Genomic DNA, 71,601 nt, shown 5'->3' on the forward strand with positions numbered 1-71,601 from the left:
TCCTATTCAAGGTTGCGTTTACAGTCGGAGAGAAATGCAGTGGATATTTGCCTTCATTCTCTATAGCTGAACGCGCTGGTCTGTCGAATTGTGACATGCGTCGGTGCGTTAAGACATGTTACCACATGTTGCTTGATAGTGCTGACGGTAGGCAGTAGAGGGGGCTCGCGTACCGCTGATCGGCCAAGCATTTGACAGACGATAAACGTTCTCTCCCGAAACTGGAAGAGGCTATGCTATGTATCATTACTGTTTTACAATAACCTGTGGCATTTATAGATACAATTCTGTTGGCCAAAATATTTGATAACAGTTAAAGGTTTATTCAATTCAAATACATTTTATTTATGTAATTTGTAAAGCCGTACAACACAATTAAAACGTATCAAATGCATTCAATTCCTAATAAAAATTACATAATGGATTGGCATTAGTTTAAGAGGTTTCTGTGATGGTCAGTCACAATCCTGAAAACACTATACAAATCTGATAAAAGCCTTTGAAATTCACATGTTCAATTTCAGTGCATACAGCATCAATCCCCTAGAAAAAGAAAAAGTGCAAAAATCATTATTAAATACCAATCACAAGAATTATTCAAGTAATTTAAAAATCAATTTCATTAGTCTTCTTAACTAAAATAAAGAACAGATGAAACAATTTGGTTTACATTCAGGTTCCATACTGGCCTCTAAGTTTCAGAATTACCATCAGTTCTCCACAAAGAAAGGTCCTCCCCACACACACTTAAAAAAAACTCTGGGGCCATTGTGAACTTTTGGTTACACCATGGTTTAAACAATTGGTCTAAAATGGCCAATTGGCTAGGTTGGGTTGGCCTATGATAAAAGCTAGCAGCTAGCCATTTTAGACCAATGGTTTAAACCATGATCTAAGCAAAGGTTCATGGTCTAAGCAAAAGTATAGCCCTTCTGTAAAAGGAGTGGCACATGATCTGCAAGCTATTTTACTTCCTCACAATTATATAAACTGGGTGTGCTCATTTGAATTTACCAGTGCCCCAGGTGGGTGGAGGTTTCACTTCAGGACCATTGGAATGGTCTAAAATGTGCAAACTCACCAGGCAATGCAAAACAAACGCACCCATAGTTGAGAAGCGAGAAAAAACAGCTAGTCCATCATTCAGGCCCTCCCGCCAGGTCTGCAGTGGCCTAGCACTGCACCCCTCTGCTTAAAACCAGGTCATATTCAGTAGGCACAGAACAGAAGAAAAAGGACAAACAAACTATCTGACCTTGTTCAATAAGAAGCACTTGTTTTTGTTTTAAATTTTTTTTGCTAATAAACACAGCCCTGCATTCTTTCCTATGCGGCACCGGTCAGGCGTAGGGTCCAGGCCCAGTGACATGGCATCTGACTGTAAGACAGTTGAGGCAGAAACACCTTCAGACCACGAGGCTTCACCGGCTCCCAGTACAGTGGCTTGTGACCAAGCAGCACCACCTGTGCAAATAACAGGTGATCAGAGTGGAAATGCAGATTTGGTAGCTTGTTTGTTCTACCAGTCTGTCCTGTTTTCCCCAGATGTAAAAAAATGAATAAAATAAATAAAAACTGGTGCATTGGTCCCTTTCACCAACTGCCAACCAACACTACCTGGTTGTATATATTTAAATGGAAATTGTCAGTATATCATACATTTTCTTTTTGCAATTGATAATACAATATTTTCAATCTAATTACCCATTCTACATGTGAAAATGTATACAGAAAGTAGCTGTGTGATCCTGTAGCTTACCTGAGTCTTTCCTGTAGAAACAATAGGTTCATTCAGAACAACATATCCGCTTGGAGGCCAGTCCAGGAGAATTGCATAGATGGCCTTGTCCTGTGGTTTAGCAGTGTACCTATTGGAACACAGTCAAAAGCAATAATGAGCCGTTTATTAGTGAAAAGCTGTGCCTTTTTTTTTTTATAAGAAATGTTAACTTTGATTTAAACTAGAGGACAAACAAGTTTTGGAACATATGGTTCCTTTTGTGGACTTATATCAAAAGCCTGTCATGAGAGCGTCTGGTAGGCTTACGGTGACCATAGAACATGTTTTTTTATTTCACCTTTATTTAACCAGGTAGGCAAGTTGAGAACAAGTTCTCATTTACAACTGCGACCTGGCCAAGATAAAGCAAAGCAGTTCAACACATACAACAACACACAGTTACACATGGAGTAAAACAAACATACAGTCAATAATACAGTATAAACAAGTCTATATACGATGTGAGCAAATGAGGTGAGATAAGGGAGGTAAAGGCAAAAAAAGGCCATGGTGGCAAAGTAAATACAATATAGCAAGTAAAACACTGGAATTGTAGATTTGCAGTGGAAGAATGTGCAAAGTAGAAATAAAAATAATGGGGTGCAAAGGAGCAAAATAAATAAATAAATAAATAAAATACAGTAGGGAAAGAGGTAGTTGTTTGGGCTAAATTATAGGTGGGCTATGTACAGGTGCAGTAATCTGTGAGCTGCTCTGACATTTGGTGCTTAAAGCTAGTGAGGGAGATAAGTGTTTCCAGTTTCAGAGATTTTTGTAGTTCGTTCCAGTCATTGGCAGCAGAGAACAGGAAGGAGAGGCGGCCAAAGAAAGAATTGGTTTTGGGGGTGACTAGAGAGATATACCTGCTGGAACGTGTGCTACAGGTGGGAGATGCTATGGTGACCAGCGAGCTGAGTTAAGGGGGGACTTTACCTAGCAGGGTCTTGTAGATGACATGGAGCCAGTGGGTTTGGCGACGAGTATGAAACGAGGGCCAGCCAACGAGAGCGTACAGGTCGCAATGGTGGGTAGTATATGGGGCTTTGGTGACAAAACGGATTGCACTGTGATAGACTGCATCCAATTTGTTGAGTAGGGTATTGGAGGCTATTTTGTAAATGACATCGCCAAAGTCGAGGATTGGTAGGATGGTCAGTTTTACAAGGGTATGTTTGGCAGCATGAGTGAAGGATGCCTTGTTGCGAAATAGGAAGCCAATTCTAGATTTAACTTTGGATTGGAGATGTTTGATATGGGTCTGGAAGGAGAGTTTACAGTCTAACCAGACACCTAAGTATTTGTAGTTGTCCACGTATTCTAAGTCAGAGCCGTCCAGAGTAGTTGGACAGGCGGGCGGGTAGCGATCGGTTGAAGAGCATGCATTTAGTTTTACTTGTATTTAAGAGCAATTGGAGGCCACGGAAGGAGAGTTGTATGGCATTGAAGCTTGCCTGGAGGGTTGTTAACACAGTGTCCAAAGAAGGGCCAGAAGTATACAGAATGGTGTCGTCTGCGTAGAGGTGGATCAGAGACTCACCATATAGGCCTATCCTTTCTCCCACACAAATTGGGGAACTAAATGACTAGCTAAGAACTGACCAGTTGGCAAGGGTGATGCTGTCATTCTGGGCTCCTGCTGTGGTGTTAATAATAATAATAAAATGATTAGCTTTAGGAATCACACTTTAATTTTTTTTATTACGGACTTGAAATGCCATTCAAACTTTAAAAACAGGCAGACTGGTCAGGACTAGGTTGCTTGTTTACAACTTTTTGGTAGCATTTGTACTTTTTGCAGGAGTGAGTGATGGGATTTCTTCAACATTCTAAAGCTCCCATTGTTAAAAACTCCCCTTCTTAAGATGTGACTTCCAACATTCCATTCACTGTAAACTGACTTGACACAAATCAGCTACTTTGACCACTCCCCAAAAGCTAGAAAAAAAAAAAAATGTAAGGTAAAACTTGGTATAGTTATATTCTCTGCTATTCAAACCTTAAAATTATAACAGAAATATATTCTACCAATCAAACGATACAGCTGTTTTAGTAAAGGCGTCAACTACTTTCTCTCAACTTTAAAAGACAACTGAAAATGTGACCACTTTTCCAACAACTTAGACAGTATGACATATTAGTCTACTTCTCTGCTTTACAAAATAAGCACTCATAATATAAATATATTCTACCAAATCAGGAGATACAGCGTGTTAGTATTATTTTAGTAATCTATTCCTCTATTTTTAGTAAACCTTTGTTTCCTCATATCTCTCAGAACATGAATGATTTTAACCCTTTCCACCTTGCATGGATTTTTTGGGGTTTCACTGAGCACAGTGCTTCTGTTGGAGGTAAGCATCATGTGTTGAATTTGCCATCACGTTACGTTGAAAGAGCCTGCGTGCTGGCTGCTCTGATGAACTCTCCTTTTGCTACGGAGTAATTACTTAAGAACTACAGATGTGTCACGTAAGTCAAGTCCCATTTACATGAGAAAAAGGTAATAGAATGCATTTGCTCCATTGTTTACATTTTTGTTGGTGGCCCAGTCTGAGGGTACTGACAGATTAAGGAGTGTGGCTTTAAGCATCCTCATCACAAGCTCCACAATGCCTGCTTGTTTGCCAACTTAACACGAGAATCTACCCCTCTTGTTAGTAAACATGTTTCCTCATATATTTCAGATCATTAAAAAGTATTTAAGACTAAACATAACAATGTGGGGCTCTGGCCTTGTTCTAGGATCCTGACATGCTGATAAAGCTTTAATTAAGGGTCCTAGCACCGGTCCTAGCACATTTTACTAAACAGTACATTGTAAATAGTATGTAGTACGATTAGTACACAGTATGTAGTTTTAGTAAGTAGTAGGCATGACAGATTTCAGACAGTCTCTTTACTAGTCTGACAGTTTGTGAAGGAATAGTCATTGCGGTCAAATTGACACACCATTTAGGGCAACGGCCATTTCCAATTTGTCAAACTTGATTAAAAAAAAAACTTGTCAGGATTGTAGAACCCACCAACAGTAACTGTCACTAATATTACACTCAATCTACATACAGTAGACTGAGAAACCAAGATGGCAGCATGTCAGGCTTTGTCTGTGGTAGTGTTTGTAGTCCAGTGTTCGTAAGTCAAATTGACCATTTTATCATGCCGTGACCTAACCCAAAATTTTATTTTTGGAATGTATTGTTGTGCAGCAACACTGAATAAGGCCTTTGCTGAACCACACTGTGCCTTTCCTATTGTCCAGGCTCAGTTGTCAGCTGAAGTCGCTTTTAAACGCTGATTAAAAATAAAAAAAGGTAATGGTTTTCAGGAAATTTAAGATGAAACCTCAGATTCTTCCATGTATAGTCACCAGGCAGGGCAAGCACATAGAAACTTACCTGGGTTTCTTGTTACATGACTGTCACCTTTAGGTCGTGTGAAAAAGCTCAATCTCAAGTTGGGTTTTTATTTTCGAAATAAGTCATGTGTCATTACGTATGCTGGACACTGTACCATGGGGCACTGAGGCTTGTTACAAACGCCAAAGCTCTCACCCATCACGGCACCCTCTATTCGGGGGTGGGCTGGCCTTGCTTACCACTTCTGAGACAAAGTCATTGTCTGATAATTATCGCCTACGCTCACAGGACTGTATCTCTTTGACGACAGAGCTGGGTACAAAACTTGAAACTAAAAAAAAAGCGTTAAATCTCTAGTACTCTCAGTAAAAGACCAAAACAAGCCTTATGCCGGTAATAAAATCCTATTTTCAGCTTCAGCTTCCTTATCAAGTTATCTACATGCACAGTGAAGCTCAGCTTATCATCAACCCACACACCCAAATATTTGTACACTTTAACTTGCTCTATATAGTATGTCCAGCCAATGTAGCAATGACGTGATTTGTAACATGCCTGGCATTTGAAAATACCATGCATTTTGTTTTACCCGAATTTAGAATCAGCTTTAAATCATACAAATTCTATTGTATGATGTTAAATGCTCTTTGAGCATTTTCAAAAGCTAAAGATAAACTACTACCACTTGAATAAAGAACAGTATCATCTGTATAAAAATGAACATCCGCTGTTTCAATAAGATTCCCAATGTTGTTGATATACAAAATGAACAACAGTGGGCCCAAAATAGAACCTTGCGGAACACCTGAGCACACCTCTATGGACTCAGATTTACAACCATCCGCCATTACACATTGTGTACGATTTGATAGGTAATTTATAAACCAATCTAGAGCATGACCAGCAATTCCACAACATTTTAACCTTTGCACTAACACAGCATGGTCCACGGAGTCAAAAGCCTTCGACAATTCAATAAAAACAGACACACAATGTAACTTCTTATCAAGAGCACAGTGGATGTCATTTAAAACCTTCAATGTTGCTGAAACAGTGCTGTGGCCAGACCTAAAACCCGATTGCATTCCATTTAAGATGTTGTTTTCTTGGAAGTAGGTCTTTAGCTGCCTACTAACTAAGGACTCCGGTACCTTTGACAGTACAGACAGTTTTGATATGGGTCGATAGTTGTCAAGTAGCGAGGGATCTCCACCTTTCAGGAGAGGCAGTACAAAAGCAGATTTCCATAAGTGGGGGATTTCCTTAACATCAAGCATAAAGTTAAAAATACATGTTAAGGGGGAGCAATGATGTCTAGGTGTAGGAGGCGGGGTTCTAGTTCATCAGGGCCAGGGGATTTTTTAAAATAAATTTCTTTCAGGGCTTTACACACTTTTGAAACAGAGAAGGATGAAAAGGATAACCTGGTGAAGGAGTGCACAGGGCTGTCAGGTAAATTCATAGGGGGCTCAATTATACCTTTGAACTTTTCAAATAAACAGCCTGCATCTAAAAAATGCTGGTTCAAGGCTTTCAGAATGGAGGTTCTCTCAGTTACAATCTGTGTGTCGACCAACAATTGTTTAGGAAGCTGCGCATCTTATCTGCACTCCAAACCTTTCACTACTTGCCAAAATTTGGATGGATTATTTACATTTTGTGAGGTAGATTTCAGGTAGTGGTCTGCTTTTAATTTACGGATCATAGCCACACCCATATTTCAATGACGTTTAAAAGCCATCCAATCATCTGCCAAACCAGTCCCTATTGCTTTAGCCCACATAGCATTTCGTTCCCTTATGATTTTTTTAAGTTCCTTAGTAAACCAAGGGTTCTCTCTGCCCTTAATCCTGAATTTTTAAAAAGGGGCATGCCTATTGCGTACATCCTGGAATGCGTTGTGGAAGTAAGAATAGGCTAGTTCAACATCAGGGATTAATTCCATTCAATGCTAAATATATCATGTAAAAAAACCTTGAATATTAAACCGCTTCCAGTTTCTTTTCATAATAACACGTGATATTACAGACATTAAAAAAATTACTAAAATAGCCTCTAACAATTTAAACTTCTTCCACTAACATAAAACCACTTCTGGACAGTTGAAGAAAGTCAAAACATTTTCTTCATGAAAAAACAAAAAACAATTTCTAGTTGCTATTATCATGAACTTACCAGATGCCAGGTATGATGCTGTCGTTCTGGGCCCTCCATGCGGTGGTGTTGTAGATGGCCTCTCCATTGACCCCCAGCCACTGACCCATCTGCCTCAGACGCTCCTCAAAGATGGGGGCGATGCGTCCGTCATGTGTAGGTCCGACGTTCAGCAGCAGATTCCCTCCACAGGACACGGTCTCCACCAATGTCTGAATCACGCAAGACACAAGTATGCAGTCATAAAGCCTTTATGACAGCTATATGAAATATTATAACATCTTCCATAGGCAGGAATGCAGCCAACCCTGCACTGCTCCCAGCAACATTTTGTTGCGTAGTTTAGTTGTGTGGGGCTGGAAAAGTAACCAAATTTCAGTCTCCCCTATAACAAAATACATTTCTACTAGTTTCGTACATATATTAGTCTAGGAGAGAAGAATGAAGCCAAACAAGTCATGCTGTCGAGTTGAGCATTTAGGTTACCCAAAAAACCGCGGTGAAGTGTTATACAAGAAACATACAGGACCAGCAGCATTTCAAAAACAAGTCAAAAGACTTTAGACTGAGTGCACTTTACAGTTAAATTATGCTGTTTATGAGTCATACTAAATCATATGCAAACAGGATTATGACCGATTCAGCTACAAAAATGTGTTATGGTAGTGGAAGAAGTTTTATTGGGTAGTAAGAGAGCTTAAGGGTCTGAATCTCCGGTTTACCATAAAATAAAGTGCTTTTTCAGAACCATTTAAAACTGACCGCCACAAGCTGCTCGATAGTGAAGTAGTCTTTAAGCTGGGCGTTTCTCCTGTAACCCCAGGAACCTTTGTCTATCGAAAAGCAGTTCTCCCATTTGTGTTTGAGCAGGTGTCCGGGCTGGTAGCGATCATCGCAGGTGTAGTAGCCTCCATGGGTACAGATGCTGCCGTAGCCCCAACGATCATTGGTCACCACGGTCTCTCGCACTGGGCTTTGGGTGGGGGCACATTACATGAAATCATATCATGACGCATGTGATGTTTATACAGTTGGCGCATACATCATACTCCATAGCATTAACTGACACATTAAATAGACCTATAAACTTCAAAAAGACATTGGTGTAGATTTTTATACATATATGGCCAGTTTCCCTGGACACTACTGTAATGATTTGTAGTTACACTGTAATAACATGTAACTGGTGTTAAATGCAGTCTGTAATTACAGGAGTGAGTAATTAAAGTTTCCGATCCCAATGCACCATATTTCAGCCTACGTAAAAAACGTGATAAGTGTAAGCCAATTGAAAACCGACCACCTCATTGACAACTCTGCAATTACGATCTGGAGTCTGATGCCCAGGTCCCAATGGCAAAAAACGGGTTCACAACAAACAACTAAAAAGTTATATAATTTAGTGGTGCAATTGACAATGGGTCAATTACTTTAACCATCAATTAACCATTTTTATACACATTAATAAAGAGCTAGGGTTCAAATTGTGAGATAGTCATTCGTGCTTGTCAAATTGTAAGCCTGGTTGAATAATGGTTTATAAATGCATTTAAAAATAGTCATAAGACAAACTTTTATTCCATCATGTAACCTATCAAGGGTTTCACTGATGAGGAGCACTCACTTTGGATGGGATGCATTGGTGCAATTATTTATTTATACCAGGAATTAAGGCATCTGCCCATTTGCGCAACACGCTCAAAATAACGACGACCTTGAACGTGTCTATGTGTTGACACTGACATGTAAACAGTGCGAAAAGAAAGGCGGTCGAGTAGATGGTCAGTGTGCAAAATCCAGTCATGAAAGATTGCCTTGAAAGAAACATGCGTTGTAGGTCAAAAACAAACACAGGAGAGAGAAAATTTCCCATGCAATTTCTTTTTCATTTTTGGAAACATTGATTGTGCTAGACGATTTAACATTGGTAGTTAGCTACCGAGGTAAAGACAGATTCAGGTTGGATATTCGCCTGTAGTTTTCCTTACGTCCACAAAACAGCAGTTAGGGACCATCAACATAGTGACAAATCAAATGTCAATAGCTCTAACCTTCACTCCTAAAAAAATAAAAAATATATATTTTAAAAAACGTTCAAAACTGGTTCTAGGAAACCCGATGGCATAAACAAACATTGCACACTTTTTTGCTGTCGATATACATCTCACACTATTTTAAATTATTTATTTACATTTTTACATTTCAATATCTCCTTGGTCATGTGACCTACTGACGTCAAACAAGGTTCAGAATGTCCCGACTCCCCTCATATTGCACACCCTTTAGTTTGTCCATTTTCATCTCACACGATTTTCCATTCATTTTTCAAACTTTATAATTTCAATAGCTCCTTGGTAATGAGACCTACTGACCTCAAACTACTTTCAGAATGTCCACGGATTGGTGGAGACGGGCGCCACGAGACATCCAGTGAGGTAACGCAACTGATCCCGGAGAAGCTGGCGGGAGCCCCGGGAGAGTTATTTTTTCTTTGTGAAGGACAGGGCACCCTGGAATGGGTTCGGCCCGAGAGAGGGGCCCAAGCCCTGGAAAGCGTTGCGGTTTCGGCGGCGTCCGGTGAGCTTTCCCTGGCCCTTGAAATTCCCGGGTGAGAGAGTGTAAATCTGACGCCGGGCCGTACCCATATCCGCAGCAGGTCTCCAAGGTGAACAACCTATGGCATGTTATAATAATGTAGTTTTAAGAGAAGTTGTCAAAAAAAATCTGTAACTTCGGGATAAGGATTGGCTCGAGCTGCGGCTGTGGGAGCAGTTCCTCCATTGTCCTCGCAACCACTGGAAGTTCGTTCTGACCGTAGCATGCTACCCTTCGTGGTCGCACTCAAACCACCTTCGGCGTGGCTGTGACCCCTCATGTCAAAGTGAGGAAATTCAATGAAGCTGGGGTAAACTGCGGGAGATAATTAAGAGTCTCGAGGCATCCAAAATCATCGTCATCTAATTAGTGACGAGCATGAATGGCTGAATGAGATTTCCACTGTCCCTACCTACCATCTGTTGAAACCACAGCCAAGGGAACGGGCTTGACGGAATCAGCGGAGAAAGAAGACCCTGTTGAGCTTGCTGCCCCTCTCTTGATGCACATCACTTGTTTGTGGGGAACCTGGTGCTAAATCACTCGTAGACAAGCTGATTCTGGGTCAAGGTTTCGTACGTAGCAGAGCAGCTCACTCGCTGCAATCTATTGAAAGTCAGCCCTTGATCCAAGCTTTTGTCTGGGAAAGAAGGCGTCTTCCTCCAACATCCTCCTTCTTTACTTATGGGTTACCAGGTGCACGGAGAAGGGCCAAGGGCCAGACACAGAGTGTGAGAGAGCCTAGGCAGGCGGGTAGAAGGCATAAGACATTGGGCTCTGGATAGTTAGGGGGCTAGGTGGTGAACGTCCATCCGCCCGGGCCCGTCCTCTGGTGGGACTGTGAGTAAGGTTGGGACTGTGGAAGGCAAAAGATCACCAGGTGCACAAGGAGGCCTCCCCCAAGGCGGGGGGCACTCAGAGTCCGAGCAGGGGCGGCCAGACTCAGGGGCTGGGGGCAGCATTCAGGCTGTGGAGGTTGGGGACTTTGAGTTTCTGAGCGGATAAAAGCGGACAGGTCACCAGGTGCACAGAGCTTGTTTCAGGTTACCAGGTGCACAAGGAGGCCTCCATCAAGGCGGCGGGCACTCCGAGTCCGAGCAGGGGCGGCCAGACTCAGGGGCTGAGGGCAGCACCCATGACATGGAGGTTGGAGTGGGGACTTAGTCTGTGAGCAGAAAAAAGGTGGGCGGGTCACCAGGAGCACAGAGCCTGTTTCGAAATACCAAGTTTACAGAGCCTGTTTCGGGTTACCGGGTGCACGTGGATCCTGACAGCGGGACTATAGACGCTTTAGTAATTCCAGGGAGTAAGGTATACTCTAAGGCCAATGGAGACTTGTGTTGACTGGGTAGGGAGACTAGGTGTGGAGGCCTGGAGGTCTGTAGTTCCAGGGAGTAAGCTATACAAGCTCAGGGCAAGGGAGCGGGCAGGGAGTGTAGCTAGCCATCTAGGCTACTCACCATACTATAGGCTACAGGTTTGAGTCACCATTAGAAGTTATTTTTATGTTATTGAGTACACACACACACACACACACGCCTTTGTTTGATCTAATTATTAATCTAACAATAAAATTCCTTATTATTTTGTAAGAAGTGTCAAGTATTTTTACATGTTGCAATTAAGTTGACTAAAGTTGAAGCTCATCTTTTGTTTCTGGGTATTTCACGGCAGGGAGCAGGTCTCTAACTCTCGACCTTCTAGCCCGAGGTCCGGTGCGCTATCGACTGTCCCGCAAAAGCATGCTCATGCAGCAGAGTCGATTTCCGCGCTTATAAACCCAGGGTCGTTCTTTTCATTTGGTAATGAGTAATTATATAGAAATTGCCCATAGATAACTATAAAAAGTTACACCTCACTTTAAATAGCTAAATTCAGGTAAGACCTAACGAAAACCTTGTACTTATGCAGTACTTGTGTTTATTTTTTCACTTCGATGGCACTTTTAAACTGATTTTTATTTATTTATTTTACCTTTATTTAACCAGGTAGGCAAGTTGAGAACAAGTTCTCATTTACAATTGCGACCTGGCCAAGATAAAGCAAAGCAGTTCGACAGATACAACGACACAGAGTTACACATGGAGTAAAACAAACATACAGTCAATAATACAGTATAAACAAGTCTATATACAATGTGAGCAAATGAGGTGAGAAGGGAGGTAAAGGCAAAAAAGGCCATGGTGGCAAAGTAAATACAATATAGCAAGTAAAACACTGGAATGGTAGTTTTGCAATGGAAGAATGTGCAAAGTAGAAATAAAAATAATGGGGTGCAAAGGAGCAAAATAAATAAATAAATTAAAATTAAATACAGTTGGGAAAGAGGTAGTTGTTTGGGCTAAATTATAGGTGGGCTATGTACAGGTGCAGTAATCTGTGAGCTGCTCTGACAGTTGGTGCTTAAAGCTAGTGAGGGAGATAAGTGTTTCCAGTTTCAGAGATTTTTGTAGTTCGTTCCAGTCATTGGCAGCAGAGAACTGGAAGGAGAGGCGGCCAAAGAAAGAATTGGTTTTGGGGGTGACTAGAGAGATATACCTGCTGGAGCGTGTGCTACAGGTGGGAGATGCTATGGTGACCAGCGAGCTGAGATAAGGGGGGACTTTACCTAGCAGGGTCTTGTAGATGACATGGAGCCAGTGGGTTTGGCGACGAGTATGAAGCGAGGGCCAGCCAACGAGAGCTTACAGGTCGCAATGGTGGGTAGTATATGGGGCTTTGGTGATAAAACGGATTGCACTGTGATAGACTACATCCAATTTGTTGAGTAGGGTATTGGAGGCTATTTTGTAAATGACATCGCCAAAGTCGAGGACTGGTAGGATGGTCAGTTTTACAAGGGTATGTTTGGCAGCATGAGTGAAGGATGCTTTGTTGCGAAATAGGAAGCCAATTCTAGATTTAACTTTGGATTGGAGATGTTTGATATGGGTCTGGAAGGAGAGTTTACAGTCTAACCAGACACCTAAGTATTTGTAGTTGTCCACGTATTCTAAGTCAGAGCCGTCCAGAGTAGTGATGTTGGACAGGCTGGTAGGTGCAGGTAGCGATCGGTTGAAGAGCATGCATTTAGTTTTACTTGTATTTAAGAGCAATTGGAGGCCACGGAAGGAGAGTTGTATGGCATTGAAGCTTGCCTGGAGGGTTGTTAACACAGTGTCCAAAGAAGGGCCGGAAGTATACAGAATGGTGTCGTCTGCGTAGAGGTGGATCAGGGACTCACCAGCAGCAAGAGCGACCTCATTGATGTATACAGAGAAGAGAGTCGGTCCAAGAATTGAACCCTGTGGCACCCCCATAGAGACTGCCAGAGGTCCGGACAGCAGACCCTCCGATTTGACACACTGAACTCTATCAGAGAAGTAGTTGGTGAACCAGGCGAGGCCATTATTTGAGAAACCAAGGCTGTCGAGTCTGCCGATGAGGATGTGGTGATTGACAGAGTCGAAAGCCTTGGCCAGATCAATGAATACGGCTGCACAGTAATGTTTCTTATCGATGGCGGTTAAGATATCGTTTAGGACCTTGAGCGTGGCTGAGGTGCACCCATGACCAGCTCTGAAACCAGATTGCATAGCAGAGAAGGTATGGTGAGATTCGAAATGGTCGGTAATCTGTTTGTTGACTTGGCTTTCGAAGACCTTAGAAAGGCACGGTAGGATAGATATAGGTCTGTAGCAGTTTGGGTCAAGATTGTCCCCCCCTTTGAAGAGGGGGATGACCGCAGCTGCTTTCCAATCTTTGGGAATCTCAGACGACACGAAAGAGAGGTTGAACAGGCTAGTAATAGGGGTGGCAACAATTTCGGCAGATAATTTCAGAAAGAAAGGGTCCAGATTGTCTAGCCCGGCTGATTTGTAGGGGTCCAGATTTTGCAGCTCTTTCAGAACATCAGCTGAATGGATTTGGGAGAAGGAGAAATGGGGAAGGCTTGGGCGAGTTGCTGTTGGGGGTGCAGTGCTGTTGTCCGGGGTAGGAGTAGCCAGGTGGAAAGCATGGCCAGCCGTAGAAAAATGCTTATTGAAATTCTCAATTATGGTGGATTTATCATTGGTGACAGTGTTTCCTATCTTCAGTGCAGTGGGCAGCTGGGAGGAGGTGTTCTTATTCTCCATGGACTTTAGTGTCCCAGAACTTTTGAGTTAGTGTTGCAGGAAGCAAATTTCTGCTTGAAAAAGCTAGCCTTGGCTTTTCTAACTGCCTGTGTATAATGGTTTCTAGCTTCCCTGAACAGCTGCATATCACGGGGGCTGTTCGATGCTAATGCAGAACGCCATAGGATGTTTTTGTGTTGGTTAAGGGCAGTCAGGTCTGGGGAGAACCAAGGGCTATATCTGTTCCTGGTTCTAAATTTCTTGAATGGGGCATGTTTATTTAAGATGGTTAGGAAGGCATTTTAAAAAAATATCCAGGCAATTGTCAGAATAGGTAACTTATTTTGTAGGTAAACAATAATTACAAGTAAGGACACCTAGAAATTACATTGTGTTGTACTAGTGAGTTTATTTTCTCACTTGGATGGTGCTTCAGGAAGCCTTATAATAAGGGTCAGGATGGATCATGTACTATATAAGTACCCATCAACATACACTTAATTTTAACTCGCTAAATCCTGTGTAAACACCTAGTAATTACATTGTACTTTTGTAGATATTACATGCACTTTGTGGTGTACTAGTGCGTCTGTCCTCCAACTTGGATGGCACTTCCGGAAGCCTTAAAATAAGGACCAGGTTGTCAGGATGGGTAATGTACTATATAAGTACACATTAATGACAAGTAAGTATCCCTCAAGATACACTTCCTTTTAAGAAGCTAAATCCTGTGTAACACCTAGTAATTACATTGTACTTATGCAGATATTACATGTACTCTGTGGTGTACTTGTGGATCACTTGGATGGCAAGGAGTTACACGTTGTTATAATGGGTAACGTACACATTTTTTATTATTAGAATCTGGGATGACACCTATACGGTAGGCCCCAGTTAGTAATGTTGACCTATTTCTGATCTGTTATTGTAAACTCAACCACGTTAAACCAGATGGTACACTTTTGGGGGGCAACTCCTAGCAACAACATCTTGAAGAGTGCCCATTCACGGGTAGCTAATTAGAGCCCATTGAGCCTTCAACCTTTGTAATCTCGGACACCCAGTACATCTGTCCACAAGAGATTACAACCTTGTGACAGTTATTACTGAATCTGATGCAACAATGAAGAAACTAAACACTAAATTGAAGAATTTAGTGGAAACATTTGTAACAAGCATTACAGACTGCAATTACCACCAATTACATGTTAATACAGTGTAACTATGAGTTATTACAATTAACTACAATACTTGTTACAGTGTAATTACACTAATAAGGACCCCTTAAAATGAAGAGTTACCAAAATTTGCATCAACTGGAAGTGTGCAGATTTTTTCTGCTTTCTCCAGTTTTGCAATTAGCCTCTAGCACCTTCACTAATATGTTTTGGGAGTGTGGTAGATTCTGTCTATTATCTCTATGACTGTACCTCTCGTTGTATAGCCAAGCCAGGAATCCGGTGCTGTTCCAGTATTTATCAGGAGCATCCCCATCTCCATCGGACCACAGCAGCTCCGGCTTGTACTTGTTGATGATCTCATAGAGCTCGGGCAGCGTCTTAGTTGTGGGGAAGAGGTTGGTAGTGTACAGGTTGGCAGCGTCCTGCTCGTAAAGCGGGTTAAACCACTCAAACAGAGAGTGGTACAGTCCCAGACGCAGGTCGCTGTTGGCTCTGAGTGCTCCAGCCATTTCTCCGACAAGATCACGTTTTGGACCCACGTCCACTGCGTTCCAGTTCCAGGAGTTCTCCGAACCCCACAGAGTGAAGCCTGCAGATAGAACAATAACAATAAACCACAAATACATTTTTATAGGCCTAATCTAGTGGAATCATATGTATTACTTTATTAAAATGGCTACAGCAACACACACACACAAACACACACAAACACCTTCATGGTGTTTCGTGGTGAGGACAATATATTTTGCCCCGGATGAGGCAAAGATGTCAGTCCATTCTTTGGGATCAAAGAACTCAGCTGTAAACTGTGGTGCAAAGTCTTGATACTTGAAGTCTGGAGGATAGTTCTTCTGCATGAAGTCAACATAGGACTTTATCTTCTGCTTCTGCCAAAACCACCTGGAATAAACATCCATACAAATGATAAAACATATATTTTTTTAAATATGTGCTTGGGGAGTGAGGTACAGTTGATCAAAGCATTTAAATTCTTCTGTAATTTATCTAATTTATTGAATTGACCACAGCAGGAAATGTAGATTGTGCGTTTAAAGTAGGACTAGTGAGGAAGAAACAGCTTATTACTTTCTGTATTGTACAAAAGTATAGGCTAACCAGCTTACCAGAACCACTCGCTACCAAAGCTTGGAACAGAAAACACTCCCCAGTGAATGAATATTCCGAACTTGGCCTGGTCATACCACTCTGGCAAAGGTCGGGAGTCGATGGATTCCCAGGTAGGCTCATATTTACAACTGCATACAGTAATCATCAGGAGAAGTGCGACAGAAACGAGGGCTAACTTTGAAGAAGACATAACTCCTACGAAGTCAGGTAACCGAAAGCTGCGTTCAGTTGAGTTTTGCATCTAAAATAGCTTACCGATATCACATGATGCTTCCGCAAATGAATCACATGAGAAAAACAGGAACACCTTTGCTAAAAAACGATAGACTCCGCTCATTGGACGCTGATTGGATAATGTAAACGGTGACGAACCAGGAAGTGGAATCCACAATATTTCGTTAACGTGACAATTTGGGGAGAGCTTTTGCAGAGCATGTTTCTATGAAAATTATAGGCTATTTAGTCTACATTTCTCCAACTTTAAATAAATTAAGTTATCCATGAAGGGCTTTATTGACTGCCACTGTCACATCTCTGCAAGAGATTTCGACAATGTAGGACTTTTACGTAACGCATATTTTATTGAAGCTTTACCCATTGTTGGTTCTGTATTAACGTTAGATATGACAGTCTGTCTGTTTTGTCTAATGCTTCAATCAATTTGTTGTATTTTCTTTCAGGACATAGGAGATGTGATTGAGAATTCTAAAAAGGTAACTGTAACTTGTTCAGTTGTTGTTGCTAATGTCGTAGTCCAGGGGAGGTCGCCTAGTCATTGGCGTGTCCTAATAGTATACATTTTACCACTAGCCGGCCTCTGCCAAGTACCCTGCCCTGAACTTTAGTACTTTTACTAGCTGGCTACCACCCGGTCCTCGACTCTGCACTTTAGAGACTGCTGCACTATGTACATAGTCATTGAACACTAGTCACTTTAATAATGTTTACGTCACTGTTTTACCCACTTCATATGTATATACAGTATTCTAGTCAAGGCTAATTCTATATAACTACTGCTGTACACACCTTTTCTATTCATATACTGTCCATAATGTCAATACACACTATGAACATTTTTTTATGTGTGTATTGTTAGGTGTTACTGCACTGTTGGAGCTAGGAACATAAGCATTTCGCTACACCTGCAAAATATGTTTATGTGACCAATAAAACTTAATTTTGTTTCAGGCTGGGCTTTTAGCCCTACTAGCAGTAGCAGAAAATGTTGGAGAGTTTGAAAAGATTATACAGCTGTCACAGAGGTTCCCAGGCTTTATTTTCCCTTGTTTAGGTGTCCATCCTATACAGGGGACAGCTCCTGAGCCACAGAGAGGAGCCGTACTCCAGGTATGTGCCCCAAACAAAGATCATAATCTTCATCGGCACCACCATCATCATCATAATGCATGTCTACTACGGCACTGTTTGTTAAATGGTCATATTTTCTCCATGCAGGATTTAGATGCTGCTTTGCCCCTGATAGAGAAATATAAAGACCATCTTGTTGCTATTGGGGAAGTAAGTAGTCTTTGTATTGATTTTGTGTGCAAATTGATACAGATCCAGACTAGTCTCGTCCAGCAGGCAAAACTCTCTACATACACTGCCTTTCAAAAGTATTCTTACCCTTTGGATTTCTTCACATTTTATCATGTTACAAAGTGGGATTAAAATACATTTAATTGTCATTTTTTTGTCAACAATCTACTAAAAATACTCTAATGTCAAAGTGGAAGAAAATGTATATTTCTTTAAAAGATTAATCAAATTTACATAACTAAAATATAGTTGTTGCATAAATATTCAGCCCTTTTGTTTATGCAACCCTAAATTAGTTCAGGAGTTGAATAAATCACATAAGTTGCATGGACTCACTCTTTGTGAAATAATTTTAAAAAATGACTAACCCTTCCTCTGTCCCCCATACATACAACATCTGTAAGGTCCCTCAGTCAAGTATTGAATTTCAAGCACAGATTCAACTACAAAGACCAGGGAGCATTTCAAATTAGTAGATGGGTAACAATAACAACTCAGACATTGAATATCTCTTTAAGCATGGTCAAGTTAATAATTATGTTGTGGATTGTGTATTAAAACACCCAGACACATCGAAGATACAGTCGTCCTTCTGAACTGAGCTGCAGGACAGAAATGAATGAATCAGGGATGTTACCATGAGGTCATTGGTGATTTTAAAACAGCTACAGAGTTCAATGGCTGTGATAGGAAAAAACTGAGGATGGATCAACAACATTGTAGTGACTACACAATAATGACTTCAATGACAGAGTGAAAGAATACAAATATTTAAAAACATGCATTTTGAATGCAACAAGGTGCTAAAGTAATACTGAAAAAAGACACGGCAAAGGAATACACTTTTTGGCCTGAATGCAAATTTTTATGTTTCGGGCAAATCCAACACAACACGTCACTGAGTAACTGCCTTCTTATTTTCAAGCATGGTGGTGGCTGCATCATGGTATGGGTATGCTTGACATCGGCTAAGACTGGAGAGTTTTTCAGGGTGAAAAGAAACAGGATGGAGCTAGACAGGCAAAATCCTAGAGGAGAACCTACTTCAGTCTGCTTTACACCAGACACTGGAAGAGTAATTCACCATTCAGCAGAACAATAACCTACAACACAAGGCTAAATCTACACTGGAGTAACTCACAGCTGTAATTGCTGTATTGAAGAAATCCAAGGGGTATGAATACCTTTGCAATGCACTGTATGTGGTAATAAGCCTGGGCTGGGGTTAGATCCACACTAACTAAGTGGTTGGTTGATGATCTTACATCACTGATAATCAGTCATCATTGCCTTCACTTACAGGTAGGCTTGGATTTCACCCCCAGATTTGTCAGTGGTGACGCAGACAAAGACAGTCAAAGACAGGTGCTTATTCGGCAGGCAGAGATTGCAAAACAACTGGACCTTCCGCTGTGAGTCCTACACTAATATAAACCAAATCAAAATTATTGATCATGCGTTGTTGTTTGCATTGATACATTTTCCTCGCAGTCCATTTGTTTTAATCAATATATCTTGTAAGATGTTTTTTGTAACATGGTGTATCCATTGTTTAGAAATGTCCATTCAAGATCTGCAGGCAGACCTACTATACACCTGCTAAAGGAACAAGGTAATTTCATATATTTCTATGTACACTACATGACCAGAAGTATGTGGACACCTGCTCGTCGAACATCTCATTCCAAAATCATGGGCATTAATAGGGAGTTGTTCCCCCCTTTGCTGCTATAACAGCCTCCACTCTTCTGGGAAGGCTTTCCACTGTTGGAACATTGCTGCAGGGACTTGCTTCCATTCAGCCACAAGAGCATTAGTGATGTTGTCAATTAGGCCTGGCTTGCAGTCAGTGTTCCAATTCATCCCAAAGGTGTTCGATGTGGTTGAGGTCATGGCTCTGCCGGCCAGTCAAGTTCTTCCACACCGTTCTCAACAAACCAATTCTGTATGGACTTCGCTTTGTGCACAGGGGAATTGGAAACACATGGAAACCCATTTCATGAAGCTCCAGATGAACAGTTATTGTGCTGACGTTGCTTCCAGAGGCAGTTTGAAACTCTGTAGTGAGTGTTGCACCTGAGGACAGATGATTTTTACACGCTTCAGCACATGGCGGTCCCGTTCTGTGAGCTTGTGTGGCCTAGCACTTCACAGATGAGCTGTTGTTGCTCCTCAATGTTACCACTTCACAATAACAGCTGTCGTGGAAATTCTAACCAGAAGAAGAGAGACTAGTTTCTTCAAACAACAACTTTATTATAAGATTTGCAAAAATGGAGCAGTTAACAATCACTCAAAGGTGCAGAATTAAGAGCCCAACGAACAAAGTTGGCTCTTAGCTTTTATGGTAAAGTCCAACCTCTTTGTCTATGTGGCAGTTAGCAGATATGTGCAATCGGGTGGGGAACATAGTGTGTAAAAGGCATTTTGCTTGTCTGTGCAAATTGATAGCTGACGTTGCCACCATTGTCTGTTCCTTCCTGCAAGTTTCCACGCAGATGAGTTCCTACAGATCGTACAAATGGGATGTCACATACTGGTCGCACCCGGTTCTTATCTGTACACCCAGACTTATGACTAATTCACACAAGACAAGCCTGCGTCAGCAAAAAAAACACTAACATGTAACAATGCACAATTCTCTTAAGAAAAAACAGCATATGATGTCAAAGTAATTTTCCACCACAGTCCTCCCTTTTGAGACTATGTCTCAACCTAATAGAAAATTACTTACAAGCATTTTCATCAAACAAGCATTAACATGAGGGGAAAGAGGAAAAATTGAAGACTTTCTAAGACTTAGTACATTACAATCGTAAATGACCTCCTTTGTCATTGAGTTTCAAACCTTCACATAGTGCAATTCATTCTCAGAAGGGGTAAAATAACATAAGAATTAAACATCGGTACACACTTCATCACCACACGCAAGGCAATCGCTTCGTTTGGTGTTTGTTTGCGAGATCACTGATGAGCTCTTTCAGATGTTCCACTACAATAGTCAAGTTACCCTCACCCTGGGGTATGAATGTACAGCAATGGTCACTTATCCTTCGGCACACTCTGCAGAAGTTGTGATGCTACTACTACAGCGAACTTCCCTTCTGGTAAAGATGGCTTCCTGTATACAGGTATCTTTGGCTATTTCAAGCATTGTACATTCTTTGGCAAACCCCTCACTGAAAGTTGACAATAATGTCTGAAATGAAAACATTATCTCTGCTAGAATCTACAACTAACACCCTTGTGCAGCAAACGTTCTGTCTCAAACACATGCCAAGGAATGTGCTTAACCTCTGGCTACAAATGCATTTGCACATAAATCATTCCATCTAACCCATAACATGTTAGTCACTACTGCTAGTCCACTTATATAGTTAAAAACATACAAAAACATGCTCATATCAATGGTACTATATCATCCAGAAAGCCATATGTATTGATGCGCTTTAACATTAGAATCCTGATAACATGGTAAAACAAAACCCCTACTATCATTGGTTATAAAACCCATCATGGTTATACAACCCAAATTTAGAAAGACTCAACGTGAAACACTAAGGACTGTCAATCACTGAAATTCAAGACCCTCGATTTAGCACACGTCGACACAGTTAAAATGTACATTTACAAACAGGGGACCATATATATACAGTTTATACTACTTATATTACCAGTATTAACTTTTCTCATTACAGCCCCCATTTGTATCTGTTTAACTGTCGCGAGTGGCATGTTAATGACAGATCGGTATCGCAATGCATTTGAATTTAAATTACAATACGCTTCCCAGTGTGTAGACCTCCAAAATCAACGTGATACTCCAAATAAACAGTTTAGGCCAACTCTAAATCAATTTACAGGCATAGTTGACCCCCCTCCTTACTGGAACACTTCTCCTGGTGTTTCTTCGCTTTCTGAAAGTCACTGAGCTCTTCAGTAAAGCCATTCTAATGCCAATGTTTGTCTATGGAGATTGCATGGCTGTGTGCTCGATTTTATACACCTGTTAGCAAAGGGTGTGATTGAAATGGCCAAATCCACTCATTTGAAGGAGTGTCCACATACTTTTGTATACAGTGCATTCGGAAAGTATTCAGACCACTTGACTTTTTCCACATTTTGTTACGTTTATTACATTAAACACTACGTAGTACTAACACTACAACACTTGTTTGCTCGTTGTGTAAAAATAAAAGTTTATGCATTTTATCTGAACAGATGTGAGGCTTTTGTATTGTCTGAACTATGTCACTTAATGTGCAAATTTGAACTTATGCCTCTTCCTTAGAAAAAATGTTTTCCCACAAGAAATGTTGTTACGTTACAGCCTTATTCTAAAATGTATTACATAGTTTTTTCCCCTCATCAATCTACACACAATAACAAAGCGAGAACCGTTTTTTGTAATTTTGTGCAAATGTATTAAAAATAAGAAATTGAAATACCTTATTTACAAAAGTAAGACCCTTTGCTATGAGACTCGAAATTGAGCTCTGGTGCATCCGGTTTCCATTGATCATCCTTGAGATGTTTCTACAACTTGATTGGAGTCCACCTGTGGTAAATTCAATTGATTGGACATGATTTGGAAAGGCACACACCTGTCTATATAATTTTTATTTAATTTTACCTTTATTTTACTAGGCAAGTCAGTTAAGAACAAATTCTTATTTTCAATGACGGCCTAGGAACAGTGGGATAACTGCCTGTTCAGGGGCAGAACGACAGATTTGTACCTTGTCAGCTCAGGGATTTGAACTTGCAGCCTTCCGGTTACTAGTTCAACGCTCTAACCACTAGGCTACCCTGCCGCCCCATAAGGTCCCACAGTTGACGGCACATGTCAGAGCAATTGTCCGTAGAGCTTCAACACAGCATTATGTTGAGGCACGGATCTGGGGAAGGGTACCAAAACATTTCTGCAGCATTGAAGGTCCCCAAGAACACAGTGGCCTGTATTCTTAAATGGAATAAGTTTGGAACCACCAAGACTGAGCAATCGGGGGAGAAGGGCCTTGGTCAGGTAGGTGACCAAGACCCCAATGGTCACTCTGACAGAGCTCTAGAGTTCCTAAGTGGAGATGGAAGAACCTTCCAGAAGAACAATCATCTCTGCATCACTCCACCAATCAGACCTTTATGGTAGAGTAGCCAGACGGTAGCCACTCCTCAGTAAAAGGCCCACTTGGTGGTGGCAGCATCATGTTGTGGGGATGTTTTTATGCTGCAGGGACTGGGAGACTAATCAGGATCAAGGGAAAGATGAACAGAGCAAAGTACAGAGATATTCTTGATGAAAACCTACTCCAGAGTGCTCAGGACCTCAGACTGGGGCAAAGGTTCAACTTCCAACAGAACTACGACCCTAAGCACACAGCCAAGACAATGCAGGAGTGGCTTTGGGACAAGTCTCTGAATGTCCTTAAGTGGCCCAGACAGTGCCCAGACTTGAACCCAATTGAACATCTCTGGAGAGACCTGAAAATAGCTGTGCAGCGATGCTCCACGTCCAACCTGACAGAGCTTGAGAGGATCTGCTGAGAAGAATGGGAGAAAGTCCCTAAGTACAGGTGTGCCAAGCTTGTCACGTCATAGACTTGAGGCTTTTTAAAATAAGGCTGTAATGAAACAAAATGTGGAAAAAGTCAAGGAGTCTGAATACTTTCTGAAAATACTGTAGACATAGGACAGACACTTCAAAATTCACCATTCACCAATGGTGACTTTAAAACAGTTAGAGTTTAATAGCGGTGATAGAAAACTGAGGATGGATCAACAACATTGTAGTTACTCCACAAAACGAACTTAAATGACAGAGTGAAAAGAAGGAAGCCTGTACAGAGTAAAAATATTCCGCAACAAGGCATTTAAGTAATACTGCAAAAAATTAACTTCATGTCCTGAATACAAAGTGTTATGATTGGGGCAAATACAACCCAACGCATCACAGAGTAGGGCTCATCATATTTTCAAGCATGATAGTGGCTGAATAATGTTATAGGTATGCTTGTCATCGGCAAGGACTAGGAAATGGAATAGAACATGCAAAATCCCCCCAAAAAACCCGGTTCAGTCTGCTTTCCAACAGACCCTGGGAGTTGCTTACCAAGCAAGACAACATTGAATATTCCTGAGTGGCCTAGCTACAGTTTTGACTTAAATTGGCTTGAAAATCTATGGCAAGACTTGAAAATGGTGATGATCAACAATCAGTAATGATCAACAACCAACTTCAGAGTTTGAATAATTTTTAAAAATAATGATTTCCAAATATTGTACAATCCAGGTGTGCTAAGCTTTTAGACTTACCCCGAAAGACTCACAGCTGTAATCACTGCCAAAGGTGTCTCTAACATGTATTGACTCAGGGGTTGAATCCATATGTAATATATTAGTGTTTTATTTATTTTTTACAAAGGCTCAAATTGTTCTTCCACTTTGACAGAGTATTTTGTGTAGATCGTTGACAAAAAATTACAAATCCATTTTAATCCCACCTTGTAACACAACAAAATGTGTAAAAAGTCAAGGGGTGTGAATACTTTCTGAAGGCACGGAATCTGCCAAGTTAATTCATATAGTAAACAATGCATGTCTCAGGACTACCTGGCCTGATGACTCCTAGCTGTCCCCACTCCACCTGGCCGTGCTGCTGCTCCAGTTTCAAATGTTCTGCCTGCACCTACGGAACCCTGACCTGTTCACCGGACGTCCTTCCTGTCCCAGACCTGCTGTTTTCAACTATCTAGAGACAGCAGGAGCGGTAGAGATACTCTGAATGATCGGCTATGAAAAGCCAACTGACATTTACTCCTGAGGTGCTGTCCTGTTGCACCCTCGACAACCACTGTGATTATTATTATTTGACCCTGCTGGTCATCTATGAACATTTGAACATCTTGGCCATGTTCTGTTATAATTTCCACCCAGCACAGCCAGAAGAGGATTGGCCACCCACCTCATAGCCTGGTTCCTCTCTAGGTTTCTTCCTAGGTTCTGGCCTTTCTAGGGAGTGTTTCCTAGCCATCGTGCTTCTACACCTGCATTGCTTGCTGTTTGGGGTTTTAGGTTTGTTTTCTGTACAGCACTTTGACACCAGTCGATGTAAGAAGGGCTTTATAAATAAATGTGATTGATTTTGACTTTCCACTAGGTGTTGAGAAAGCTCTTCTTCATGCTTTTGATGGGAAACCCTCAGTTGCCATGGACGGAGTGAAGGCTGGGTATTTCTTCTCCATTCCTCCATCTATAGTAAGAAGTGAACAGGTAAAGAGTTTTATAATTATAACTTTATTTTTCTGTAAGTGTATTAAGGCTTTTGTTAAATTCACTTGAAATGAATTGGGATTTGATTTGTATTCTCACACTAAGTAGTACTAACACTACAGCACTTGTTTGCTCGTTGTTTAAAAAAAAAATGTTGATGCATTTTATCTGAACCGATGTGAGTCTTGTACAGTCTGAACTATGTCACTTAATGTGCTAATTTGAATTTATGTCTCTTACTTTAAAAAAAAATGTTTTCTCACAAGAAGCAGAAGCTAGTGAAACAGCTGCCGTTGGAGAGCATGTGTCTAGAAACCGATTCACCTGCCTTGGGTCCAGAGAAACAGGTAGGATTGCTAACTTATTTATTTACACTCAAAAACAAAACGCAATATACACTACCATTCAAAAGTTTGGGTCACTTAGAAATGTCCTTGTTTTGAAAGAGAAGCACATTTTTGTCCATTAAATAACATCAAATTGATCAGAAATACAGTGTAGACATTGTTAATTAATGTTGTAAATTACTATTTTAGCTTGAAACGGCAGATTTTTTTTTTAATGGAATATCTACACAGGTGTACAGAGGTCCATTATCAGCAACCATCTCTCCTGTGTTCCAATGGCACATTGTGTTAGCTAATCCAAGTTCATCAATTTAAAAGTCTAATTGATCATTTGAAAACCCTTTTTCAATTATGTTAGCACAGCTGAAAACTGTCCTGATATAAAAAAAACAATAAAACTGGCCTCCTTTAGACAAGTTGAGTATCTGGAGCATCAGCATTTGTGGGCTCGATTACAGGCTCCAAATGGCCAGAAACAAAGATCTGAAACTTGTCAGGCTATTCTTGTTCTGAGAAATGAAGGCTATTCCATGCGAGAAATTGCCAAGCAACTGAAGATCTTGTACAACTCTTTGTACTACTCCCTTCACAGAACAAAGCAAACGGTCTCTAACCAGAATAGAAAGAGGAGTGGGAGGCCCCGGTCCACATCTGAGCAAGAGGACAAGTACATTAGTGTCTAGTTTGAGAAACAGACGCTTCACAAATCCTCAACTGGCAGCTTCATTAGTAGTAGTAAATAGACTCCGGGATGCTATTTTAATGGACAAAAATGTAGCTTTTCTTTCAAAAACAAGGACATTTCTAAGTGACCCCAAACTTTTGAACATTAGTGTATATAAAACATAACACAGTATATATACTGAACAAAAATATAAACGCAACATGTAAAACAAGGACATTTCTAAGTGACCCCATATTTCATGAGCTGAGCTAAAAAGATCCAACCCTCCAACCACACTAAAATTATATTTCTCTCAATTGTTGTGCACAAATGTTTTTACATCCCTGTTAGTGAGCATTTCTCCTTTGCCAAGATAATCCATCCACAGGACAGGTGTGGCAGATCAAGAAGCGGATTAAACAGCATGATCATTGCACAGTTGCACCTTGTGCTGGGTACAATAAAAGGCATCTCTAAAATGTGCAGTTTTGTCACACAAAACAATGAACACAATGCCACGGATGTCTCAAGTTTTGAGGGAGCGTGCAATTGACATACTGACTGCAGAGCTGTTGCCAGATCATTCAATGTTAATTTCTCTACCATTTGGCAGTAGGTTCAACTGGCCTCACATCCGCAGACCACGTGTATGGCGTTGTGTGGGCAAGAGGTTTGCTGATGTCAAAATTGTGAACAGAGTGCCCCATGGTGGCGGTGGGGTTATGGTATGGGCAGGCATACAGTGCATTCGGAAAGTATTCAGACCCCTTGAATTTTTCCGCATTTTGTTACGTTATTCTTATTCTAAAATATTTATATATTTTTTATCCTCTTTAATTTGCACACAATATCCCATAATGACAAAGTGAAATCGTAGCTTGTAGCATCATACCCAAGATGACTTGAGGCTATAAATGCGTAAAGGGTCTGAATACTTATGTAAATGTGATATTTCAGGGTTTTATATTTTATACATTTGCAAACATTTATAAAGCCTGTTTTTACTTTGTCATTATGGGGTATTGTGTGTAGATTGATGAGAAGAAAAAAACAAACAATTTAATCGATTTTAGATTAAGGCCGTAATGTAACAAAATGTGGAAAAATTCAAGGGGTCTGAATACTTTCCAAATGCACTGTAAGCTACGGACAACAAACACAAGTGCATTTTGTCAAAGGCTATTTGAATGCACAGAGATACTGTGACTAGATCCTGAGGCCCAGTGTCGTGCCATTCATCCGCTGCCATCACCTCATGTTTCAGCATGATAATGCAGAGCCCCATGTCGCAAGGATCTGTACACAATTCCTGGAAGCTGAAAATGTCCCAGTTCTTCCATGGCTTGCATGCTCACCAGACATGTCACCCATTGAGCATGTTTGGGATGCTCCGGATTGACGTGTACGACAGCGTGTTCCAGTTCCTGCCAATATCCAGCAACTTCGCACAGCCATTGAAGAGGAGTGAGACAACATTCCACAGGCCACAGTCAACAGCCTGATCAACTCTATGAAAATGAGATGTCGCGCTGCATAAGGCAAAAGGAGGTCACACCAGACACTGACTGATTTCCTGATCCACGCCCCTACCGTTTTTTTAAGGTATCTGACCAACGGATGCATATCTGTATTCACAGTCACGTAGATTATGGCCTAATTAATTTATTTCAATTGACTGATTTACTTATATGAACTATAACTCAGTCAAATATTTGAAATTGTTGCCTGTTGCGTTTTATATTTTTGTTCAGTGTAGATTGAAATCCATATGCCATTGACATTATCCTGGATTGAAAGTGGTTGTACATCAAGTAATGTTTGAAAGTGATTTGATGCATCTAAGAATTTTAGAGATGGTATTACTAACACTAGTCATGCTTTTGCATCTTAAACATAGGTGAGAAATGAGCCAAAGAATATCTCTGTCTGTGCTGAGTACATCAGTAAGATCAAAGGGGTTCCCTTGGAAACGGTGATGGAGGTGACGACACAGAATGCCCTGCGCCTGTTCCCTAGGCTCAAGACATTACTCAGAGCCTGAACAACCATGTCCGGGTTTCAATCCAAGACATGTTACATAGTAGTGCATGGCTCTTGACCTTTTTAAAGGTAATTTATGCTTAAGGGAAAGGGGGATACTTAGTCAGTTGTACAACTGAATGCATTCAACTGAAATGTGTCTTCCGCATTTAACCCAACCCCTCTGAATCAGAGAGGTGCGGGGGGGGCTGCCATAATCGGCATCCACGTCTTCGGGGCCCGGGGAGCTGACATGCAGTGTTTACCGTGAATGTGATCTCTGCGAACGTCAGGGAAATTTCCTTTCAATTGTCAGCTGTCCAGTGCTCTGCTTTATAAGAGGCCTTGGATTGAATCTCACCCTTTTGGGTGAAGTTCCTGAAAGTCACCACTGTGTCACCTTGGTGTTATATCAGCAAGGATGTAGAGGGAAATAAGGCAACCGAAAGGCCTACAAACTGAACAGCATTTATATAGACTTTCAAGTTAGAGCTGCTTTTGGACTCTGTATGTCTAGGAGTTGAGGTGTAGAGTTTAAAAATCAAACTTTGAGATTGAAATGTTTCAGTATTTATGTTCATATCCAACATCTGTTATGTAACAAGCTAAATAAATATAACAAATATATTTCTTTAAATAAATATGATCAGATTTCTTGTGCTACATTCCTTGTGATACATGTAAATTATGTGTTACAACGACACCAGACAATATATTTAGTTTTGGTAGACCTTGTCTGTTATCTTAATAGGAAAAACGGTATTGAAAGAAACAGGAGCTTTGCCACAGAAGTGCTACACCAGGAACACTACTTTATAGCATAACCTGGAGAAAACCATAGAAACACAGCAATGGCTTTTTCATGAAATTACAGTAGCACTACATTCTTTACGGACAAATGTGACTCGTTTCAGGAAACTAGGCATATGTCGCACGTCACTACTTCACAGGAGAGTCATTTGAACATACTTTTTTTTTTTTTTATCAAAATGCATTTTTTGGGCAGAAAATGCTTTCTGGAACATGTGAACTTTCATGTGCCTTAATAACAAACTTGTATTCCATCCGGAAATTGTTAAATTACAAGCCTAGTTAGTTTAGTGACGGAAAGACCGGAACCTTCCCGCTAGCCATGATTGGCTGAGATAATGGATGGTCTGGACATGCCGGGAGATGAGTTTGGATTGGTCTGCCATGTAGCATGCTTCTGTTTATGACGTGAGCTGCTCTGTATGTGTTGATAGTACTTTCTACCACACAGTTTTTGAAATCTATAACGTTAGTCATTGAGAACTACAAAGGTATTGCTACTTTTCTCAACAACATTGATGCCCTGAATTTAGCAGGCGCTATCGACAGATCAGTTGGAAAAAAGTGATTTGCTACTTTCTGCATACAGTGTGATCAGTGTGATCTGGAGTAAATTGACACAACGCTGGCAAAACAAGATGTAGCTGCAAGAGTTAAATGTTTCCAGTCTGTCATGAAGCGTTCATCCATGTATACGGGTAAGAGTCTAGCTATATTTTCAGATATTATACGTTTCTCATTTAGTCAGAAAGTTGTTTTCATGGCAAGTTAGTGTACTGTTAGCTAGCTAGCGAACGTTAGCTTGCTGGTTCGCAAGTGAACATTATGTGTATGATCTGTGTAGTAATATTATTAGAATCAGAAACCGTTTGCATTCTTAGTTATAGCCTTATGTTAGCTAGCTAACATTGAACCTGGTTGGTTAGCTTTAGCTACCTGCAGATTCATACTACAGCTATGACAATGTCAGCTATGACAATGTTTGTATTGGTTGGTAGTAGTATGAGTTGGGATTATGCTGGTTCATTGTTTAGCGAGCTACGTCTGAACAAAAGATAAGACTATGTCTAAACAAAACACTTTTCCAGATGATTACATGACCCATCAAGTTAGCTAAGTGTGTCTGGGGGTGATTCATATTTGGTTGTTTACTAAACCAAACTAATCAGTCTGTTTAGCAAATGGCCTCACATGTGAATCCTTAAAGAGATGGGTGGGACTAACACTTAAGAGGGTATGAACGATGCTGAATGGGTGTACATAAAGAAGAGCGCTCTAGTAGGTGTACCAAAACATTCAAGGGCCATTTTCTCAAGTGGGATTCGAAGTTTATCAACTTTCAAAGCAGAGTTACTTTCCTATTGTTCTTCAACTGCAGTGTATGATATACAATTTTCTAGCTCGGAGTCTCAACTTTTATCCAATGTAAAAAATCAAATAAAAACATTTCAAATTTTGCTACATAAGACCGAATCATGGCGGTCGTTAAGAAATGTTCCTGCTTTTAAACCGCAATTTTACAGGGATTGAATTGTATATTTTACATTCAGGAGGTATACAACAAAGTAATAGAGAATAAATTGTTACACAAATGTTATTCAAGCAGCTAGCCAGTACATGTTAGATTTTATTCTGGGTTCGTGTTGAGTACAGCAGTAAGATCTCCCTATGACAGAACCCATAATGCGTTAAGTCATTCCCTCATTGTGGTCCCTTTAGTTCAGTCTCAACCCTCATAGTGATAGTGGTGTCAGTCCATGTGTTCCTGGTACTACATGCAGTAAACTAGCAATTCTCAACGGGTGGGTCGCAGGAAGTTTTTAATGGGTTGCGGGTGTTATGAAAAATTATTACAGTCTAATTTTAACCCAGTTAGAAAGTGTTGTTGTAATGAGAGCCCACGAGTGGACAGAGTACCACATTCCAGGCCAAGATTTACAGTTCTGTAATTGACGCCACCCCCTTTCAACAAGACCAATAAACTGCTCTCCCTTTATATCTTTATGACTCTGAATGGCCCTGAGTACTCAGAAAACATATACCAGACCCTTCTGCAAGTCAGCAGACCACCTGGTGATCTGCATGTGCATCCCAAGAGGACAGTCAGGAATTGTTACTCTTTGTAATGAAGATAAAATGCCATCAAGAGTACAAAAGGGCATTTACACATGTTTTCTTCACTGTATTAAAACTGAAGGACTCATGACATGTTGATGTAACCTGAAACAATGTGATGTCTTTCTTCTGGTTTTCCTATGTCATAAAATAAGTATAATTGGTATTTTAGTGTAACATAAAATATATGTATTTTACACAGGAAGTGTTTGTACAGGCTACATATTCTATGTTAAAGATTATGAAACGGTCTTCTGTACAAGAAAAACACAAGGTTTATCTCATAAGAACATTAATTTGCGGGGTTTACCTGATCAACAGGGCGTTTACGTGTCACACTGTCCGGCCATTAGAGCCTGCCTGCCTTTGAGCCTCTCTATAAATAAGAGGACTTACGAAACAGACGTCAGATCCAGTTCTGCAAGGCGAGGCCACGCCCGTGGGACGAATGATCCCATCTCCTTGGAAATTCAAAATACAGATCGAGGAAGCCTTATTCAACTCAGACAGAAGAATCACCTGAGAGGAACTTTGCGAACAACACACTCTGCTCACTCACAATGAAACGCTGAGTTGCATCTCTCCCTAAGGGGACCCAAACATTCCACTCCACCCTAGTGCCTTAACAAGCTTTATCTCTTTGGACTGAACGGAATTGAGGACTGAGTACGAGAAAGAAAGAGAACGGGCTCTGACGAAGGAAGAAGCTTCTTCAGCTGTATGCTCCAAAGCCAGGACCACTGGCCTTTTTCCTGTTTCATATCTGTCATAACGGAAACCCAACTGAACCAGTTGACACTCAGCTAAAAAATACACGTAAATACACGACCGGTCAAAAAGTTTAAGAAACACCTTATCATTCAAGGGTTTTTCATTATTTTTACTATTTTCTACATTGTAGAATAATAGCGAAGACATCAAAACTGTGAATCCCTTGGAATCATGTAGTAACCAAAAAAGTGTTAAACAAATAGATTCTTCAAATAGCCACCCTTTGCCTTGATGACAGCTTCGCACACTCTTGCACACACCTTTAGCTGAGTGTCGGACGGATGCCGAGCAGTTGCCATAACAGGCGGTGATGCAACCGGACAGGATGCTCTCGATGGTGCAGCTGTAGAACCTTTTGAGGATCTCCTGAGGGGGAAAAGGGGTTGTCGTGCCCTCTTCACGACTGTCTTGGTGTGTTTGGACCATGATAGTTTGTTGGTGATGTGAACACCAAGGAACTTGAAACTCTCAAACCCGCTCCACTGTAGCCTCGTTGATGTTAATGGGGGCCTGTTCAGCCCTCCTTTTCCTGTAGTCCACGATCAGCTCCTTTGTTGTCCTTGAACCACAATGCCAGATCTCTGATCTCCTCCCTAAAGGCTGTCTCATCGTTGTCGTGATCAGGCCTACCACTGTTGTCATCAGCAAATGTAATGATGGTGTCGTGCTTGGCCACACAGTCGTGGGTGAACAGGGAGTACAGGAGGGGACTGACCACGCACCCCTGAGGGGCCCAAGTGTTGAGGATCAGCGTGGCAGATGTGTTGTTGACTACCCTTACCACCTGGGGGTGGCCCATCAGGAAGTCTAGGATCCAGTTGCAGAGGGAGGTGTTTAGTCCCAGGGTCCTTAGCTTAGTGATGAGCTTTGAGGGCACTATGGTGTTGAACGCTGTGCTGTCGTCAATGAACAGCATTCACACACAGGTGTTCCTTTTGTCCTGGTGGAAAGGACAGTGTGGAGTGCAATTTAAATTGCGTCATCTGTGGATCTGTTGGGCCAGTATGCGAATTGGGGTGGGCCTAGGGTTTGGTGTTGATGTGAGCCATGACCAGCCTTTCAAAGCAAGTTTTTCCAACACTTTTGATAAACAGGGCAAAATAGAAATAGGCCTATAACAGTTAGGATAAGCTTGATCTCCCCTTTAAATAAAGGACACACCTTGGCTGCCTTCCAAGCAATGGGAACCTCCCCAGAGAGGAGAGACAGGTTAGGTCTCTCCTCTAGGCTTGGCAATGATAGGTTCATTCACTCCCTTCATCTTTCCCTCTATCCTGACAAGTCTCCCAGTCCCTGCCACAGAAAAACATCCCCACAGCATGATGCTGCCAACACCATGCTTCACCATAGGGATGGTGCCAGGTTTCCTCCAGATGTGACGCTTGGAATTCAGGTCAAATAGTTCAATCTTGGTTTCATCATGCCAGAGAATCTTGATTCTCATGGTCTGAGAGTCCTTTAGGTGCCTTTTGGCAAACTCCAAGCAGGCTGTCATGTGCCTTTTACTGAGGAGTGGCTTCTATCTGGCCACTCTACCATAAATGCCTGATTGGTGTTGTGCTGCAGAGATGGCTGTCCTTCTCATTCCCCCTCAGGAGACTGAAAAGATTTGGCATGGGTCCTCAGATCCTCAAAAGGTTCTACAGCTGCACCATCGAGAGCATCCTGACTGGTTGCATCACTGCCTGGTATGGCAACTGCTTGGCCTCCAACCACAAGGCACTACAGAGGGTGGTGCATATGGCCCAGTACATCACTGGGGCCAAGCTTCCTGCCATCAGGGACCACTATATCAGGTGGTGTCAGAGGAAGGCCCTAAAAATTGTCAGACTCCAGCCATCCTAGTCATAGACTGTTCTCTCTGAGACCGCACTGCAAGCGTTACTGGAGCACCAAGTCGAGGTCCAAAAGGTTTCTTAACAGCTTCTATCCCCAAGCCATAAGACTCCTGAACATCTAATCAAAGGGCTTCCCAGACCCCTCTTTTACATTGCTGCTTCTCTCTGTTTATAATATATGCATAGTCACTTTAACTTTACCTACGTGTACATATTACCTCAACTAAATGGTAGCCCCGCACATTGACTCTGTACTTGTACCCCCTATATATAGCCTCGCTTGATATTTTACTGCAAATGTTGAATTATGTTACTTTTATTTTCAATTTTTTACTTCTCCCTGACCAAGGCCCTTCTCCTCCGATTGCTCATTTTGACCGGAATACTTTCAGAATGCACTATATGTCCATTGCGCTGCACACAATTTAAACTTAGTCTTGGATGATGCATGACAATATATACCAGAGATAAGAGACTGTTGATATTGCATCTACACAACTCTTACGGCAGTTCACCAGTTTGAAAGAAATGGCAAACATTTTTTTCTGTTCAAGTCCTCAAGAACTGTTTTTTGCTAAAGATAACCGGTTTGCATCTGCCAATTTATTGGCTGTCCAGTATCCAGACAATCTGTCCCCAGAGCTTCCTATACAGTTACTCTTTCCGTAACGTGTCGAGGCCGGCAATTAATGAGAATGAGCACCTCAAATAAAGATGTCACAGAACAACTCCCTTCTGCCCAGTTTCCCTGTTGTTGCTACAGCAATCAAGCTGTTTTTACCACACCTGAAACTGTCACATCTGCGGAGAGATCGTTTTCTAAAGTAAAACTCATAAAGAACTACCTAAGAAGCATTAGGCTGTGTTTTTGAATACCGGAGTAAGCTCCACTCATTGCACTGGCCCCGTCGTAGCGTTGGCCACGTTTGTTCACTGACATCCACTCATACTGTACTTTCAATTAGTTTATTTTTTGTCCCATTCTTGAAGCCCAAGAAACAAACACTTATCTTCCTAGTACATATGGAAATTAAAAAGGTTTCTGAATTACTTTTGAGGGTTACTGTCAAAACGGTTTATTAAATAAAAATAGACATCGTGACAGGCGCATGGGTCCCCAGAGCTTGGGGGGTCCGGTACGCCAGTGCTACATACCCCAGTAATGTAATTGAGTGTGTAGTATCATCCTCAATAAGATGGTTTTTCTCAAATCCATCATCAGAACATTTAATTTTCCTCCTAAAACAGCTACTGAAAGTTTAGAAAGAATCAAACAGGCTAAAAAGTGCCTGCTTAAACTAAAAGGAAACACCACTGTCCTTATGGCATTGCTGCCTCTAAGTTTACAACACAAATCTCCAAAATGAACACTGCCAGTCTCTTAACGTTGGTCTGATTCATGCCTGCGTCTGTTAAAAACCTGCCACCTGTTCATCAGGTGTGGTTTTCTACAAGGATCTTTACATACGTACATATACTGTAGAAGTATTGTATTTCCCTGAAAAATAAGTTTGTAGAATTTCTGTGAGAAATAAATGAGCAGAATAGGCAGACAATTCTTTACATAACCCCCAATTTATTCAATATACATTTATATAAATATTTTACAGTATTAACGGTATATAAAGTAGAAAGTAGGATCAAAACAAAAGGGAAACATTTTTATTAAAGGACAATGATAGTAACACATTAATTCAAAAATAAAGCCTTTGACGAATCCTGCATATTAGGTTGGGGAAATTAAAGAGTTATGGATTAAATATATCAACAGCATTTGACACAAAGCCACCACAGTTAAATCCTCAGTGAGATAAATTAAAGTCAATGGACAAATAATCACAGCAATGTTTTAACTGCGTTTTCCAGTTTTCACTGAATGTGATACTGCTGAACTACAAAAGAAACCCACTTTAAAAATCTGAGAATTGCTGGTATGTGAGACAATGGCTTCCAACAAAAGGCATTATTTGGTGTCCAAGTGTTTAAAAAGTTGAGCAGGTGTGCTCAGGAAGTGCTCAATATAATGTACACTATACTGCACAGAAACAGAATTTGACACTGAATCCAGGTCACACAAGAGGACAGACATCATCAGAAGAAATGGGAAGTCATATGGGTCAGGAAGACATGTATAAATTACAAGAACTCTGATATTATTCCATGTAGAGAGAGGGAGGTATAAGAGAGGCACATGTATGGAATCATAAGCTTTGGAAAATTGAAAATAAAGCTTGACAGTACAAAAATATTGCCTAAAAACAAACATATAAACACATTTAAACTTTTGGCCTCGATTCACATTGGTTCATAGGTTAAAGCTGCAGCTATTGGCTCCCACACAAGGGGTGGTGGCAGTCCACAGCAGACCCTTATTATAACTGGATCATTATGCTTAGAAGGGTCGTTCCACAAAATGAGTCCCTTTTGCATTCCTTTAATATTTAAAGTAGAAATTGTGCACCAATATTTTTTTTTAAAGTGCCATTTAATGTAGACCACAACTTTCAATACAGCTGATTAGAAAGTATTTATTAATATGAATAAAGTGCAAATATTCAGCATTTTGGCATGTTCCTTTGTGCACCCTCTGTGACTTCTAGGAAGATTTTAACCCATTTAACCTTGACCCGGGAAAATGTGTTTTTTATTAAGTTGAACATGTGCTCTTTATGACAGAATTATGTGAAAGTTTTTACCAAGTTACCCTACCCAAAATTGACACATTTTGTTGAACGACCCACAAGGCGTTTAAAGTGCACATTCGTTTACAACTTCAGACTCAGGCTGCGCTTTCCCTTCCCTTTCTTCACAAATAGCTTCCTATTCCCTATATAGTGCACTACTTTGGACCAGAGACCTATGGGCCCTGGTCAAAAGTAGTGCACTACATAGCTCTGGTCAAAAGTAGTGTGTTACACATAGGGACTATGGTGTCATTTGGGAGGCACATCAGTTTCTATTCAAACACCTTCCCTACACTCACCATTGAGCATGCATAGAAGCCATTACTCTGCACATATTGTTCTGTACTATTAAAAAATTCTATATTTTTCAATCTACAAAGAAAGATCGCCTCAGCATTATGGTAAACTTGGCATTTGGCACAATCATAAGAATGTACGATTCTTGTAAACATAGACCCCAATTTATAATTCAAATGAGCCACATACAGACCCTTAACTTGAGACATAAAAAAAATATATCCAAATATAAGGCTTTGGCCACATATAGTACGGTGGGTCGACTGCATGATTTAAGCACCAGCCACGGATTAAAAAACGAACCACAGAAACTGATCACAGTAATGTCACATTTCCTGGTTTTCCAGAAATCCTGGATGGAGGATTCCAGATTTCCTACTTATTCCCTCCTTATTTTGGGAAAACCTGTGAATTTTGGGAAAGTTACAACCCTAGTTGGGAGTAACCAGAGTGGGCAGACCAGCCTAGTCCCATATCAGTTTGTGCTGTCTTGCCAAGTCCTAATCACCATACGAGTTGGCAAGACAGCACAAACAGATCTGGGACCAAGCTATGGGAAGACGTCTCACTGACAGGTTCTTACTGGTCCGCTGTGGTGAGTATAGAGTCAGAGTGGTTTGGCTGCAGATTGGTCGTGATCGAACTCGGTCTTCTCATTAGCAGCAGCATGAGGCTGGATCACAATGGGTTCTTGTTCCCCTGCAGGGAGAACAGAGATGTACTGTTAATTCACTGAGCTCTTCGAGTCCAAGCCAGGACACAAGCAGGCAGAAATGACCTATTGGAAAAATATACTTTTATTAGTCCATATTAAAATTTGTATTCTGCTTTTTTGAACCAACTCTTCCTATTAGTAATGATAATAAACATTTTCAAAACATGTTTTGTAAATATTGCCGTTGCGAAATGGCTAGCTAGCGTGCTGGTCACGTTTCAATCGGTGACCTCACTCGCTCTGAGACCTTGAAGTAGTGGTTCCCCTTGCTCTGCAAGGGCCGCTTCTTTTGTGGAGCGATGGGTAACGATGCTTCGAGGGTGACTGTTGACGTGTCCAGAGCATCCCTGGTTCACGCCCAGGTCGAGGCGAGGGGACGGACGTAAAGTCTATACTGTTACATAAACATAGGCTGCATTCTTTTTCCACTAATTGGTCTTTTGACCAATCAGATCAGCTTTTTTGGCCAATAATTGGGCTGCCTGTGTAAACAGCCATTGATTAACAGAACAACATTAAAGCATGGCCTTAATCATGTCAACATCACAAAGAATGCATGGTTGGCAATGGGGGATAGTATTGGAATTGGAATTAGTTCAGCTAGTGGTGTGAAGGAATACGACAAGCTTTTTAGATAGAGCTGTAGCGTGAAAGACTAAAGAAAGGTACCAACAACAAAAGTAATCACAGTGATAAGCACACTGGCATAGTTAGAGTTAGTGAGCACATTCGGAGCTCAATTTCCAATTGCCAAAAGCATATGGGTTAATAAGCTGCTAGCCCACAATAGCACTAATCAATGGGCATAAGCAGTAAGCACGATATACAGTATACAAAGAGTGTTAAAGCTGACGCAGTTTGGAGTTTCAACTGAGTTGCCAGAGGTTGCCCTAGGGCCTGGCTGAGCTATTATTATTAAACTCGCCACCGGCTGTGAAATTAAAAAACATTTTCAGACTCCTACTTCAGTGTGCGATGGACCATCTTAAAAGTGATGTCCTGGTTGCTCTAAACAAAGAGACTGATTCTAAAACTAGCTTCTAAAGATGTATTGTTTGACCCACACAGACATCATACTTATGGAGGAGTGGCTGCAGATCTGACTTTTCTGAACCCCTCTTCCCAATTTGTATTTATTTATTTTACTTAACTAGGCAAGTCAGTTAGAACAAATTCTTATTTACAATGATGGCCTAGTGGGTTAACTGCCTTGCTCAGGAGCAGAATGACAGATTTTTACCTTGGCAGCTCGGGGATTCGATCCCCCAACCTTTTGGTTCCTGGCTCAATGCTCTAACCACTAGGCTACCTCCTGCCCCAAAATGGCTAAAGGCCCCAAAGGTTTTGCAGGATTCTCTACTTTACGCACTACTTGTAGACAGGCTACTGGTGGCAAATGGTGCTTGTTTAATACAGTTGCAAAAAAATACATGTCTGCAAAATCACATTGATAGTATTCTACATAACAGAACCAAATATAATAAGTGTCATGACGTTGGCCTCTATGAGTACAGCGAGCACCATCCCCCGCTCTCTGCTTCTACAACCAGATTACTGTGGTCAGAGGTCGTAAATTCCTCAGAAGACCCTGCCTCAAGGCCACACAGTATTAGAGAGAGGGTAAACTTTCAGAGGACAAAGGAAATCCTTCCACCTCACAGAACTTGAGGTACGAACAAATTTCATGTTCCAGAGAAAGTGTAAAAGATCGGTGAAGAATCCAGCTACAAACTGGTGCGTTTGTCACAACTTGGGAAGCTCAAGAGAGACGGTGTGGCCACATTACCATAACACTGTTTATATAATAGCCTCAGATATGAGGTTTACATCTAATTGTTGTATAAGATGAATGAGTAAGTATGATACTGTTTGTATAATGCTGTAATATGATTGTGGACTGTTTAATGAAGAAAAATACAATTCCCAATTGGATTTGAACTAAATCAGAGGACCGCCCCTGAGCCCAGTTAGGGTCAGACATCCTGGGACAGCCCTTTTCTGCCATTCCGAATAAAACCCAACTTTGAGAAATATCAGCAGACCATGTTTTTCTCCATTAGGAGGGGGGACAAAGGTTGTAGACCAAGCTTACCTCAATTACGAGATGGCTAAATGTTGTAGAATCTTTTAACCATACCACGTGGTTAAACTCTTAAGACTATCGTTACCGACAGAATAAGAACAAGTCTTTGATACTAATTACTAGTCTGCAGCTAGGAATTCGGTATCATTGAACGCGAAGAACGACAACCACCGAAACAACCATTCTATAACAAATGTCACTTTGAACTATCCCCTCTAACCAAGACAGAGAGAGAGGGAGAGAGACGGACAATTCTACAAAAGAAAGACTTTTCACCAGCGATCAAGACGACACACTGAGCATAAATATATATATATTGATTGCAATTGTTCCCGAATTATTGAGCGTTCATGTGTAAGGGATTAGCATTTTAAGTGTTATAATTAACTCTGTAAGGGACTTCTTAGTCCACCCCCCATTGCCCCTTTGTCTAACAAGCCGCAATGCCGGTTCAGCCCACTAGGGCACATTCTATCATTTCATGTAACCATATTTACTGTTTGTTTATGCATTTCTGTGAATTACTTAGTTAGTAATAAATAAATGATTTAAGACAATTGATGTATGGATGACTCATAGTGAAGACTGGATTCGTGCAGATAACCAACCATTTAAAATGTTTGGAATGAGACTAACGTGAGGTAAAATAAATAAATAAATAAATAAATAAATAATCAGAAGACTATTGATCAGATATGAAAATATCTGAAAGGTTATATTGGGAAATTATAACTTTAATCTGAATACTTTCCTTGGTGCCCCAACTTCCTAGTTAATTACAGTTACATGATTATTCAGTTTAATCAAGTAACTAATTACAGAAAATCTTTGATAAAAACGAAGTCTTCAGTTTAATGATAGTAAAGACACGACATAAGCATAGTGTAACGTTACTGTAAGACAAAAAACACCACCTCATTTCTTATGAGATTTTAGGATGGTTGTGCGATTGGTCACATTTTTCTCATGTGGCCAAAACTCAACAGCATGCCCCAGTAGCAAAATATGTGTGTTAATCACAGGTAGGTTATGCTACAGTTTGCTCATTCACTTTACATCATTCAAAACAACACTGTATAACTCAAGATCTAAATGCATATCCCCTAAAACTGAATAAGATCAAATGGTTGGTATGTAGATTCTGCATGGACGTTTCACCGGTAGAACTTTATAATTATAATTCACGATTGACAGTGAGAAATGTGAAGGGAGGGTAACCAAAACAAATATTTGTGTAAAGTAGAGGTAATGAAACACTTATGCGCAGAACATGAATCGGATCTTCAGTTCTGGGAAAATGGATCCAAGGGGCGGGGCAGTTACCTATATGAATCCGCAGCCTCTGCCTAATAATTAAAGGACTATCTAGTTCCCCCCAGGCCTCGCCTCCCCACAGGCCTCGCCCACACTCACCCCTGTCCTGCTCAGCTCTGATCTGAGCCTCCAGGTCATCTGGGTCTACGTATCCGTGCTCCTCCTCCTGTGGCTTGCACCTGCCACAGCAGAAAAAGCAGCAGCAACAGCAGCAGCAGAGGGTGAAGATCCCACAGCACACCATCAGGGTCTAGGAAAAAAAGAAGGGATTTGTTTCACACAGGGCATAATTGACATAAGTTGTCATGCATACACTTGTAAGTGTTAGAAAACTATAATGACCTTAATGATTAACATGCAGTACAATTTAGCAACGCCAAGGTCCTGAGTTAATTTCTAACGGGATCACATACGCTTAGTAAAAATGTACAGTATGCACTCACTGTACAATAAGTAACTTTTGGGTAGAAGCGTCTGCAAAGTGTATACATATGAAAATGTGTAAGCCCTAAAAGACTTCTCACCTTAAACCAGCACTTGTGAATGAGGAAGTAATATTTAACGCTCTCGTCTCCAAACTGCTCGGCCACATAGAGGCCCATGGAGCCGTACTCATCGTAGACCTTCCTCTTGGTCTCGTCGTTGAGGATAGAGTTGGCATTGTTGATCTCTTTAAACTTCTCAGCTGCCTCTGGATTGTCTGGATTCTTGTCAGGATGATTCCTCAGTGCTAGTTTCCTGGGAGGAGGACGGCTTTTATTTATATTGTCACAGGGAAACTTAATGTCGTGCTCTGCTTTTAGTCACATGAGTAAGTCATGGGAAAATTTGAGTTAGGAAATATAATAGGAGAATCATGACCTCATTTGCAAAAACCACAGAGCAGGTAATCAGGTTACCAGTATGCAAATATGTCTTTTGTTTTATATCTACTAGAAATCTTCCAAAAAGAGAAGGACAGCCTATGCTATAGTTTCACTTAATGGTGCTTTCATTAAGAAAACAGACGTGTTTTTAACTGTTCTGTAGTCTTTCTCAAAGCATTTGTCTGTGGTTGAGAGTTTTATGACCAGGGGTGAAAGTAAGGCGGTATGGTCCAGCAAAATAAATAGTGGGTGTATGCCGTACCAGTAAAACATCACAATAATTAAATAGAAATGTCAAGGAAACTGTAGGCTATTACACCACTATTTATTATTACCGTATGTCAGAGGCATGACAAATGAGCTAATGACAACAGGTGGTATAGCCTACACTCTATAATGTGACCAGAACACTGACATTTTGCCAAGGCAGAGATGATGGGCGAGACAGAGAGGCGCGTGCGGCCTAATGACAATCGCCTCTTTCCATTCACCACTGTTTGGAGGCTGGAAATGTGTTGCGAGTGGATGAACATACGCGGGGTAGCCTAGTAAAGGAGCCCTTTGAAGTGATCGTTTGACAATCAGATAAAAAGCATCATGACTGGTTGTGTTTATGACACAATAAAAGGTAATACATTTTAAAAGTTAAATGACAAATCTTTACATCTAGACCCACAGAGATCCTATTGAATTAACAGGGATTCTATATGTAGTTCCATGATTAGGCCCATAAAATGTTTTGCTGCACATATAGGAGGTCCCGTACCAGGAAGAAATGTGATCTACTTTCACCCGTTTATACCTGTATGCCTTCTTTATTTCTCCTGCGGATGCTCCTTTCTTCAGTTCAAGTATATTGTATAGACTGTCACCCGTGGTGGACATCTTACGTTGAGGCCTTTGGTTTGGTTCCGCCATGTTTTAGATCTGCAACAATGATAAATACAACAGCTATGACTGGTATGCCATGAGGATATAGTGAAAGATCATAGGCTTTGCTTGTGTTTTAGCTCATGACACAAGGATGCAAAAAATGTGCCACATTATGTTTCTGTCTGCCACCAGCCTGCATTCGACCCCATCAATTACGCATTAACCCCACCCTGCACCAGTGTGTGTTAGAGATGTTGACGATAAAAGCATGGCCTGACTCTTCACTCTTAACTTCCTTCATACTGGACAGAGATAAAACTGGTCTCCACTAGTTAATCTGACTCTGGGGAAGTAGATAAAGGCCTCGTTGCCAAAATCCCAAAGTATTACTTTAAATAAACACCATCACAAAGATCATTATTTATTACTTTGGGATTTCATTTATGCATTTAAGAAAATGCATTTCAAAGGAACAGAATGTCATATTTTGAGTAAGTAATTCTGCCGCCAAAAATATATATTTTGAAATAGACCTCAAGGGTTCATTTTTAAGAGTTGTTTGGCAAGGATAGGCTATGTCATGGAAAGAACAGGTGTTCTTAATGTTTTGTAATCTCAGTGTACGTGTGAAATTAGTTTCAATATAGTTTTGGTGTAGTCAGGGGCACGCCACGAGGGATTTTGGTCCCCATGAAAACATATCACATTGGGCCCCACCACCAAAGGCCACACCAACCCTGCACAATTGCTGTAACCACACACCTCCAGAACCCAATCGACCCATTCAAAGCTTTAAATAACTCTACCTTTGCAGGCTAGCAACTCTCTTGTAGTCCAATATTTATTGTACGATATTTACTGACAGTGAGCTGTGAAAATATAACACTGTGCAGACATGCATGCAACATTCTGCATAAAGTGGAATTCACTATTTGATGCAAGACTGATACCCTCTATAAGAAATGTGCTAAAGGCCATTTTTTACAGTCTAAATTGGAAAATTCTTGAATGGAAAATTCTCTTAAAATGAATTAAAATTAAAAAATTAAAATAAATATAACTTAAATATACATTAACCTCTTCAATTAAAATAAATTAACATCATAATCTATAGAATGACATAACAAAATAATAAAATCAGCAGCAGATTTTTGAACTAAGTATTACATACCAACTAGAAAATAAGCAGCTGTAAAAGTGGAAATGAAAAACAAAATGGAAGTGAAAAGGCCTGATGGTGGCGCTAGAGGAGAGGTCAAGTGGTCACCAAATCAATAGGTTTCTTCCACTTTTGGGGTCTTGATTGTGTATAACTAATTGTATGGCAACCTAGCAATTACTTTGAGATACATCTTGTTCTCAGTCTGTTCTCAGTCTTGTTCTCAGCCTGTGGGCATCATGTGTGTAGTGATCCAACATCCATAGCCATGACATTTAAGAGTTAACCACTGGCCTTTGCTCAGCGTTAACCCAGCGCCCCAAAAAAAGCCTTCTTGCTAGCAAAGTCACTGATTAAGTTTTCGAAGTCCAGCTTTCTAGCTAACTTGACTTTCAATGGACATCATGGCAAGACTGCAAAGCCTGTCCTGGGACCTCAAATAGTTCATCAGTTTTAGCTTACTGAAAGCTCTATCTGCAACAGTCACAGGCAGTGTGCAAAATATACGTAAAGCAATGCACACTTCTCCAAAAATGCTTTGCAGCTGCATCTTACAAATTGTATTCAGGTGACCAAGAGGGGAGGGGACAAGTTAGGGGGGAAAGTGGCAGCATATACAGTGTCCAGGTGTCTTACTTCATTTTGAAACTGTGGTGTAAGATCTCTGGAATACTCCATGATCAGTGGTTGGTACACAGAATGGACTTTATCCTCACTAATCTGCCCAACTTTCAGAACAGCAGAAAATGATTCTACATTTTTTGCAGTGGTGTGGAACCTTGTGTCCAAGTCACTTATGATGTTGTCCATAGCAGTAAAAAAAAAACACTGTGTTCCCAAAACATCATTGCTGCACTGTCCTGAGCTGTTTCATCTTGAGAGATCTCATCATGGAATATCTTCCTTTTCCTCTGGCGGCTGTGTTCCTTGCTAAATTGAGGTGCAACATCCATTTGCGTAGCAATCAGTGTTGCCTCAGACAGGAGAGAATCCCCCCGTTCTAAACAATGGCGAACCAGTTACCAACACCTGCGCCGAACGTTGTGCAACAGGTCATTCATATGTTTACCTAAGTAGTTAGAAGGGTCAGAGCCAGTGACACAATAAATCATTGATTGGTTTAAGGCGAACCGTCACTGCAAAACTAGCGGACCAATGGAAACTCTTTGTCTACACCTCCCTCTAAACCCCGAATGACATGACTTCTTAAACTGCTTATAACATAAATTGTTTGTGATATTAAGATTCTAACAAAGATAGTGTGTTAGACATATTTAGGAAAAGTCAAGGACAGGGAGGACATAACTTTAAAAATGGCAGAGTACTTAAAGTCAATTTCGTTTTAAGTCAATATGATGCTCTCAGCTCTCCTAGTGTTAAATGGTTACATTTGTGGCTGCCTAGCCAACTATCTCCTGGTTGAGCCTGTAAGAGATTGCCAAGCCTATTGTGATTATTAGTGTTACATCAGGGTATTATGTTCTATTCTCATTAATTATAGGCCTATGGCGTATTATGTGTATATCTATGTGAGTCGCATGTTTTGTAAGAGTAGTGGATTTACGTAGGCCTACAAGACTATTGGTCTGTAATGCGAAATCGCATTTTCCTAGGCCTATGCTTTTATGATAATTTGAGTGTCCACATTTCGGCACACCTATATTTTTGCTGGCCCTGATATTAACGAATTTCTGCCTACACCACTGCTTTTGACATTATAATGCTTGTAGAGCAGTCTGATGGGAGTTTGAATAGGATCTTCCTGGGCGTTAGCGAACAAACACTTGATACTCATCGTCGACATCTCTAACGCACCCAGTACTGACCTACAGCATAACCATTCACACATGCTCGTTGAATTAACCTCTGTAGTTTATTAATTTGAGAAAATAAAACAATTGATCTGCCATTAAAGACTGATCCTGAAACAGACTGTCAGAAAGTTACGCTTTCAGTTGGTTAGATAAACTATGCATGAGGAAGTCAAGTGCATAACACAAATAATCACACACCGCCACATTCTACCCACTTTGTTTCGACGGGGGTCGATAGTCTCCTGGTGTCCGTGGCACAATTATTATTATTATTATATTAAAAATAACAAGTGTAGACTCACAGAATCAAAATCTCCCAAAACAAAACTTGCCGGTGACTTCAGGAAGTAGAACATTTCATTATAGCCTGCCAATTCCGGTTTGTAGTCTCCGGGTTCGCTTGTGGCGGGTTTGCGCATAAAAATCACACACGCGCTTAAGTTGTACTGGAATGTAATTGCGGCCATATGCATAGAATCTTTGTCCTGTGTTTCTATCCGCGACACACGGAAAATGGAACACATATAGTAGAACACGTAACAGCATTACATGATTACAAACAATGTTAATTGTTCTTGTTGAAAAAAATACAGTTTATTCTTGATGCCTTATGAAAACACAGATGCGCCAAACTATTTGTATTATACCAATAACAACCTATTTCTGTTTCAGCCTACAGCCTAAAGCCTAAAGAAATAAGAATAATTTGATAGAACACTAAATAGAATGTGATACAAATATCGACATAATAAGAATCACATAACATTCAGCTCATGTGCATTATCAACCAATTTGATCAACCAAATGTAACGTTTGGTGTGAAACAACTATGTTCAGTTTGGTAGTAGATGGAGAGATGTCACTGGAGGTCCCATCATTGTGTGTTCATGACATTGATGACAATCTTTCCCTGGTTTCTATTGGCTTCTATGTGTCTGTGTGCATCAGGTATCTTCTCCAGGGTAAACATGCTGTCGATCACTGGCCTCAGCAGGCAGGGGGAGGTGATAGGGTCTGAGAAGTGAGGTAGTGCCCTTTCTGAGAAGGCTCTCACCAGATCTGCACAGGAAAAAAGCACATGGACACACACTTTACATTCAGGAAGTATTAACAAATACAGTGCTGTAGGGGAAAGGCATAATTATTTCATTGCATGATGTGCAAGTTAGAGGTTTGAGAGCAGCAGGTTGCTTAGCAGTTAAGAACATTGGACCAGTAACCGAAAGGTTGCTAGTTCGAATCCCCGAGCTGACTAAGTGAAAAATATATCGGCGTGCCCTTGAGCAAGCCACATTACCCTAATTGCATTAGGGTCGCTGTCAATAATGGCTAATCAGGGGGAGTAGGATATGCAAAAAACTATACTGTACTCATTACTTAGAGAGACTTGGTCATTTCTTCAAACAATCATCTTTATTTAATATTGATTAATTATTGCAATAATAAAACCATCAACCCTGTTAGCCTGAGAGCCTACCCTTTACAGACCATGCACAGTTTATATAGCTGATACCCAGAATGCTTGGTTCCACCACTCCCATATAGATTGGGGGGGGGGCATCATAAGCCACTTTGGGTTCATCCTCTGGTCATCTGCCTCTGGTGCTGTCTCCCAGATGCCAGGATAATTAGTAATACTGAGGCCTTTGTTCTATTCCTCCAGGCTCGCTCTATCTTGGTGACTCCCACCATATCTTATCGATGGAATGCCAGCTGCAGGTTTTTAATCACCAAGCCATCACTTAATCAGTTGCCAGCCCAAGCTCCATAAAGACTCCTCTCAGTTAACTCAGAAAGGAGAGAGTCCTAAGAACCTTACTCTATTAAATAAAACAACAATTTGGTGCCTAAATATCACATAACCTTGTAATCCTGCTACCACGTCCTCTCCCAGTTGGACCCACCAATGCAGTCTAGAATGACATCTGCTAAAATATATATATATATTTTAAGTCTACTTTGATTAAATGTTTTCTCTGCATATATTTATCTCTCTGTATGTGTAAGATTTGTACACACCCACTGAGTTGTTTGCATATAATAGACATATTATCAAAAACTCATTCAATGTTGCAAGCACAAACCCTTGATTCATAATTAAACTGCATGGAATGGCAAATGCTCTGCATCAGACCGCAAGTCGCTACAGAGGGAAAGTGAGTACAGCCCAGTACATCACTGGGGCCAAACTCATCCAGGACCTCTATACCAGGCGGTGTCAGAGTAAGGCACTACAAATGCGCAAAGACTCCAGCCACCCATAGACTGTCCTCTCTGCTGCTGCACGGCAAGCAGTACTGCTGAACAGTTAATCAAATGGCTATCCGGACTATTTACATTGACCCCTTTATTATTGTTGTTTATTGAATTTATGCATTGACTGTCTTGCGCTGGCTCTATGGGCACTCACTAAACTCTGCCCACACACTCACACATACTACACTGACACTCCAACACACACACACACGACATACGCTCACACACAAAAAACACGCACACACATGCATATTGGCATCACACACAGACACGCTTTTCCACATAGGCTGTTGCTACTCTATTATCTATCCTGAATGCCTAGTCACTTTTACCCCTACATATACTGAACAAAAATATAAATGCATCACTCAACAATTTCATTGATTTTACTGAGTTACAGTTCATATGAGGAAATCAGTAAATTGGCCCTAATCTATGGATTCCACTACTGGGAATGCAAATAAGCATCTGTTGGTTACAGAATAAAATGGGCCTCACAATGGGCCTCAGGATCTCATCACTGTATTTTTGTGCATTCCAATTGCCATCAATAAAATGCAATTGTGTTCATTGTCTGTAGCTTATGCCTGCCCATACCATAACCCCACTGCCACCATGGGGCACTCTGTTCACAACGTGGACATCAGCAAACCGCTCGCCCACACGATGCCATACACATGGTCTGCGGTTGTGAGGCCGGTTGGACGTTCTGCCAAATTCTCCAAAACGACATTAGAGATGGCTTATGGTAAAGAAATGAACATTTACTTCCCTGGCAAAGCTCTGGTGGAAATTCTTGCAGTCTGCATACCAATTGGACACTCCCTCAAAACTTCAGACATCTGTGGCGTTGTGTTGTGTGACAAAACTGCACATTTTAGAGTGGCCTTTTATTGTCCCCAGCACAAGGTGCACATGTGTAATGATCCTGCTGTTTAATCAGCTTCTTGATTTGCCACACCTGTCAGGTGGATGGATTATCTTGGCAAAGGACACATGCTTGCTAACAGGGATGTAAACACATTTGTGCACTAAATTTGGGAGAAATACATTTTTTTGTGTATATGGAACATTTCGGGGATCTTTTATTTCAGCTCATGAAACATGAGACCAACACTTTACAACACCAACACTTTCCCTACAGTGAAGCATATTGGTGGCAACATCATGCTGTGGGGATGTTTCTCAGTGGCAGGGACTGGGAGACTAGTCAGGATTGAGGCAAAGATGAATGGAGCAAAGTACATTAAGTTTCTTGATGAAAAGCTGCTCCAGAGTCCTGAGGACCTCAGACAACGACCCTAAGCACACAGCCAAGACAACGCAAGAGTGGCTTTGGGACAAGTCTCTGAATGTCCTTGAGTGGCCCAGCCAGAGCCTGGACTTGAACCCAATCAAACATCTCTGGAGAAACCCATCCAACCTGACAGAGCTTGAGAGGATCTGCAGAGAAGAATGGGAGAAACTCCCCAAGTACAGGTGTGCCAAGCTTGTAGCATCATACCCAAGAAGACATGAGGCTGTAATCGTTGCCAAAGCTGCTTCAACAAAGTACTGAGTAAAAGGACTGAATACTTATGTAAATGTAATATTTCCTTTTTTTTATACTAAATTTGCAAACATTTCAAAACCTGGTTTTGCTTTGCGATTATGGGGTAGTGTGTGCGTGAGTGTGTGTGTATAGGTTGATGAGGGGGAAAGGCTGTAACATAACAAAATGTGGAAAAAGTCAAGGGGTACATACAGTTGAAGTCGGAAGTTTACATACACCTTAGCCAAATACATTTAAACTCAGTTTTTCACAATTCCAAACATTTAATCCTAGTAAAAAAAATCTGTTTTAGGTCAGTTAGGATCACCACTGTATTTTAAGAATGTGAAATGTCAGAATAATTATTATTTATTCTTTATTTAAGCTTTTATTTCTTTCATTACATTCCCAGTGGGTCAGAAGTTTACATACACTCAATTAGTATTTGGAAGCATTGCCTTTAAATTGTTTAACTTAGGTCACACGTTTTGGGTAGCCTTCCACAAGCTTCCCACAATAAGTTGGGTGAATTTTGGCCCATTTCTCCTGACAGTGCTCGTGTAACTGAGTCAGGTTTGTAGGCCTCCTTGCTCGCACACGCTTTTTCAGTTCTGCCCACACATTTTGTATAGGATTGAGGTCAGGGCATTGTGATGGCCATTCCAATACCTTGACTTTGTTGTCCTTAAGCCATTTTGCCACAACTTTGGAAGTATGCTTGAGGTCATTGTCCATTTGGCACCAAGCTTTAACTTCCTGACTGATTTTATTATTTTATTTCACCTTTATTTAACCAGGTAGGCAAGTTGAGAACAAGTGTTTCCATTTTCAGAGATTACTGATGTCTTGAGATGTTGCTTCAATATATGAACATAATTTTCCATCCTCATGAAGCCATCTATTTTGTGAAGTGCACCAGTCCCTCCTGCAGCAAAGCACCCCCACAACATGATGCTGCCACCCCCGTGCTTCACAGTTGGGATGGTGTTCTTCAGCTTGCAAGCCTCCCCCGTTTTCCTCCAAACATAACGACGGTCATTATGGCAAAACAGTTCTATTTTTGTTTCATCAGACCGTAGGACATTTCTCCAAAAAGTACAATCTTTGTCCCCATGTGCAGTTGCAAACCGTAGTCTGGCTTTTTTATGGTGGTTTTGGAGCAGTGGCTTCTTCCTTGCTGAGCGGCCTTTCAGGCTATGTCGATATAGGACTCGTTTTACTATGGATATAGAAACTTTTGTACCGGTTTCCTCCAGCATCTTCAAAAGGTCCTTTGCTGTTGTTCTTGGATTGATTTTCACTTTTAACACCAAAGTACATTCATCTCTAGGAGACAGAATGCGTCTCGTTCCTGAGCGGTATGACGGCTGCATGGTCCCATGGTGTTTATACTTGTGTACTATTGTTGGTACAGATGGACGTGCTACCTTCAGGCATTTGGAAATTGCTCCAAAGGATGAACCAGACTTGTGGAGGTCTACAATTATTTTTCTGAGGTCTTGGCTTATTTCTTTGATTTTCCCATGATGTCAAGCAAAGAGGCACTGAGTTTGAAGGTAGGCCTTGAAATACATCCACAGGTACACCTCCAATTGACTCAAATGATGTCAGTTAGCCTATGAGAGCTTCTAAAGCCATGACATCACTTTCTGGAATTTTACAACCTGTTTAAAGGCACAGTCAACTTAGTGTATGTAAACTTCTGACCCACTGGAATTGTGATATAGTGAATTTTAAGTGAAATAATCTGTCTGTAAACAATTGTTGGAAAAATTACTTGTGTCATGCACAAAGTAGATGTCCTAATCGACTTGCCAAAACTATAATTTGTTAACAAGAAATTTGTGGAGTGGTTGAAAAATGAGTTTTAATGATTTGTCATATATATATATATATATGTAAACATTCATACACATAGCTCATATATTATACAGCGCCAAGCCAAACCGCCTGACTCAAGTCATCTTACCTACCCCTGTTAAAACAGGAACTAGCTCACACAGCCAGCAATAAAACTACCCCCCTAACACTATCCCCTCAGCTTTGTTGTCTCCCGACCCCAGGAAACAAAGACATTCCATCGCAAGAACACATACACCCAGCCATAAAACTGACCCCCTCTGCTCTCCTGTGTCAGATTTCCTGACACACACAAATGTCACCTTGTATAAACACACATCTCACCCCCTCTACTGGTCGGGTGCTCAGAACAAGACTCTGCTATGCACCAATGGGGCCCGCTCTGGCTAGAGCAAGGCCCGCCTCCAACCCTTTGTGACCAGTCAGAAGACCAAAACGACAAGACTCCACCTACTTTATTCTATGTATAAAAATGAATGTATCCTTTGTATAAGGTCTCTTTTTCACCTGACTCCTTGCCGAGTTATATGAACTAGATCCGTGCACATAAAACTGCGGGACAGGATATCTTTGACTCATTAAAACTGTCTTTTGTTACAACTGAAATCCACTCTGTCCAGCGTCCGTGATTTGGTCTCAACTCTCCAATATTTAAACACTAATAGAACTTGGTAGCAGAGGATGGTTTTTCCTAAATTCGATCTATGATAAATTGGTGTGAGAGGCGAGACAAATCATCCGGTTCGAATTAGACGGAAGAGTGACCTAAACCAGGAGAAAATCAGCCATTCATCTTGCCTCAGGAAATCTGATCAGAGCGCTCTACTAATAAGGTAAGCAAAGCCTGTTAAATCGAAATCTGCATATTGTATCATAGCCTAAACCAAATTTTGATCAGAAAGTACTGAGCGTGAGTATGAATCGTTGCCAAATTATTTTTTACATAAGAACCTAAGGCATTGAATAAAGATATCTTGTTTTGCAAAAAAAAAAAAAAAAAAGATGTATTTTTTAATTTTTTAAATAATTGGCCTATACTGAGTTATTTTAATAGGAATGTGTGAATTGTGATTGACCAATGTGTTAAATTCCTTCGGGAACCTATTTGTTCCGAAATCTGCATAGAAAACTGTCCTAATTATATATATATTAGGTTGTGTATAGAGGTGACGTTAAATAGAGGCTGTGTTTTAACATGTAAAGGACACGATTATGGATGTTGGAAATTCAATGAGAATTTCATACGAATGAATGTGGTGATAGATGAACCAAATCTGCATGTAAAATGTCCTATTGATATGTTGTGTACGATCGAATAGGTCTTGTGGAGGTGTGGTTGGATCGAATGAATCTGCATGAAAAATGCCCTATTAAAAAAGCTGTGTACTATTTAACAGGTTATGTAAGAGGTGTAGTCGAGTAGATCTAGGATATGTAAGTTTGGCGTTCCACTAGACAGAGATCGGGAATGATGTGACCATTGCACATCAAACAATAACATAATATAACCAGAGTTGACGTTCCATGATTTTGAGACCGGGGAAATTAAATTGAGAGAAACGTTTGAGATACGTAACTGGGCTATTATGCACACGTGCTGATAGACAAAGCTACTTTAGTAGCCAAATCGCCTTGCAACCTTGATTGACAGCCGCTGGCCTCGAACACTGATTTTCGCTTTTTTCATTGCTGTTGATATTGCCTAAAGTTTAAAATTGTTCTGACAATTGTTATAGAATCGCTTGAATTTACTGATATAAGTTCATAAAGGAAGTTACTGAATTATTTACAGAAAGTATTTAAATAATTCGCAGAACATTTTTTTGAGTTCTTCTATATTTCCTACAGAGCTAGAATTACTCTGACGATTGTTATAGAACCGCATATATTCACTGATATATTGTTCCAAAAGGAAATCGCCGAATCATTTCTAGAAAATACTTAAATAAATCACTGAACAAATTCAAATTACTGCCGGAGAGGCACACACGTAACTGCCGCTACATTACTAATCTGACCAAGGGTGGGGGCGCATATGGGAGAACTTTGAGCTAGCGATACAGTACATCCCAGGTCTCGAACAGAGACGGGCTGAGTATACAAAGATAGAAATAAGCTACACAAAGGACTGACTAAAACCTAGATAAACGCATTATACACATTATCAGACGAATTAGATAAAAATGTCTGCAGCCACCACGCCCAAACTCGGATTCAATTAATATTTAGATCAGAGTATAATTCATGGAGCGGGAGGTAAAGAACCGTATGAGAAAGTGGAGAAAGTGTGGAAAGGATTACGGTTAAAATGGACACAAGCAGGTTACTTTAGCGGGGACCCCCTACAGGGGGGAATCTCCAAGATATGCAGAGAAAGCTACAGGAAGACGTAGGGAAAGCAACGGCAAGTGAGACAGAGAGGAACAAAGCTCATTGGTTCAAGAAGGAAGGGACTAGAGAGAGAAAGCGGGCAGAAGCAGAATTGATTGTAGGAACATGGGCTATAAAAGTGTGTAGGAGGATGCAGCCCAAAAACAAACCAGATATGATGTGCGTGGCTTCTGCGTCAACGGGGGATGTTAAAGCTCCGCCTGAGAACTTGCCCACGGCTCCCCCTGAGGCCGTTTCTCCCTCACTATATCCACAATTGACAATGGAGGCAGTTCAGCCCCCGCCATACTCAAAGGGACAAAATCACCGGAGCCCGTCACACAACCCATTCCTGCCCAGGGCCCCTCCCACAATACAGGCTCCAGTTCTGAGAATAGACCAAGGGGAGTTAAAAGGGGAAATGTCACTGGGGATAACGGGTGGCCATATTGTATGTGAACAGCTCGAAACTGGGACTCCAGGCGCAGGAGGCCTCCCCCAGGAACGGAGGCCGCAATGCTCCTCTGTGAACTCGCTCACCTCTGAAACCAGAGGACACCTACAAACAAGATTAGATTCAAACCACTTCTATCAGACGGATAGGGAGGACTGTCATCAGAACATGGATATCGAAAACGAAGAAGAAATTGACATGGTGCTCACCCCAGCTCCGATGGGAGCTCCAAACGTGACTAAGATGCAGGAGCTGCTGCAATCATCAATAGATCGAGCTAAGGAACTCAGGGAGCTTATGGCTAACCAAGATAACAACAGACAGGGAGCCTATCGTGTGGAATGCATAATGAGAGGAACAGTAACCGAAGTCACTGAATCAATGGGGTCCGAAACACTCCGTCGGTCCTCCAGAATCGCTGATAGAAGAGAGCGAGAGCAGGAGATGGCAGGACAGTACCCCCTGCGACCGACACCTGGTGATGCACACACTTTGGAGTACCAGCCCTGGAAAATGACTGATTTAACAACCTTGATGGAACAGATGCCTAGCTTACATGGGGGAGCTTCAGCGTGGCTACTCCAACTGCAGACTCTTACACCAGGCCTGCAACTCTGCCTAGGAGACATGAAAGCACTACTAGCAAGAGCCACTGATCACGGAACCATGGAGGCCCTCATGACAGCAGCTGGCCTTGAATGGCGGGCCCCAACACTCCCCATAGACAACTTCCGTACTAGATTATGGGAAGTTTTACGGAGAGCATACCCTACAGAAAGAAACCATGCCACCTTATCCTCCTTTACAATCAACCCAGGTGAGCAACCTGCAGCATACCTGGACAGGGCTAAGACCACATGGAGATCGGTCCATGAAGAACCATTCAATCACACTGATACCACACTCAGCATGTGGAAGGAAATGGTGGTGAACGGGTGTCCTGGAGATGTTAAAACCAAACTCAGAGGAACAGTGGGGTTGATTGCACTTCCTCTGACCCAATTCAATACGCATGTGCACCACCATGTATCCCAACACCACAGGGAAAGAGGGGGAGCTGAGAGCCAGGTCCAGTCCCTCCAAGTTCAACTCTTGAAGCTTCAACTAAAAGAGGCACAGAAAGGTGAGAAACCTAAAAAACAAATGCTTGCAGAAGAAACTCAAGACCAAGGGGAGCAGCCAGATATCACTCAGATAGTAGCACAGACTGTCTCTCAGATGATCCAACAGCAGGCAGCCTCACACAATGCCACTAGGGGGGCCCAACCACCCCAATACCCTCCCCCACAGCAGTATATCCTGCAACAGCAACAGCCAGCATACAACCACCCAGGATCTAGCCACATGCAGCAGGAGCAGCAAGATTACAACCTACCACAGTTCCAAGGTATGGCAGGGAACGCCATGCCCTGGCCATGAAGATTCCCACCACCCACGGCAGGAGAAGGGAGACAACATTTTCAACAGCACACTGAACCAACTATGATGTGTGAAGTTGAGGGTGTCCCCCATCAATTCCTGGTAGACACAGGATGCACCTATTCTACTATCAAGTTCCCTCAAATACTACTGAAAGTGGAGTGGAAGTATCCACCAACCCTCCCTCTTCAACACCTGATTGCCCAGCAAGAATTATGATGATGCCACTCCAGCCGACGCCCACGCTGTCTGAAACCCAAGAAGTATACTGGCTAAAATGCCTACCCACAGGGCCTACCACCCCTCACATCCAGTTTAAGTTCAACCAACTGACAGCTCAAATCTACACTCTGCACCCATAGAAGACTCCCCAAGCTGAGGCACTGATGGCTGCCCCTACACTGCAGACTGGGACGAAGAAATGATGCACCTGACCCCACCTATCAGGTGTTGTACTATTGTGTGAGGCCCAGAGGGGGTGGCAGCACCGGTCATCCTACGACCAAGGAACCTCCATGCACCGCTGGCCTGGACGGCTGAAGCATCAACAGCCATAGCACTCCTGAAAACAGATCTATCAGCGGCAGCAGCTCTGACTGCACCTGACTACAAGAACAAGTTCCATTTGGATGTTTCTGAAAAGGAAGGATTCACCTCATCCGTCCTATTCCAGAAACAAGAGGGGGAGAGAAGAGTCTTGATGTACTACTCTTCCAAACTTGACCACATTGAGGTAGGACAGACAACATGCTCCAGATACGTTGCTGCAGTAGCAAAAGCTATTGAAAAAACAGCTCACCTCGTGATGTCACCCTGCAATCAAGCATCATCCCGCAACCAGTACCTGCTCAATTAGCTGAAATCATTGGATTGACGCAGGCCCTCATCAGAGGAAAAGGAAAGACTGTGAATAACTATACAGACTCAGCCTATGCCCATGGAGCAGTCCACATTGATGGACCCAGAACTTTTACGAGAAGCACATGGCCCCACACACAAAGGCAAACTAAAGACCCTTCAAAAGGTATCGCACATCTGGTGGCACCCTCATATGATTAGGTATGACTGACTTATTTTGTGACAAATGCAACATATGTGGCAGCCACAACCCAAAGAAATCATATCAAACACCGAGGGGCTAATACCCAGTACCTAATGCATGTTTTCAGGACATTAGTATAGATTACACCGACATGGGCCCCGACAATGTATTCTAAAGATAAACGCTATCTCCTAGTTATGATAGATAGGTTCTCCAAATGGGTAGAAGCAATACCAACAACGAAGGGGGGATGCTAGGTCAGTCGTTAAGTGGCTAACAAACCAAACTAATACCCAGGTATGGCATCCAAAGAAAAATCTAATTTGACAAATGGCTCACATTTCAGAAATAAACACCTAAGACAGGTGGAAGAAAGATTTGGCATAACACACAGATTTGGTTCTGTGTATCACTCCCGGTCCCAAAATCTGGTGGAACGTTAAACCAAAAGCAAAAGCTAAGATAGCTAAAGTATGTGCAGGTACGAAGTTGACATGGGTTGAAGTCCTGCCTCTGGTGCTGATGGCCATGAGAGCCTCACCAGGAGCAGGCACCCATCTCTCTCCTCATGAGATAATGACTAGAAGAGTCATGCCTGGTCCACCAAGGGAGGGAGGTCATATGCCCGCTCTTGATGTACAACAAATTGTAATGTCTGATTATGTGAAAAAACTGACGGTTCTCTCTGCAGCACTCTCTACCCAGGTTCACAAGGTCCAGGAAGGGGAGCTGCCGGGGGACACGCCACCACTGAAGGTAAAGGTTGGTGACTGGGTGAGGGTTAAAAGTCCACAAGATAAAGTGGCTGGAACCCAGGTGGACTGGACCGTACGAAGTGAAGGAGGTTACTTCACACTCAGTCCAGGTCAAAGGTAAATCAGGCGCACCTTGGCACCACCTTACACATTGCACCCTAGCCCCAACTCCTTCCAGAACACTGACTGAAGTCAGAGCTGATTTGAGCAGCCTAAATTCGATTCCAAATGAAGACACTCCTTCCTCAGGTGATGCGGCATCAAACTCCGCCTCCCCTGAAAAAGGAACCTCGCCCAGATAGAGGGACATTTCTCCCTCCCTGGGTGAGGCTGGGGATATCTGGCCCTTTGTTTGTGATATTCCTACTGATCTTTGGGGTGTCCTTAGGCACTCTCACATGGTTAATAGAACAACAAACACATACTAAAGCATCAACCCCTCTCACCCCAACCCCTATCCCTGATAACATTCCTAGCACCACTCCCTTCAATCTCACACGCACCAAACGTAGGACTACACCTACAGACCCACCATGCACACCAGACTAGGTTAGAAGCAACACCTTATGTATACCCACGACAGGAACCACCACCTTTCTGCTATAGTTTTCACGTCTAGTAGACGTGAAGAGGGGGATTTGTCATATATATATATATATATGTAAACATTCATACACATAGCTCATATATTATACAGCGCCAAGCCAAACCGCCTGACTCAAGTCATCTTACCTACCCCTGTTAAAACAGGAACTAGCTCACACAGCCAGCAATAAAACTACCCCCCTAACACTATCCCCTCAGCTTTGTTGTCTCCCGACCCCAGGAAACAAAGACATTCCATCGCAAGAACACATACACCCAGCCATAAAACTGACCCCCTCTGCTCTCCTGTGTCAGATTTCCTGACACACACAAATGTCACCTTGTATAAACACACATCTCACCCCCTCTACTGGTCGGATGCTCAGAACAAGACTCTGCTATGCACCAATGGGGCCCGCTCTGGCTAGAGCAAGGCCCGCTTCCAACCCTTTGTGACCAGTCAGAAGACCAAAACGACAAGACTCCACCTACTTTATTCTATGTATAAAAATGAATGTAACCTTTGTATAAGGTCTCTTTTTCACCTGACTCCTTGCCGAGTTATATGAACTAGATCCGTGCACGTAAAACTGCGGGACAGGATATCTTTGACTCATTAAAACTGTATTTTGTTACAACTGAAATCCACTCTGTCCAGCGTCCGTGATTTGGTCTCAACTCTCCAATATTTAAACACTAATAGACTCCAACCTAAGTGAGCTAAACGTTAGATAAATACTCCCGCCCTGCTGGGATAACATTAGCTAGCATGTCACCATGTGGAAAAGTGACTACACGAACGGTGAGCTAACAATAACTAGCTGGCTAGCTAGCGTTCAAAGGGCTTATGGGCTCAATGTTTTCCCATACAAAACATGAACATGACTAATCAATTGACCTGTGAAGTCAGTTACACATGTCAGCAGGGATGGAAATTAAGCTAGCCCGAGTCTTGTACTTTTCAGTCTGGTCTAGTAGACAATATGCCAAACTAGCCTGACACAGCAAACATTGCATGCCACCAGTTTAGGACCTGAATGTAGAAATTGTGGTCTGCTGGCCAGTGCCTAAAATCCTTATGTTTACATCCTTGCACATCAGTCCCTTCCTTTCAGACGATCCCCCTATCACTGTTAGCCTTGAGGTCACTGAGGAGGACCAAGGGTTTTACCTTTCCTCTTGAGAATTTGAGTCAGAAGTACAGTCCCATAACTCATCGCAATACTTCACCTCTTCTGGCAAATAGTACCCTAGACTGTCCTGATTATCTAGTTGAGCATTCCAGATAATTCCTCCATCCCAGCAGAAATGTCCCATCCACATAGTAGGACTTTAGATGTGCAAATAGACCAAAGCCCAGTCTATTTTACTGTTACTGTAGTCAAGTTGTTGGGTTATGGTATTTACATATAGATATACCATTTTAGTAATCAACATAAATAGCTAGTAAAAGTAACTATTTTTGGTGGTCTTTCAGACGGGAGGACCTGAAACCCAGTGACAATGCTCGGGTCTGCAGTTGCCATTATGCGTTGGGAAAGAGAAATGGCCCTGTATTTACCAGAAAAAAAACTGAGGAAAAAAAAACTGAGGAAAAAAAAACTGAGGAGATGCACTCAGACCAGCCTTTGTGATTTAACTTATGAACAGGCAGGAATGACTGGGGCTTTCAGCAAGTAAGACACGGGGTAAGAAATAGTTTGAACATCACAGATATAAATTACCAATGTGCCCATCATAAATTTAACTACATTACTTTAGTTGGCTGCTTTGAGCAAAACGTATGTTATATAACCTAATGTGTGTATGAACTATGTGTAATCATTTTTGGGACCATAGGCTTCCCTGAGAACAGGTACTGACAGGAGGCGTGACTAGAACACTGATCCAGTGTACCCTCAAATAAAGGTAAAAACAGAAACTGACTTGTTCAAAAATTATTTACAAGATATTTACAGATGTTCACTGTTGCAGTTCCTATTTTGGGAGCATGTGGTCCTTGAGAAACTCTAATCCAGCAAGAGGTTGTCATTCTGGATGGGGATGAAGCAAGTGTTCCTTCTAGAGATGTGAAGCTGCCCTTGGACCTGGTGCCAGTAAGGATGGTCTTCACTGAGCCTGTCAGACCCTCCCTCCTCCTGGATATAAAAATCATTCAACTTCACTGCCTCTTCAATGGTAAGGTCCCTTGCACCATATGGACACGACCTCCACCACTGCTGTGGTGCCCATCAGACCATCCGGTGAGGCACCCATGATCCCAGACCATGTGACCCAAAGCCCTGACTCCTGCACATCCATCCCTGTAGCCATGTTGAATGCCTTGATTTCTCCAAAAAAGTACAATCTTTGTCCCCATGTGCAGTTGCAAACTGTAGTCTGGATTTTTTTTAATGGTGGTTTTGGAGCAGTGGTTTCTTCCTTGCTGAGCGGCCTTTCAGGCTATGTCGATATAGGACTCGTTTTCCTATGGATATAGATACTTTTGTACCGGTTTCCTCTTCGTTATCTGTGCCCCACTTTGCAGACAACACCCCATCTAATGACTAAACACCTTGAAATCAAATCACATTTTATTGGTCACATACACATGGTTAGCAGATGTTATTGCAAGTGTAGCAAAATGCATCTGTTGTAAGAACTGTGCTATATAAATAGTTTGATTTTATTGATGACATTAGTTTTAGAATATTGTAATGAAACAGCAGGGAGCAGGTCTCGAACCCTCAACCTTCTAGCCCGAGGTCCGGCGTGCTATCGACTATGCCGCAAAAGTATGCTCGAGCGGCAGAGTCGATTTCCGCGCTTATAAAACCAGGGCCGTTACAATATTAATAAACTGTGAGGACAAATAAATAAACATGAGGACAAATACAATTTTTCCATAAACGTTTAATTGACACCTTGGGATTTTATCACTTGACATCAATCATATAGTGGGATGGATTCAATAAATCAAGACTGTGTGAATGCATTTACCACTCTGAATAAATAAATGCTGTGCCCTTTTGAAGATTTGTCTCGTCATGAAACTACAATACTGTAAAAAAAAAAGTCCATTTTTTGAACGTCAATAGATTTTTAGATTCCTTTTCAATGACATTCCGGAACTGAATTATCACTCGTCGAAGTCTGGTATCTGGGTAATCTATAATTGATTAAGTGGCTCTTTTAGAATGTTGACAGATGTGTAGGAAACAATGTATTGCTAAAATGCTCAAACTTAATTTAATAGCTACACTCACCGACACAGGATAAGCTTTACCCTTATGCTGGCCCTGACCAAACTGGTTAATTGCCCTTCACTATAGCTGCACTTCTCAAAATGGCCAGACTTCCAGTGGTCTTCTCCCCTTTTAATGCTCATCCTTGAAAATGCCATAAGGTCTGAACTAGACACCAAAGTCGACGTACTGTACAAAGACTTATCTAGTCTAAAACAAAATTATTTTTTGATCTACTGCTCTGCTAACTAGCTAGCTAAAGTGTAGTCAGTGGCTAGCTAAGACATACAAAGGGGACGCACATTCATGGATTGGGCACAAACGTGATCACGCTGGTGAATGGTAGCTGACAGTGTGATTAGAGATGAGGTGCAGGAGCTCCCTGCAGGATTTCGTAGTCTTGCTGAAGTCTTCTCTGTTGCTAATTAGCATTTTCGAGGAGAAAATATTGAGAACACTCAACTTGTCCTAGAGAATTACATGGCTATCAAAACGTCACGCCAGGGTAAGTCTACACGAAACACAGACCTTATATGAAGTAGTTCTAAAATTGAAAAATGATTGGAACCATTACCGGGTTTTCCCGCTAGGTTTTATGGGTATTATATAGTGTCCACTGTGCTGTCGATGACCCAGCCCACTTTCTAGGCATGAGTAATTGCAAGAGGAAAGCGCTATAATCGTCATGGACAACAAATGTTTACAAAGGATTGCTTTCAATGAAGAACTAAAACATTCTTATGATCAATGAGGTACATTTAAATGATAAAAGTGAAGAGTAATGGTGTATCTTTAGATGCTAATTTGTCATATTCTAGGTGTTTGTTAACTAACCAAAACGTGACATTCATGAACAACGGAGACGTGGATGAGTCATCCCCATGTGTCGTTTTGCAGATAACCATCTCTAGATAACTTCAGAACATTTTTGAATTTCTGAAGCTTTTTGAGAGGCTTTTGATTTTCGCTTATTACCTATGGGACAATTATCATCAGATTTTGAGATTATGCCTGGTCCAAAGTAAACCACGTTTTCAAAGCATGCAACCTTGTCGCGACGCATGATGACAGGACATAGATTTACAAAAGTGCTGGATTGGAAGTTGACTGTCGTCACATCTTATACAGGTAAGATGTACAGTCAATGGTACATGGCCATATATACATACGTATGAGGACACCGGTATTTTGTACACAAAGAAAATAAACTACACGTCAACATATAAATATTGCTCCGAGTATTGATTAAACAAACCTCAGAACGCTTATATTCTTGATCTGACCGACTTCTAATCACGCCCGACTCTTTGCGAACGAGTGGAATCATGAACAGTGATTTTTGTTAGGTATGTTCGTCTGCGTCCACGATATATGTGCCTTTTTAGCGGCACATTCACACCAAAGACTATACAATATGAAGATAGGCTAAAACTGCTTCTCCAATAGAAATCCCGATCACACTTGTAGGCGATGTTATCTAGCTAAACTCATGCGCAAAGATACGTCATCGGGTCAAACGGCCGTTTCGCGCCGAACTGCGCATATGTAGGCCGTCAAATTAAAGTTACAAATAAAGTTGTTTTTGACGAAAAATGTAAGTGTCACTTTCACAAGGTTGGAGTAATAACATAGCTTTACTTTACTCATTGACTTCTCAAACCCCTGGTCTGTTTCGCAAGCGTTCCCTGAAGGTTTAGAACCTCTTTGCTCACGTGCTTTCAAAAGGATAACTCCGCACTCTCGAAGAAGGGTGCAATTGCGGCTTGTAATTCGGGTTCGTTACTGCATGTGGGTATTCCTGCATCTTCAGGAACCTCTCTTTATCCCTGTATTGATAATAATAAAAAGATATATCAGGCGGGGGGGAGTGTATCTTGGGAAATGGCGACTGTGCTTGAATCTGAAAGTGCGGCAAGTGAAGAGTGTGATAATGAATGAAAAATAGTGAAATCAAAGAATGGAACAAAATGAGCAAAAGTTGTAGAAGAAAAGTACTGTTCCAATAATACATTTCTTATTGGACTGCGTTTTCTGGACAAGGGGGTTCATTTGGGAAATCCACTTGTAATATTGAGGACTGTGAAGAAAGCAGTGGGAAAGGTGGATTCAATAAAGGTGACTAGAAGCGGCCTTGTTTTGGTGAATTGTGTCGATGAAGAACAGAAGAAGCGTGCAATGGATCTGGCAAAATTGCACACATCAGAAGTACCTGTATTCCTCTTCGGAGCAGGACGCCTGCCAAAGGAGTTATAGCTGGAGTCTCGTTGGATTTTTTTTAACCTTTATTTAACAAGGCAAGTCAGTTAAAAACAAATTCTTATTTACAATGACAGCCTACTCCAGCCAAACCTGGAAGGCACTGGGCCAATTGTGCACCGACCTATGGGACTCCCGATCACAGCTGGTTGTGATACAGCCCAGGATCAAACCAGGGTCTGTAGTGACGATTCTAGCACTGAGATGCAGTGCCTTAGTCCGCTGCGCCACTCTGGAGCCACCAATGAGGAGTACCTTAGTCAGAAAATCCCAGGAGTGGTCAGTGCACTTCGCATGACCCGTATGGTAAAGGAGAAAAGCCTATCAATATTATTGTGGTTTGAGGAGACTCTACCTGAACACGTGAAACTTGGATGTGTGTGTGGTGAGAGCATTTGTCCAACCATTACAGTGTGGGAATTGTAAAGGATATGGTCACGTATCAAACGTTTGCAGATGGGACAAGTAGGGTATTGAAGAATCAGTGAATGGAAAATGTGGTGGGGTTCATACTCCAGACTGAAGGATGTCAAGGATCAGAACTGTGCACCGGATCTCCTATGTGAAGGCGGTGAAGAGAGTTGAAGATATGGCGGTGGATGCATTGCAACCATTTGCTAGTGTTTTAAGTCAATTGATTTATCTGGATACACTCATTGTGAAGAAAGGTGATTTTGTGGCATTTATAGCCACAGTGACTAATTGTACAGCACAAGTGTCTAAGAAGTCCAAGAAGCTCAACATCATTATATCTGCAGCCGAGAAGTTTTTGTGGCTCCAAGAGTTCATGGCAAGGACTATTGTAGCTAGGATATGTCCCACCCCACAGGACTCTTCCGAGACAGTGTAGGGACCTGATTTAGTTTTTTTTTAATTTACAGAAAAGCAGGTTGATTATGTTTAGTTAATTTATTTTTTGATAGTTGGTATGATATTTTATTTATTTTTTACTCACATTATTTCATTTAAAAAAAAATCCTTATTATCCACCCGCACAGTGGGTGGCAGAATCCAGAACCAATTGTTGCGAACGCCATTACACCATAGAAGAGGAACGGTGACAGGCGGGGTCGCTCCAGTACAATAGGTGACGTTAATGCACAATAACGTTGGATGGCTGCAGAAGAAGGGCGGGGGCGATAGCTGTACACAGTGTCCTTCGTCACCGCATTTCTGTTAACGACAACGAGGGCAGGTGGGAGTGAAAGGCACTGTGTGCTAGCTAAGCCAGCTAGTCCGGTACAATGCAGGTGACACTGTGTGCTAACTAACTAGCAACTTGTTAGCTAACACGCGGTGTCGCCCCAGCCTCCCGTCTATTGTGCTAGCGGGAAGCAGGAGCGAGGTTCGCACCCGTCTGTGACACGGTTTTCTCCGGTACACAGTCGGTGGGAGGCGTGGGCGACAGCGTGTGCTAGCTAACCAGCAAGCTAGTGTGCTGTCTCCCCAGCCTCCCATCTGCTCTGGTGGCGACACCGGTAGACCGTGTCCTTCGCCCCTGCCTGTCGCGCACTGTTTTCCGTATGTCTGGTAACGATGTTGAGTGCAAGTTTATTTTCCTTTTGACCCACATTCAAAAGTGTCACACGCATGAATATTTGGGGAATGACCACATGCAGGAACGCCCCAAATTGCAAGCTGCAGTTGCACAATATTGCCCTCTTGCACATTGTTTCCCAACCAGGGGTACTAGCACCCCTCTGAGAAGACGGTACTCCAGGCATAGCAAAACTCAAGTTGGTCTTACACTAACCGAAAAGGGTTGGGAACCACTGCTCTAGCAGCACAGGCCGAGGCCTGGCCTGAGACGTGAAACGAACTACCCCATCTCTCAGTCGGTGAAGTAGGCAACAAGAGACGCTGCTGAAAGTGTGTTTTGCTAGATGCTGGACGAGGCATTTTTAAAACCGCCCCGCGACAGCGGCCGTGTCAACAGATATCCAAAAACAAACTATATCCGATTCTCTGAGAATGAGTACACAACTGGTAAATAGTCGCTTATATACAGGGTGAAAGTACTCTGGTACGGCACCACAGTCAAATAAATAGTTGGGGTACGCCGTACCAATAATACACGAGCCTATCACAAAACAGAATGTAAAGAAAAATGTAGGCTATTACACTATTATTTATCATTACCGTATGAAAATTAGCGATTGGACTTGAAAACGGATATAGTCTACGCTCACAAATGCGATGTGGTTCGACGAGGACACTTGACATTTTTCCAAGGCAGAGATTAGGTGCCGCCACCGAGACGCGTGCGTACAGAGCAGTAGATTTTTGGTGTTTTGTGTAACATGTCTATTTCCATTTACCACTGTTTGGAGGCTTGAAAACTGTTGCGAGTGAATGAACGTGCGCAGATAGCCTAGTAAAGGAGCCTTTTGAAGTGATTGTTTGACAATCAGATAACATCACGACTGGTTGTATTTATGCCACGGTAAAATGTAATACGTAAAAAATAAAAAAAAGACAGATCTTTACGACTAGGCCCACAGAGATGCTATTGAATGAATATGGATTATATATGTAATTATTCCCATACCGGGAAGAAATTAAATCTACCTTCACCCCTGTAGGTCAGTCCAGTGGCTAGCTGCCAGCAGATATTTCTATTGCAGTAAGGCTGAAGGGCTTTGGCTAGTATTACTTAATCCGTTAGAAGGATGAAGTATGTCTAACACAGGCACAGTGATTCCCAAACTTGGTGTCGGGGCCCCATGTGTGGTTCCCTGAGGAACTGGATAAACAAAGAACTTAAAAAAATATGTTTCAATATGAACATCTCCACATGGCCCATCTGCCTTATAGGCCTACATTAAAATGCAATCGATTCCTGCGACCACCCATATGTAAAATGTATGCACGCATGACTGTAAGTCACTTTGGATAAAAGCGTCTACTAAATGGCATATATATATATATATACACACACACTGCTCAAAAAATAAAGGTAACACTAAAATAACACATCCTAGATCTGAATGAATGAATGAAATATTCTTATTTAATACTTTTTTCTTCACATAGTTGAATGTGCTGACAACAAAATCACACAAATTATCAATGGAAATCAAATTTATCAACCCATGGAGGTCTGGATTTGGAGTGACACTCAAAATTAAAGTGGAAAACCACACTACAGGCTGATCCAACTTTGATGTAATGTCCTTAAAACAAGTCAAAATGAGGCTCAGTAGTGTGTGTGGCCTCCACGTGCCTGTATGACCTCCCTACAACACCTGGGCATGCTCCTGATGAGGTGGTGGATGGTCTCCTGAGGGATCCCCTCCCAGACCTGGACTAAAGCATCCGCCAACTCCTGGACAGTCTGGTGTGGCGTTGGTGGATGGAGCGAGACATGATGTCCCAGATGTGCTCAATTGGATTCAGGTCTGGGGAATGGGCGGGCCAGTCCATAGCATCAATGCCTTCCTCTTGCAGGAATTGCTGACACACTCCAGCCACATGAGGTCTAGCATTGTCTTGCATTAGGAGGAACCCAGGGCCAACCGCACCAGCATGTGGTCTCACAAGGGGTCTGAGGATCTAATCTCGGTACCTAATGGCAGTCAGGCTACCTCTGGCGAGCACATGGAGGGCTGTGCGGCCCCCCCAAAGAAATGCCACCCCACACCATGACTGACCCACCGCCAAACCGGTCATGCTGGAGGATGTTGCAGGCAGCAGAACGTTCTCCACGACGTCTCCAGACTCTGTCACGTCTGTCACATGTGCTCAGTGTGAACCTGCTTTCATCTGTGAAGAGCACAGGGCGCCAGTGGCGAATTTGCCAATCTTGGTGTTCTCTGGCAAATGCCAAACGTCCTGCACGGTGTTGGGCTGTAAGCGCAACCCCCACCTGTGGACGTCAGGGCCCTCATACCACCCTCATGGAGTCTGTTTCTGACCGTTTGAGCAGACACATGCACATTTGTGGCCTGCTGGAGATCATTTTGCAGGGCTCTGGCAGTGCTCCTCCTGTTCGTCCTTGCACAAAGGCAGAGGTAGCGGTCCTGCTGCTGGGTTGTTGCCCTCCTACGGCCTCCTCCACGTCTCCTGATGTACTGGCCTGTCTCCTGGTACCGCCTCCATGCTCTGGACACTATGCTGACAGACACAGCAAACCTTCTTGCCACAGCTCGCATTGATGTGCTATCCTGGATGAGCTGCACTACCTGAGCCACTTGTGTGGGTTGTAGACTCCGTCTCATGCTACCACTAGAGTGAAAGCACCACCAGCATTCAAAAGTGACCAAAACATCAGCCAGGAAGCATAGGAACTAAGAAGTGGTCTGTGGTTACCACCTGCAGAACCACTCCTTTATTGGGGGTGTCTTGCTAATTGCCTATAATTTCCACCTGTTGTCTATGCCATTTGCACAACAGCACGTGAAATTTGTTGTCAATCAGTGTTGCTTCCTAAGTGGACAGTTTGATTTCACAGAAGTGTGATTGACTTGGAGTTACATTGTGTTGTGTAAGTGTTCCCTTTATTTTTTTGTGCATTGTATATTAATATGAAAATTTCCACATGGCTCATATTTTTATAGGCCTACATTAAAATGCAAACATTACAGCTCTAAAAATGTCCTACGTATTTGTTTCCGCGCTAATGCTACATGTCAGTGTGAATAATTTCTCATATTTTCAGGGCTATAACATTACAGTTGTATACCTAATAGGCTATGTGTTTGTAGTTCAACTGAGGTGTATTAACTCATGGCCGTCAAGGTGATAATGGCTGGGATAATTTTTTGCTTGTTTTTGCCGTTCTCCAAATAGCGTTTTAAAAGTGTTTTTATTTGTTTAAAAATGCAGTTAAGCTGACAACTGCAATGCAATGGCAGTAATGGAAAATCTCTTCTGACTTGCCTTTCGTAAAGATGGTGATCTGAAAGCTTGTGGAGGCAATTTATCCTGCTTGTCAAATTGTCTTTTCCAGAAGGATGTTTTGGACTGAAGGAGAGGTATGTGAAAGCTTCTTGAAATGACTGTGTGCTTTAAATAGATTTATTGTGGCAAACAATAACGTTGACCTAATTCATCATACTCAAACCAAGTTCGGGTTTCTTGAGGGAGTAGTTAGGTAGGTAGTTACCAATAAAGGCGGCATTCCGAGTTAATCAACATGTTTCCCCCCATATTTTATTACAGTGTGTCTGAAATCTGTGCAAGGCTGTTGGGCAAAGACTCTCCCCTTACGCCACTGAGACGTCCCCTCCACATCCATCTCCATCCCATTTAGCCACAGTAGCCATATCCTGATCACTGGCTCCAAGATGGATCCTTTGGAAAGAATGCACTTCACCACTATCGACTATGTCATATTTGCCCTATTGCTGGTGGCATCCATGGGCATAGGGCTGTATTACGCCCTGTCAGGGGGTCGGCAGCGCACAACTCAGGAGTTCCTGCTAGCGGACCGGAGCATGAGCTGCCTTCCTGTATCCCTGTCACTTATCGCTACATTTCAGTCAGCGGTGGCTATAGTGGGCGTGCCGGCAGAGATCTATACCCATGGCACTCAGTACTGGTTCATAGGCTGTGCTTACATCTTGGGCCTATTAATTCCAGCACATGTTTTCATTCCTGTGTTCTACAGGCTGCATCTTACCAGCGCTTACCAGGTACGTACTTGTAGATTCTTTGCAAACTTAACCCCTGATGGAGAGAAGTCTTTGGAATTAAAATATGTAGGCTAATACCAGTTGAAATGTATAGGCCTAGCTTTTAAACCCTGCTAAGGAGTTTACATAGTATTGGTTTCTGGTAGGGAAATAAATAATGAATAAATACATTCTGAATATACTGATGTGTATATGTCACTTAGTGATAGTATTGTTTCTTTTCAGTATCTGGAACTGCGCTTTAGCAAACCAGTGCGTATCTGTGGAACACTTACCTTCATCTTTCAGACAGTAAGGTCCATACATACCAGATGCAATAATAAAGACATAAACAAGTAAAATAAATAACTTGTAAGTGTTGTTGATGATCAGTTTTTCCACTGATATGACTGCTGCTATCTCTTGCAGGTCATCTATATGGGTGTTTGTGTGTACACTCCGGCCCTAGCACTCAATGCAGGTCAGTAATTTAGGCTTTGCTTTTAGGATTTACAGACCGTGATAAGTTTTAACACTTTAATGCGGGTTATTGCTGTCTCCAAGACATAGATTAAGCGTAGTCCAGGACTCAAATGCATCCAGGGACATTCTCAGTTGAAAGAGGTTTTTTTTAGTCCAGGACTAGGCTTAATCTGTGTCTGGGAAACTGGAAATGTTACTGTGTTTTGTGCCATGAGTAGGTTATCTAGAATTATGCAAAATGCACATTATGAATGAGTAAAGGTTGCTTAATTTGGTTCCATGCTTCCCTATAGTTACTGGCTTTGATCTATGGGGAGCAGTACTGGCCACTGGACTGGTGTGTACACTGTATACTACTCTGGTAAGTTGTTCTTTGTTATTTTCAGAGTTTGTAAATATGCTGTTATTACACAATGGTAAATAAACTGGAAATACGACAATCTAAAGTACAAATCAAATGTACTCATGAAAAAAAAAGTTTAACGTTGACATTATGAAATGTCATTGCGAAGTGTCCTTTTTTTCTCTATATCTTTAGATGTAACATCAGCCATTATAAGCTTGAAGCCTATACGATAATAGGCTCTATGCCTCCGTGTTGTGCCTGGTCCTGACAGGGAGGCTTGAAGGCAGTGATCTGGACAGATGTCTTCCAGACCATAGTGATGTTTGCTGGCCAGCTGGCGGTCATCGTGGTGGGGGTCCAGCAGACTGGAGGGTTAGCAGAGGTCTGGAGGAAGGTCTGGGAGGGGAACCGTATCTCTGGCATAGAGTGAGTAGACAGACTGGTTACTATCTTCATGTATTCAAGCGATGACTGGCGATCCTGTTTAAAGTTTGATTTAAGGACATCTTAAATTCCACCCACTGGCTCCAGGTCATCTACAAGTCTCTGCTAGGTAAAGCCCCGCCTTATCTCAGCTCAATGGTCACCATAGCAGCACCTAGCAGCGCGTAGCACGCGCTCCAGCAGGTATATCTCACTGGTCACCCCCAAAGCCAATTCTTCCTTTGGCCGCCTCTCCTTCCAGTTCTCTGCTGCCAATGACTGGAACGAACTGCAAAAATCACTAAAGCTGGAGACTCTTATCTCCCTCACTAGCTTTAAGCACCAGCTGTCACAGCAGCTCACAGATCACTGCACCTGTACATAGCCCATCTGTAAATAGCCCATCCAACTACCTCATCCCCATACTGTATTTATTTATTTTGCACCCCAGTATGTCTACTTGCACGTTAATCTTCTGCACATTCTACCATTCCAGTGTTTAATTGCTATATTGTAATTACTTCGCCACCATGGCCTATTTATTGCCTTACCTCCCTTATCCTACCTCATTTGCACATGCTGTATATATATACTTTTTCTACTGTATTATTGATTGCATGTTTGTTTACTCCCTGTGTTGTTGTATGTGTCAAACTGCTTTGCTTTATCTTGGCCAGGTCGCAGTTGCAAATGAGAACTTGTTCTCAACTAGACGACCTGGTCAAATAAAGGTGAAATAAAAAATAAAATAAATAAATGTTCCAGTTCTAATATTCCAATTCTATGTTCTCCCTCTTGTCATGCCTGTTCTACAGCCTGAATCCTGACCCTACGGAGAGGTACACATTCTGGACGCTGGGGGTGGGAGGGATCTTCCTGATGCTGTCTCTGTACGGGGTCAACCAGGCCCAGGTCCAGAGATACCTCAGCTCCAAGACCGAGCGGGAAGCCATCATGTAAGACTGCATGTACCACACTCCATACACAACACCACATTACAGTACATACACATGGAATCATGTGGTAATACCATTGTAATGGTATGGATACTGACCTATTTTAATACGTTGTGATTCTGCAGGTCTTGCTACATGGTGTTTCCCTCTCTACAGGTAGCTCTAGCTCTGAGCTGTGTCATGGGGCTGGTCATGTTTGCGCGTTACTGTGGGGAGGACCAATTTCACAAAATAGGCAACTTATCAAAAAATGAGGTCAGTAGAAGTGTGTGAGTGTTATTATTTTGGTCTGTCAAACATCATTAGAGTATTGTAGCTTGTGGGTTAAGTAATCTGCAATTTAGCAGTCAGCAGATGTTTTTATTCAAATTTACCTATAGTACAGTGAGTGCATACATTTTTTGTGTCTGTGATCTCCTGTGAGAATTGAACCCACAAACCTGGTGTAGCTAGTGCCACACTCGGCAGTGTAGCCTAGTGGTTAGAGCGTTGGACTAGTAACCGGAAGGTTGCAAGTTCAAATCCCCGAGCTGACAAGGTACAAATCTGTTGTTCTGCCCCTGA

The 71,601-nt window shown here is 41.8% G+C and overlaps 4 protein-coding genes across 10 annotated transcripts in view; 2 read left to right on the top strand and 2 right to left on the bottom strand.

Annotated features, from left to right (window-relative positions):
* Nucleotides 1–300: 300 nt before the first annotated feature.
* fuca2 (alpha-L-fucosidase 2) lies at nucleotides 301–16,586 on the bottom strand. Its single transcript, XM_024436894.2, has 7 exons — nucleotides 16,285–16,586; nucleotides 15,873–16,060; nucleotides 15,410–15,749; nucleotides 8,053–8,263; nucleotides 7,312–7,502; nucleotides 1,760–1,868; nucleotides 301–1,464 (listed from the first exon to the last, which is right to left on the bottom strand). The coding sequence occupies exons 1-7, from the start codon at nucleotides 16,527–16,529 to the stop codon at nucleotides 1,327–1,329; spliced, it is 1,422 nt and encodes a 473-aa protein (XP_024292662.1). The 5' UTR covers nucleotides 16,530–16,586; the 3' UTR covers nucleotides 301–1,326.
* Nucleotides 16,587–16,661: 75 nt separating this feature from the next.
* LOC112261510 (putative deoxyribonuclease TATDN3) lies at nucleotides 16,662–28,789 on the top strand. Of its 2 annotated transcripts, none has more exons than XM_024436901.2 (9): nucleotides 16,662–16,842; nucleotides 16,969–17,001; nucleotides 17,477–17,635; nucleotides 17,744–17,806; nucleotides 19,130–19,239; nucleotides 19,384–19,439; nucleotides 24,984–25,096; nucleotides 25,363–25,443; nucleotides 28,005–28,789. In XM_024436901.2, the coding sequence occupies exons 1-9, from the start codon at nucleotides 16,789–16,791 to the stop codon at nucleotides 28,146–28,148; spliced, it is 813 nt and encodes a 270-aa protein (XP_024292669.1). In that variant the 5' UTR covers nucleotides 16,662–16,788; the 3' UTR covers nucleotides 28,149–28,789. The 2 variants fall into 2 exon arrangements, with proteins under 2 accessions (XP_024292669.1, XP_024292670.1); XM_024436902.2 differs by having other exon boundaries at nucleotides 25,366–25,443.
* Nucleotides 28,790–35,216: 6,427 nt separating this feature from the next.
* LOC112261514 (dnaJ homolog subfamily C member 5B) lies at nucleotides 35,217–45,890 on the bottom strand. Of its 2 annotated transcripts, none has more exons than XM_024436907.2 (5): nucleotides 45,768–45,890; nucleotides 42,422–42,546; nucleotides 41,278–41,491; nucleotides 40,853–41,003; nucleotides 35,217–37,340 (listed from the first exon to the last, which is right to left on the bottom strand). In XM_024436907.2, exons 2-5 carry the CDS (start codon nucleotides 42,535–42,537, stop codon nucleotides 37,249–37,251), a joined length of 573 nt encoding a protein of 190 aa, XP_024292675.1. In that variant the 5' UTR covers nucleotides 42,538–42,546; nucleotides 45,768–45,890; the 3' UTR covers nucleotides 35,217–37,248. The 2 variants fall into 2 exon arrangements, with proteins under 2 accessions (XP_024292675.1, XP_024292674.1); XM_024436906.2 differs by having other exon boundaries at nucleotides 45,681–45,853.
* A 15,399-nt stretch (nucleotides 45,891–61,289) lies between these two features.
* Nucleotides 61,290–71,601, top strand: part of LOC112261503 (sodium-dependent multivitamin transporter) — a 17,093-nt gene continuing 6,781 nt past the window's right edge. The window contains exons 1-9 of one of the 5 annotated variants that reach the window (XM_024436888.2): nucleotides 61,290–61,466; nucleotides 68,107–68,190; nucleotides 68,378–68,850; nucleotides 69,076–69,141; nucleotides 69,259–69,310; nucleotides 69,606–69,673; nucleotides 69,930–70,084; nucleotides 70,897–71,037; nucleotides 71,163–71,292. In XM_024436888.2, coding sequence (XP_024292656.1) covers nucleotides 68,503–68,850; nucleotides 69,076–69,141; nucleotides 69,259–69,310; nucleotides 69,606–69,673; nucleotides 69,930–70,084; nucleotides 70,897–71,037; nucleotides 71,163–71,292 — 960 coding nt within the window. In that variant the 5' untranslated portion in view covers nucleotides 61,290–61,466; nucleotides 68,107–68,190; nucleotides 68,378–68,502. Of the gene's footprint in view, nucleotides 61,467–61,597; nucleotides 62,090–68,106; nucleotides 68,191–68,377; nucleotides 68,851–69,075; nucleotides 69,147–69,258; nucleotides 69,311–69,605; nucleotides 69,674–69,929; nucleotides 70,085–70,896; nucleotides 71,038–71,162; nucleotides 71,293–71,601 lie in introns of those variants that run through there. The other 4 variants (XM_024436886.2, XM_024436890.2, XM_024436889.2 and 1 more) reach the window with 4 other exon arrangements.

The sequence above is a fragment of the Oncorhynchus tshawytscha genome, linkage group LG11 (assembly GCF_018296145.1).
Source record: "Oncorhynchus tshawytscha isolate Ot180627B linkage group LG11, Otsh_v2.0, whole genome shotgun sequence".
In the NCBI taxonomy this organism is placed as follows: Eukaryota; Metazoa; Chordata; class Actinopteri; order Salmoniformes; family Salmonidae; genus Oncorhynchus; species Oncorhynchus tshawytscha.

Coding starts and splice junctions, on each gene's coding strand:
- LOC112261510 (XM_024436901.2), top strand. CDS start 16,789: ATGAAGGGCTTTATTGACTGCCACTGTCACATCTCTGCAAGAGATTTC. Junction 17,002..17,476: donor TGATTGAGAATTCTAAAAAG/GTAACTGTAACT, acceptor ATTTTGTTTCAG/GCTGGGCTTTTAGCCCTACT. Junction 25,444..28,004: donor CCTTGGGTCCAGAGAAACAG/GTAGGATTGCTA, acceptor TCTTAAACATAG/GTGAGAAATGAGCCAAAGAA.
- LOC112261514 (XM_024436907.2), bottom strand. CDS start 42,537: ATGGCGGAACCAAACCAAAGGCCTCAACGTAAGATGTCCACCACGGGT. Junction 41,492..42,421: donor GAAATAAAGAAGGCATACAG/GTATAAACGGGT, acceptor TCCTCCTCCCAG/GAAACTAGCACTGAGGAATC. Junction 41,004..41,277: donor TTCACAAGTGCTGGTTTAAG/GTGAGAAGTCTT, acceptor TTTTTTTCCTAG/ACCCTGATGGTGTGCTGTGG.
- fuca2 (XM_024436894.2), bottom strand. CDS start 16,529: ATGCAAAACTCAACTGAACGCAGCTTTCGGTTACCTGACTTCGTAGGA. Junction 1,869..7,311: donor AGCATCATACCTGGCATCTG/GTAAGTTCATGA, acceptor GTGTTCCAATAG/GTACACTGCTAAACCACAGG. Junction 1,465..1,759: donor TTTCTACAGGAAAGACTCAG/GTAAGCTACAGG, acceptor TTATTTGCACAG/GTGGTGCTGCTTGGTCACAA.